Here is a 72,089-nt window from a genome sequence, read left to right on the forward strand (position 1 = left end):
GAGTAATTCCTTTAACTTTTTTTCAGCCATGAAAGATCTTTACCTCTTTGCACGTAAGCTAGTCCTTAAGAAACTACACAGTAGACCGGGTGGAGATCTGGGACTTAATAGTGCAATGGAGAAGGAAGCTTTAAAGGCTCTTGAGGATCTCCTACAGGAACAAATTATCACTGACCAAGGTAGGTTCCCTAAATCGGTTGTGCCCAGATCAGCGAGGTTCCCACCTTTGTCCATATGTCCGCAAGTTGAGATCTTTACTAAAATGGTAATAAATGACTTCAAATGCATCTCTTCAAATAGAAGAAATGACAATCTGTCTAAATGCCAACGTAATGCATTGAAGGAACTCCAAGGTTTTGAGGATGTTGTTTATAAGGCGGCGGACAAAGGTGGGAACATTGTGATATGGCCAACCGATAAATATGAAAAGGAGGCATATAGGCACCTGAGGGATAAAGACACTTATCAAAAATTAGCATTTAATCCAGTGGGTAAGTTTTCAGCTGAGCTATCGAAGGTTCTTAATTTGGCCTTTGAGAAAGGTCTAATTCCCAAGAATATACTGACTGGTCTTATGGTTCTATGCCCTAGGATACCTACGCTTTATTTTTTGCCGAAGGTTCACAAAAGTATGACAGACCCCCCAGGACGTCCTATAGTATCAGGGATTGGGGGGCTGTGTGACCCTATCTGTAGATTTATTGATCACTACCTCAAACCCCTAGTGGAATGTTTACCATCCCACGTTAGGGATACAACAGATGTCTTGAGAAGGATAGACGGTGTTACCCTTGACGTTGATACGTTTCTGGTGACAGCTGATATTGAATCGCTGTACACCAGCATCCGACATGATGATGGGATCACCGCTGTACGCCTCTTCTTGGGGATGAGCAATTGGGACGGCCCTACCTGTGAACTGATTGTGGAACTATTAGAATATATTCTTACGCACAACTTCTTTGTTTTTAAGGATACCTTTTATTTACAGAAGCGGGGCACTGCCATGGGTGCGGCGTGTGCGCCGTCATATGCGAACCTGTTTCTCGGCCTTTGGGAGAGGCAGGTTTTCCTCGGTGACGGCGCGCACGCCGCCGACCATGTGCAGTGCTGGATGCGATATATAGATGATGTCCTGTTTATTTGGCAGGGGACGGAGACTGAACTCACACACTTCATGCTGGGTCTTAACACCAATGATTTGAACATAAAACTGACCTATGTTTTTGATAAGCATCAGGTGGAGTTTTTGGATATTAGCATTGAGGTGGACAGCATGGGATGTCTTCAGACCGATGTATTTCGGAAAAAGACATCCGTTAACTCCTTGTTACATGCTACATCTGCCCACAGCCAGTCCACGATTGGGGCCGTCCCTATTGGTCAGTTCCTAAGAATGAGGCGTATTTGCTCATCAAATGGAAATTTTGAGAGGCAATCAAGAGACCTGGAGGAGAGGTTCCGAGATAGGGGATATAGTCATAGAAGCATAAAGAAGGGGTATAGAAGGGCAAAGATTACGGATCGTAATTCAATTTTACATCCACCAATTTTGAACGCCACTAATAAAAAAAGTGATGACACTAGCATTCGATATATCGCCACATACAACAATCAGTGGCAGGCAATGAGATCTGCTTTGGAAAAACATTGGCCAATTTTACATTCTGAACCTACCTTGGCTGATAAATTATCGAAAAAGCCACTAATGACAGCACGTAGGAGCATGAATCTGAAAGACATGCTGGTAAAAAGCCACTATGTGCCAAAAGAATGCAACCTATTTGCTACTAAAAACCCAAGACATGGCTGTTACCCATGCGGCGACTGTGTGGCATGCACAAATATGGTCCGCACATCTAATTTTTCCTCCATGATTGACAACAGAGAGTTTAAAATCCGATACTACATTTCCTGTAGTACGACGAACGTTATATACTATGCCACATGTGGCTGTTCAAAGGTATATATCGGTCTGACATCCAGACAACTACGGATTAGAATTAGGGAACATGTGCGCGACATAGTCGCCGCTAGGGAAATTGAAGATCTTACTTTGCTGAAAACAATCCCCAGACATTTTAAAATCCACCATGCATGTGACCCAAGATCTTTCAAAGCTTGGGGTATAGATAGGGTGATATGTGGTATCAGAGGTGGGGATGCCAAGAAATTGCTAGCTCAGAGGGAGTGCAAGTGGATTATCACGCTTGGAACTATGGCCCCTGTTGGTCTGAACGAGACACTTAGTTTTGCGCCATTTTTGTAATCCCTCTACCATTTTTTATATGTTTGTGTTTTTAAATCTGTATGTCTATTAATTTTTATATTTTCTTCTTCTAGTCTTCTACTGTGGCCATTTTCTGACCTGTATATACTCATATTGATCTAAGATCGATATTTTTGAAACATCTGCTCTACTGCTTGTGAGACGTTGATTCTCACTATATGGATCTGCCTGAAATCATCTCTACACGTCGTGGGATAACTCACTGTATTTTATAATTTTCTGTAAATATTGTTGTATATTCGTTATTTCTTATGTTTCTTTGTTGATAGCCTGGGATATGGGTGGAATAAACACATATTGTGTTCCGCTTTAACGAGTGGGACTCTCTTAATTTGTTCTCTTCACTATTGTTTAATATTCAGCATCAGCATGCTGATAATATATTATAAATATGTTATTATAACATGGATTGTATTCTGTGCACTCATTTATGTATATAATTTTCATCTTATTGGTTCGTTTTTATTGATGAACTTTCTTCTTTCTTATTAATGTATTTATTATCTTATCACAGCACTGTGGGTGTTCATTTGCCATTTTTACATTTTTTGCGATCCCGTCTTATTATATCGATTCTCACATTGATCTTATTATGACTATCTCTAGTGAGAACCTTCATGGATCGATATGTGCCTTTATATCTGCACTAAATTTTTTACTGCAGTATATAACTTTGTAGCATTAGAATTCGGTTTTTAAATTTACCTTGACTTCATCCTTTGATGTTGTATACCGGCCCTGCCTGTCATACGCGTCATCGCTGGCTCTGACCCTGTCTGCCGTTTGTTACCTCTCTGCGCGTGCGCGGTTTCCGGAGCCACGCATGCGTAGTGGGGACTCGACTGGCAGGTGTGCGAGTCTCGCGATGTTTCGGTCTGACAAGCACGGCCGCATTGAATTGATTTCATTGGCCTACCCGTACCAGCTGTCTGGTTTAAACAATATATTTAAGGTAGAAGGACTTGATCGAAGTTAGTATACCCCTCTGAAAAAGCCATCTACGCGAAACGCGCGTCGGGGTCCCTCCGTACTCGGGAAGTCACTGAACCACAGGAATTATATGGGTTAGTAGCACCATAGGTTTTTACCTTATACCTTTTCTACTTACCTTTCCTCTTGTGGCTTTACTTGCTGGGAAGATATATCTTGCTTGATGTGGGCTTATGTAAGCAATTTGTCGTCATTTTTTGAGTCCAGCATTTAATCATTTACCTACAATGCTACTATGAGTCTGGATGAATATATGACCCGATTTCACTTACATTTCATTTTCTGGCGTTTTGCCTTCACTTGATATTCAATCATACTGAACTGACAATATGTTTGTCTGAGCCCCTGCTTGTTTGATTTAATGATCTCTTTCTTCTCGGAGCTGCATTTATAAGAGGTATTTCCTCTATGTTCGTCTTTGCCACTTGGGAGGTGTACAGGTCTTGGATTTTGTAGTCTATTTTTAAATTGTATGTAATTTGTACTGTCCTAATAAAGTTTATTTTTCTATGCCATTGGCAAAATTATCCTAATAGTTTATGATTCCTTTGTTCTCAGTGTTTTCTATAGTTAATTTGGAGTCTCTATTCCCACAGTAGGGAGGCCTGAATCCGCACTTGTTGGTGGTCTAACCCTGATAACTTTTTTCCTGTTGAGACATATGTTGATATATATGGAGTGTGACGGTAAGTGCCTTGTAATGCAAGCCCCTGACATCATTGTCCATATATAAACAGTGATATTGGGGAATTTAAGATGCCGGAATTCTCAGCCAGAGCGTCGGAAATGCTCTGGCTGGGGATTCCGCTTCTGGAAAAGCTGTAACCCTAAACTCAACCACTAACCCTATAACCCCCTAACACTAACCCTCTAACCCATAACCTCTACCCTCTAACCCCTTAAATCTCTAACCACCTAAACCCTCACCCTCTAACCCCCTAACTACAACCCTAAACTCCTAACGCTCTTACTCCCGAGTCCCTAACCTTAACTCCAACCCCTTTAACCCCAACTGCTAAACCCCTAACCCAAACCCTCTAACCCTAACACTAACCAAGTTCTTTACAGAAAGCGCTCTCGCCGGGGACGCCTGTCTTGAGAAAGACCTTGACGTCAATGTTCATATATGGAGAGTGATGTGAGAAGGGCTTTGTAATGCGAGATTCCCCGGCCAGAGCATTGACAAAACTTTGGCCGGGGATTTCGCTTCTAGAGGGAGCACCTGACGTTACTGTACATATATAGCCCCCTAACAACTAACCCTAACCCCCACCCTAACCCTACCCTTAACCCCCAACCCTTACCACTAACCTCTGAACCCCAACACCTAATCCTAACCCGCTAACCAATACCCCTTTAAAATAGCACCCTAGCCCCAACCCAACACCCTAACCCTAGCCCCAAACTGTAACTCCCTAACCCTATTCCTAACTCCCAACACTAGCCCGTATGCTATAAACCCTATCGCTTATCCACAACCCCATTCCTAACCCCCTAACCCAATTCCCAACCCCCAACCTTAACCCCTGATCTCTAAATCCTAACCCCAATCCTACCCCCCTCACTAACCCTATTCTTAACCCCCTAATCCCAATACCCTAACACCTAACCCCAACACTCTCACCCTTTCCCCTAACCCTATTTCTAACCACTAACCTCTAAACCCTAACACAAACCACCTATCCCCTAATCTACAAACCCTAACCCCTTAACCCTAGCGCCCCAAACCCAACTCTCAACCCCCTAAACCTAACCCTTTAAACTTAACCCTATTCCTAATTCTACCCTCTAACCTCTAAATCCTAAACCTATGCCCTGACTCTATTCCTAACCCCTAATCCTAACGCCAACCCCCTATTTACTACCCTACCCCCTAACCTTCACCCTATTTCTAACACAAACCCTAACCTCAAAACCCTAACTCTAACTCCCTAACCGGCTAACTCCAACCTTTACCCCAACCCTACACCATCACCTTAACCATATTCATAACCCCTAGCCCGTACCCCTACCCTATTACTAACCCCGAATACTCTAACCCACTCACCCCATTCCTAACTCCAACCCTAACACTATTCCTAACCCCTCAACCTAACCTCTAAACCCTAGCCCCTAACTCCCTGATCACAACACTTACCCCAACCCTACCCCCTCAACCTAACCCTATTCTGAACCCCCTAATCCTAATCCCAACCATTAACACCCTAACCCTATTCCTAAACCATTATGGCTATGACCAAGGATTTCACTCCTGGAAAAGCCCTAACCCCTAATTCCCTAACCCACTGACCTTATCCCTAATTCTAACGCAATCTCTAACCCTAAACTCCTAACTCCAACCCTAACAACCCAACCCTAACCACAACCCTAACCACTAAACTTAAACATAACCTATCCCCTTACTCTAATCCCTATCTCCTAACCCCCTTACATATATGGCCCCCTAACAACTAACCTCAACCCCCACCCTAACCACTAACTTCTAACCCCTAACCCAAACCCCTTTAAAATAGCAACCTAACCCCAAACCCCTACCATTCTATCCCTAGCCCCAACCTTTAACTCCCTAACCCTATTTCTAACCCCCAACACTAGCCCCTATCCTCTAAACCATATCTCTTAACCACAACCCCATTCCTAACCCCCACCCCCTACACTCACACTATTCCTAACCGCCTAACACAATTCCTAACCCCCAACCATAATCCGATATCTAAATCCTAACCCCAACCCTACCCCTATTCCTAACCCCCAACCCTAACCTCAAAACTCTAACTCCCTAAACCTAACCGCCTAACTCCAACCCTTACCCCAACCCTACACCATCACCCTCACCTTAACCCTATTCATAACCCCTAGTTAACGTATTACTAACCCCTAACACTCTAACCCCCTCACCCCATTCCTAACTCCAACCCTAGCACTATTCCTAAACCCTCAACCTAACTTCTAAACCATAGCCCGTAACTCCCTAACCACAACACTTACCACAACATTACCCCATCAACCTAACCCTATTCTGAACTCATTAATCCTAACCCAAACCCCTAACACCCTAACTCCTGGAAAAGCCTTAACCCCTCATTCCCTAACCCACTGACCGTATCCCTAATTCTAAACCAATCTCTAACCCTAAACTCCTAACCCCAACCCTACCCTAACCATTAACCTCTAAACTTATTCCATATCCGTATCCCCTTACTATAATCCCTATCCCAACTCCAACCTCATATATGGCCCCTTAACAACTAACCCTAACCCCCAGCCTAACCCTATTCCTACCCTCAACCCCAACCCTAACAACTAACCCCTAATCCTAACCGCCTAACCCAAACCCCTTTAAAATAGCACCCCAACCCCCTACCACTCTAACCCTAGCCCCAACCTCTAACTCCCTAACCCTATTCCTAACCCCCAACACTAGCCCATATCCTCTAAACCCTATCCCTTAACCACAACCCCATTCCTAACCCCCACCCCCTACACTCAAACTATTCCTAACCCAATTCCTAACCCCCAACCTTAACCCTTGATATCTAAATCCTAACCCCAACCCTACCCCTATTCTTAATCCCCTAACACCAACCCCCTGACACCTAAATCCAACCCTAACACTCTCTCCCTAACACTATTTCTAACCACTAACCTCTAAACCCTAACACAAACCCTATCCCCTAATCCCCAAACAACTTAACCCTAGCACCCTAAACCCAACCCCCTAAACCTAACCCTTTAACCTTAACCCTATTCCTAACTCTACCCCCTAACCTCTAAACCCTAACCCCTGACTCTATTCCTAATCCCTACCCCTAACCCCCTATCCACTACCCTACCCCCTAACCACTAACCTTCACCCTATTCCTAAACCCAACTCTAACCTCAAAACCCTAACTCCCTAACCCTAACCGCCTAACCCCAACACTTACCCCAACCCTACACCATCACCCTTACCTTAACCCAATTCATAACCCCTAGCCCTTACCCCCTACCCTATTACTAACCCCTAATACTCTAACCCCCTCACCCCATTCGTAACCCCAACCCTATTCCTAACCCTCAACCTAACCTCTAAATCCAAGCCCCTAACTCCCTAACCACACTTACCCTAACCCTACCCCATCAACCTAACCGTATTAGAACCCCCGAATCCTAACTCCAACCCCTAACACCTTAACACTATTCCTAAGCCATTATGGCTCTGGCCAGGGATTTCACTCCTGGAAAAGCCCTAACCGTAACCCCTAATTCCCTAACCCACTAACTGTATCCATAATTCTAACCCTAAACTCCTAACCCCAACCCTAACAACCCAACCCTATCCCCAACCCTAACCCACTCACCCAAGCGCTTTACAGCATGCGCTCTGGCCAGGTACTCCTGTCTTGAGAAAGACCTTGACATCACTGTTCATTGATAGAGAGTTACATGAAGGGATTTGTAATGCGAGAATACCCGGCTAGAGGGTAGGCAACACTCTGGCTAGGGATTCCGCTCCTAGAGGGAGCCCCTGAGGTTACTGTCCACATAAAAAACAAGTAACATTAGGGGCTTTAAGATGCCGGAATCTCCAACCAAAGCATCAGCAACGCCCTGGCCAGGGCTTTCGCTTCTGGAAAATCCCTAACTCTAACCCTAGCCCCTAATGCTAACCCCCAAACCCTATCATCCTAATTCTAACTCACCCTAAATCCTAACCCTCTAACCTAACCTTAACCTTCCAACTTTATTCCTAACCCCCAACCCTATCCCCTAACTTTAACCCAAACCCTAGCCCCCCTAACCCTAAGAACTAAACCTAACCCCCAACACCCCAACCCTAATACTCTAACCGTTAATTCTATTAATACTCCTAATCCACTAACCTCTATACCCTAACCCCTAATCCTAACCCAAACCCCTAAACAATTAAACTCTAAATCCAACCCCTTAACCCTAGCACCCTAACCCTTTAACTCTATTACTAACTCTAACCCCCAACCCTTACCCGTTACCATGTCGCCTAATTATATACCTAATCCCAAAACCTTAGCCAAAACCCTACCCACTAATGACTTTCTCTCACCTTATTGATAACCCCAAACCTAATCCTAACCCTCACCCAGCACTTACCTCAACCCTAACCCCTCACCCTATTCCTAAGCCCATAATACTAACCCCAACCCCTAACCCTATTCCTAACCAATTATGGCTCTGGCCGGGAATCTTGCTCTCGGAAAAGCCCTAACCCACTAACCCTACCCCTAGTTCTAACCCAAACTCTAATCCTAAACCCCTAACTACAACCCTAACCCCCATCCCTAACCCCTAAACTTTACTAACCCTATTCAAAACCCCCTAACCGTATCCCCTAACTCTAACCCGTTAATCCAAACTCCAACCCCCTAACCCTTTAGCCTTAACCCTATTCCTAACCTCCAACCCTAACCCCTAAAGCCTATTCCCTAACTCAGACCCTATTCCTAAAACCAAAACTACACCTAACCACTTACCCTCACACTATTCCTAACCCCCTAAACCTAACACCCCCAACCCCCTAAACCAAAAACCCTAACACTCTAACCCTAATCCCATAACTCAAACCCCTAACCCCTTAACCCTAGCCACCTAACCCCCTAAGTCTAACCCTATTTTTTACCCTAAGCCTCTAACCCTATTCTTAACTTTAACCCCAACCCTATTGCCTAACCTCAACCCCTAACTCCTTAAGCCAATCACCCAAACCCTATTCCCCTAACACTAACCCAAATTTATCCCCCTAACCCCAACCCCTAACACCTTCACTCCAACCCTATCCACTAATTCTAACCCCCCTAATACAAACCCTAACACATAACGTTAACTCCTTAACTTTCTAACCCTAACCTGCTAACCCTAACCGCAACCCTGTAACCCTACCCCCTAACCTTCGCCCTAAAACCATAACCCCCTAAACCTAAGCCCAACCATAACACTCTCACCGTATTCCTAAACCCTAACCTCTAAACTCTAACACAAACCATACCCCCTAATCCCCAAACCCTAACCCTAGCACCCTAGCCCTCAACCCCCTAACCCTTTTACCTCAAACGTATTCCTAACTCTAACCCCCAACTCTAATTTATAACCCTACCCCAACCCCCTATCCAAAACCCTACCCCCTAACCACATACCCTCACCCTATTCCTAACCCCCACTCCTAACCTAAAAACCCTAACTCTAACTCCTTAACCCCTCACCGTAACCTTTTCATAACCCCTAGCCCTTACCCCCTACCCTATTCCTAAACACTCTAACCCCTTCGCCTCATTCCATACCCCAACCCTATTCCAAACCCCCCAAACCTAATCTCTAAACCCTAGCCCCTAACTCCCTAAATTCAACCCCATCCTTTCACTCTAACCCTATTCCTAACCCTAACCCCAAACGCTAACATCCTAACCCCCTAACCCTATTCCTAACCCATTATGGCTCTGGCTGGGGATTTCGCTCCTGGAGGAGCCCTAACTCCTAACCCGAATTCCATCCTGAATTCTAATCCAAACTCTAACCCTAAACCACTAATCCTAACCCCCAACCACTAGCCTCTAAACCCTAACCCTATTCCTAACCCCCTAAACCTTTGCCCAAACCCTAACATCTAACCCTACCCCTACATCTTAACTATAAACCTAACCCTATCCCCTAAGCATAATCCCTTAACCCCAACCCCTTAGCCCTAACATCCTAACCCTAACCCCAACCTCTAACCCCTAACATTTAAAAATATTCCTAACCCCGACCCTGAACTCTAAACCCTATCTGCTAACGCCAACCCTTTTACTAACCCCCTAACCCAAACCCTACCCCCTTACTCTATTCTTAACCCCAACCCTAACACCATCACAAATCGCTTTACAGCAAGGGCTCTGTCCAGGGACTCCTGGGACTGTCTTGAGGAAGACCTTGACATCCCTGTTCATATATGGAGAGTGACATTAAGGGATTTGTAATGCGAGCATCCCCGGCCAGAGCGTAGTCAACACTCTGGCCGGGGATTCCTCTCCAAGAGGGAGCCCCTGATGTCGCAGTCCATATATAAACAGTAACATTAGGGGCTTTAAGATGCCGGAATCCCTAACCAGAGCGTCAGGAAAAGCCCTAATCCTATCCTTTAACTCTAACCATAGCCCCTAACCCCTTAACCCAAACTCTAACACCCCAACCCTAACCACACAAACCTCTAAACCCTAACAACTAACACTATCCCCTAACCCACTAAACCTTACCACTTAACCCTAGCACCCTAACCCCATAATTCTTACCCTAACTCTTACCCTAAATCCCAACCCTGATCTTCTAACCCTAACCACTAACCCTATTCCTACCCCTAATCCCCAACCCTAACTGCTAAACCCTAACCCTTATCCTAACTCCTTTAAAATTGCACCCCAACCCCCTAACACTGTAACCCTAACCATATTCCTAATCCCCAACCCTAGCCCCTAACCTCTAAATCCTAACACCAACCCTATTCCTAACGCTAACAACTAACCTCTAAACCCTAACCCTATCCCCTAACCCTAGCATCCTAACTCCAACTCCCTAACCCCCACCCCTTAACCCTAACACCCTACCCATTTAAACGTAACCATATTCCTAACCCTAAACCGCAACCATAGCCCCTAACCTCTAAACCCTATCCCTTAACCCCAAACCTATTCCTAACCCCAACCCACTACCCTCACCGTATTCCTAACCCTTTTCGAACCTTAACCCCTAACCCCAACCCTACACCGATTCTAACCCTGTTCCTAACCCCAACTCCTAACATTCTAATTTCCTAACCCGCTAACCCAAAACCTAACCCCAACCCCTAACCCCAATCCTACCCCAACCCTTGCCCTAACCCTATTTCTAACACTATCCTCTAAACCCTAACACAACCCCTAATCCCCAAAACCTAACCCCTTAACCCTAGCACCCTAACCCCTTAACCCTTTTACCTTAACCCTGAATCTAATCCTAACCCCAACCCCCTATCCACAACCCCTAACACACTAACTTCCTAACCCACTAACTTAAAACATAACCCCAACGTAGGCAACACTCTGGCTGGGGATTACGCTCCTAGAGGAAGCCCCTGACGTCCCTGTCCATACATGTACAGTAACATTAGGGGCTTTAAGATGCTGGAATCCCCAACCAGAGCGTCAGCAATGCTCTGGCCGGGGATTTCGCTCCTGGAAAAGCTCTAACCCTAACCCCTAAAACCCTATCCCTAAATGTAGCCCCTAACCAAGAACTTTACAGCAAGTACTCTGGCCGGGGATTCCGGTTTTGAGAAAGACTTTGGCATCCCTGTTGATATATGGAGAGTAACGTTAAGTGCTCTGTAATGCGAGAATCCCTTGACAGAGCGTCGGCAAAACTCTTGCCGGGGATTCCACTCCTAGAATGAGCCCCTGAAGTCAATGTCCATAAATGGACAGTGACGGCAGGGGCTATAAGATGCCGGATTCCTCAGCCAGAGCGTCGGAAACACTATGGCTGGGGATTCTGCTCCTAACCTTAAACCTAGCCCTCTTACCCTAACCTTCTAACTCTAACTCCAACCCTAAACCTAACCCTATTCCTGACCCTAACCACTAAACTCTAAATCCTAATCCTATCCCCCAATCCTAACCCCTAAACCTAGAACCCAAACCCCTTAACCCAAGCACCCTAAGCCCCTAACCCTAACACTATTCCTAACCCCCTAACTATAACCCCAACCCTAACTCAAACCACCTCACCGTAACCCCAACTCTAACCCTCTATCCCCTAACCGAGAGCTTTACAGCAAGCACTCTGGCGGTGGACTCCTTCCTGGCTTGAGAAAGAACTTGACGTCAGTATTCATATATGGAGTGTGGCGTCAAGGGCTTTGTAATGCGAGAATCCAAGGCAATGCTCTGGCCGGGGATTCCGCTCTTGAAAAAAACGTATCCCCTAAATCCCAACCCCTTAACCCTAATGCCTAACCCCCTAACAAAGCGCTTTGCAGCAAATGGTCATGTCGAGGACTCCTCTCTTGAGAAAGACCTTTATGTCACTGTCCATATATAAACAGCAATGTTGGGGACTTTAAGATGCCGGAAATTTCAGCCAGAGCATCGGAAAATGCTCTGGCTGGGGATTCCGCTTCTGGAAAAGCTTTAACCCTAAACCTAACCCTATAACCCCCTAACACTAACCCTCTAACCCTAACATCTACCCTCTAAACCCCTAACGCCCTAAACCCTTACCCTCTAACACCCTAACTCCAACCCTAACCCGCTAATCTCCTAACCCTCTTACTCCCTAAACCCCTAACCAAGTTCTTTACAGAAAGCGCTCTCGCTTAATATATCCACCTCTGCTTCAGAGGATTAGCAGGCCTGTGTCTGCTGTCATGCAGTGATGACATGATAACTACCTACACATGATTGCTATAACCAATCACTGGCCTCAGCATTGACGCAGCGGTCACGTGCGTGAAGCTGAAATTTCATCACTGCAGGACAGCTAAAATGAGTGGCGAGACCACCGGAGCGGCAGGGATATACCAGGTGAATAATGTTTCCTCGTGTGTAATGTCTAAATGAATTTGTGTAATGTGCATGTGTGTGTATGTATGTGTGTGTGTGTATGTTGTGTGTGTGTGTATGTCGTGTGTGTATGGAAGTATGTAGGTGTGTGTGTGTGTGTGTGTGTGTGTGTGTATGGAAGTATTTAGGTGTGTGTGTGTGTGTGTGTGTATGGAAGTATGTATTTGTGTGTGTGTGTATGGGGGTGAGTATGTGTGTGTGTGTGTGTGTGTGTGTATGGGGGTGTGTGTGTGTATATGTGTGTGTGTGTATGGAAGTATGTATGTGTGTGTATGTCGTGTGTGTATGGAAGTATGTAGGTGTGTGTGTGTGTGTATGGAAGTATGTAGGTGTGTGTGTGTGTGTGTGTTTGTTTGGAAGTATGTAGGTGTGTGTGTATGGAAGTATGTAGGTGTGTGTGTGTATGTGTGTGTGTGTGTGTGTGTATATGGAAGTATGTATGTGTGTGTGTATGTATGTGTGTGTATATCGTGTGTGTGTGTGTATGGAAGTATGTAGGTGTGTGTGTGTGTGTGTGTGTGTGTGTGTGTGTGTGTGTGTGTATGTAGGTGTGTGTGTGTGTATGGAAGTATGTAGGTGTGTGTATGGAAGTATGTAGGTGTGTGTATGGAAGTATGTAGGTGTGTGTGTATATGGAAGTGTGTGTGTGTGTGTGTGTGTGTGTGTGTGTGTGTGTGTGTGTGTGTGTGTCCTCTTATCTTGTCATTTATTGTCTTTTTAACATTAGAAGCAAGCTTTTTCTAGTTTCATTTTAGGGTTTTTTAATACTTGTTACTGATAGGGTTATATTTTACAGTGTAATTACTTAAAGTACATGTAAAGCATTCCCATGTAGTGTCTGTATATTTATTTGACAATAGTTGCTCCCAGTCTATTTCCTGCTGCGCAGCCCTCAACCGGGAGAAATTGGCCTTTTTAATATGCAGTCAGTGTTTTACCCTCCCAGCCTGTTTGCTTTTAAGGTTCTGTTCATGTGGAGTTTTTTGCAGGCAAAAAATTCTGCCTGGAAAAATCAGCTCCGCCTTTTTTTAAGTGTTTTTTTTTACCACACACGTTTTTTGACACAGTTTTTGATGTGTTTTCCTACGTGGTTCTTTATGCCCATTTTAAAGCGTTATTTTTATCTCCTTCTTCAACAGGCAAAGGAAAAAAAAAACCGCAAGCATTTTTTTTGGGCTTAAAAACGCGTCAAAAACGGTCGTGGCCGTTCACAGCATTCTTCCGTCTCTCATTGATTTCAATAGGGTTTTTTGAGGCGGAAAACGAATCTAGAACGGTCATATTACATACGTAGTGGAACCATTATACCCTCATGTTTTCTCCTTCTTTAGTAGCGTACAACTCAAGTGCCAACTTCCATTACATGATAGTGTCTCAACAGGACTCTTTCTACAAAAGATCTGGGGGTCGGCCAGTGAATACTTTTTCTCTACGTTCAGCTTAACAACAATACCAATGATGATGATGATGATAATATCCCTGCCTCTTTTCTATAGTAGTCTCAGTACATGTTTTAATATGATATCATTGATAAATGAATAATGAATTGAGTATTTCTCTAGCTGTGACCATCTCATGACTATCACCACATATGGAGAATCCTGCGCACTGACTATTACTAAGCCTCTCCATATTTCTCAGCATTTTCTGCTCCTTTACCCTGGGATCATATAGTCAGAAGTAACATATAAGTTCTCTCCTCACTGTTCAGACGTCATGGGTTTTCTGCTAGGATGGACACACCAGTATTTACAATGTGTCTCTTCTTCTAGATGTTTGTAGGAATCTTCTTGTAGCCAGGATCTCCTTCTCTGTGCTGGTTGGTGTCTTCTAGATGTTGAAGGTGGTCATCTTCTAGGTATATGCAGGAATCTTCTAGCTGCTAACTGGGGTCTACGTGTTGTCAGGACTCTTTAAAATCTCAAAGACTGGGATAAAGATCTCCTGAAAAAAAAAAAAGAAAAATATTTTGAAACAAAAAACGACAAATATATAACCTACAAAGAAATTGATGCGACCAAAAAAAAAGTGTAGAAAATGGAAAAAATCTTTATTGGAATAACAATGAAAAGCTACATGTCAATACAATTAAATTAAAAAGACTCCACAAGACTCTACAGAAGAAAAGGACAGCTCACTGTGTGACTCACAAAGAAAATAAGAATTAGATAAGACCCCATGGCTGCACAGACCTGCGTAATGTAGGTCATATAGAAATACCAAATGGTATGGAATAAACAACTATACAGTGCAAAAAAGCAGTCAGCGCATAAGTAAGAGCAAAAATGAATCAACTATTAAAACAAGTATGGAGGGATATAACATACCCATAATAAGGTTGTTCAGGAGCACCAACACAGGGAGTGCCCACCCAGACGCACGTTTCAGCGCTAAATGCCTTCATCAGGGGGTGGCGCTGATAGTTCACACACAGTATTTAAATGAACGCTAGCCAATGGTGCTTAAATATATCCAGGTGATATATATATATATGCCCATAAATCAGATCAGTGCACTCACTGTTTACTATTGGTGGCAATATGTGGTCGAGTACATGGCCGGACTCCAGAAACGGCAACAACGAGACACTGGGGCGGAAACACATCAGCGCGTCACCTGACGCGGTCACGTGTGTCAGCAACCCAGCGTGTCATGGGTGACGAATCGGAGGCCGGTCAATCACAACCAATCAGAATGCAACCAGTGATTGAAGGCATGAAAAGCATTCAGAAGGATATTAACCCTGTACGGGCAGTCCAATAGCGATACACTTCATGTCTGCAAGTCTAAACCCAAAATACAGAGAGACAAGATAGTTATACAGATATATTGCACATGTATCATACAAATACATATAAATATATGGCCACAAAGTGATGTGTGATGAAGAGTGTCAACGTGTAGGGAGTAATCAAGTGTGGAACATTATTATCAATTATAATGTGTGAAAAAAGACCAATATATACGTGCCAAAAGGAATAATGGAGTGCACAACCTGAACATAGTAGGTAAGTGACAGGTAAGAAATGATATTAAACACAATAAAGTGTTGTTTATATAGAACATGTGTAAGTAAAAGAGTGAAAAGGTAATAAATGTATGGTGACAAAATCAAAGAAATACAAAACGAAAAATAAAATAGTGTGAATAGGCGTGTGCGATGAAAAAAGAAGAAAAAAACAACGTGTGTATTATGCATCAAAAAATAAAATGGACTACAAGTGCCAGGCACAAAGCAGATTTTAGTTACATGTCGATATATCTAATACAACAAGCCTCAAAGGTGCAGAATATAAAATGCAGTGATCTGCAGACAGAGCCCGCTTTTCTATTGTTTGTGAAGATCATCAGAAGTAGGAAATCATTGTTGAGGATGAAGATCATGACAACCCGAAAATTGCACAGTTGACATAGTCAACACAGGCAGCGTAAACCATATATCTAATCTGTATACATAAATAAAGAAATGTAGATCAAAATCAAAATAAGAACATAAAATCAAAATAAGAACATAAAATCAAAAATACCCAACTAAAAGCTTTGGTAGCAGTCAGAGAAATGCAGCAACACCAATGTTCTCATTGAGACCCCTCGGTTGTGTTGTCTTAAGCCTCCATATCCACCTGCATTCTGATTGCAAAAGCCTCTTTTTACATCTCGTCCTCGCATATCAGTATTGATGTGATCTATTCCCTTCACTCTCACAAGTCTAGAGTTACACGCATGATGTAGGTGAAAATGTTGTGGAATAGTCTTCAGCTGTTCCATATACTCTACTGTTTTGGCATTTTCAATGTCTCTAACATGTTCTCTTACGCGAAAGCGCAATTCTCGGGTTCTCATGCCAATATACATTTTAGGGCAAGGGTAAGTTGCATGATAGATCACACCTGTAGTGCCACATGTAATTGGCCATGTGATCTTAACATTTTTCAACCCACTTGAGTCAACAAAACCTTGAGAGCGTTCAATATTAGGGCAACTAATACAGTCGCCGCAAGGGTTACAACCCCACTTAGGACCAATCTTTCCAAAACATTTACCCGGTTTTTCCACTGTTCGGTAACTGTGAACTATTGCGTCACGTAAAGAACGCGCTCTACATGGTGCAACAGCAAGATAATTTGGTAGTACTTTCTGTAGAATTGGATCATTGAGGAGCATCGGCCAAAATGTGTTTGAGGTGTCCCTCATTTCTGACCAAATGATACGTGTTCGTAAATCTTACCTTAGGAGAAATTCCTTATTTTTAGTTACAGTTTGTAATAGCTGTGCACGAGGGGGAGCTGTGCACGTGGTCGTCAATGGGCTTTATTAACATTGCGGCAGCAGCAGCCCTGTTGAGCAAGTCTCTTTCTTAACTCAGTCGTGCGGAATTTCAAATCTTCATGAGTTGAACAAATTTTCTTAACACGCAGTAATCGTCCAGTTGGTATAGCTTCGATGGTATGGCGGGGATGTGAAGACGTGGCGTGAAGAAATGAGTTTGTTGATGTCTCTTTACGATGCAAATCTGTCTGGAGACAACCATTATGGTTCCTTTTAGTTAGCAAGTCCAAAAAATCTATCTCAACGTGATTCCACTTGCATGTTAATTTAATGTTACGTGTATTATAGTTAAATACACTGATGAATTCCATTAATTCATCCGAAGTCCCCTGCCAGATCATGAAGATGTCATCAATGAACGGGCCCAGAAAAGGAGCTGGTTCATTGATATCTCATGATCTGGCAGGAATAGGTCCCTCTCCCACAGCCCCAGGAACAGGTTGGCGTATGAGGGTGCACAGGCTGCCCCCATTGCCGTGCCCTGGAGTTGCAGGTAGAAGGACCCATTGAACGTGATAAAAATTGTGTTTGAGAACAATGTCCGATAGGGTGAGCAACAACTCTGAAAAGTCTTTCCTATATTGCTCATATGCAAAAAGGTGGCCACTGCATGCAACCCATCCGAATGCTGGATGCCGATATATAGTGACTCAATGTCACAAGTTACCAAAATATGTCTGTCATCTAAATGAATCTCTTCAATTTTCAACAACAAATCTGCAGAGTCGCACAGATACGAAGGTAGACATTCCACTAATGGTTTTAAATGGTGGTCGACCCATTTGCACACCTTCTGAGTTAACCCCCCGGTACACAATATAATTGGCCTACCTGGAGGGTCCTTATGAATTTTGGGTAGTAGAAAAGGCGTCTGTATTGTTGGCTCAGTCACAATCAGTGCCTCCATTAGGGACTTGGAGAGGACTCCGGCATCCATACCATCTTGTAGAATGTGGATCATCTTTGCTCTAAAGGATAATAAAGAATTGTATGTTAACCTTCTACAACAAGTGGAGTTTTTTTTTATTTAGTTTTTTTTTTAATTGATGTATTTTTTATTTTTCCAAACATAACAAACAAGCGAACAACAATTCAACAATATGTCCCATGGCAATAGCATCTCTGAACACTTATATCATTATTTTGCATATTATATAATCTACAATTTGTATAAATTACTTCAAATGATCCTAGTTGGAGCGAGGACAGAATTAGAGATTTTAGCCCAAAGACAAATTGAAAAAGTGTCAATATTCATAGGAGATGAAACACACTAAATAAACCATAAGGAAGGGGGAAGGGAAGTATTGAGGGGGAGGGGGAAGAGGATGGACACGTGTATCCCCATCGTTACCACGATTCAATACAGATATTTAAGGAATCAGATCATGATTGGTGTCACACCAGACAGCTGATGCTCCAGATACCAAGTTGTGGAGCCAAAGCATGCAATCAGTTTTTGTTTTATATGAAGTGGTAAGAGAGGTATAAAGTTCTCCCACAACTTAAAAAAGGCTTCAGTTTTGTGCTCTTTTCGATGGGAGGTTTCCACCCAAGCCATTCGGAAAAGAGAAGATATATTTTCTAGGGAAATACGATGTGTGGGGGGTGTATTATTTATCCAAACCTGGAGAATGGCCTTCCTAGCAGCCGCAGAGACATAATATAACAGTTGTTTGTGATGTTTCGGGATAAAGAGCATGGAAGGTGGCAGTATCCCAAAGAGACCCCACTTTTGGGTTGAGGAGCATGGTATGGACAGGGTGTTCGACACAAAATATTGTATCTTTCGCCAAAAGTCAACAATAGTTGGGTATAACCAGAGACAATGTAATTGCGGTGCTCCACACTTTAAACACGAATGGTCAGAGGAGTTACCCATGAGAAAGCCCCTATAAGCGGACACGTCAGCCCTATGGGCTATTTTAAAAGACATCTCCCAGGACATATCTGATGGGAGGTATTTGGCAGCCATAGTTACAGATGATAGGACATCGTCATGAGTTGTTTGATCTAAGTGGTCAACCCAGTAAGATACGCCTGATCTCGATTTAGTGTAGTCCAATGGTTGTCTTAAAACGTTATAATAGGTAGTGATTAGTCTTTTTCGGCATTGATGAAATGGAGTTAAGTGACAGAAGAAGTCATCCCAGTCTTGGTCTTGTAAGTGTCTAATGACCTTGTGAGCATAGCTACAGGCCTGCATGTAATAAAATGGGTGTTGGCCCAAAAAATCATATTGTATACGTAGTTCATTAAATGAGTATGGACGAGTGAGCATGTTAGTTATCTGATTAATACATGTCAACCCCTCCCCCCCAACCCATCCACGAAAAACCACATGGGGTTTGGCATTTTGGAAGTCAAAGTTATGGACCCAAGGAAGAAGTAGGAAAAATCTAGGGTTTAAACCTAAGTGTTGTCTGACCTTGGTCCATGTTTCCAGGAGGACATGACTAGGGGGTTAGCCCGTTCATCAGGTGATAGAGCCGAGTAGGGAGTGTGTAAGAGGCATGTTAAGGAAATGGGTTTTGAAAATTGTTGGTCCAATGTAGAATTAGAAAAGCAGGAGCTACCAGTTATCCAATCTCCAATCACTCGTAGTTGAGCTGCCATATTGTATAAGTGAATCTGTGGAAAATTAATCCCTCCATTTTCATGATGTTGCTGCAATATGCATAGGCTCACTCTTGGTCTCTTTTGCCTAACATCAACTGGTCTCAAGTATATAGGCAAGGATTGTAGTAAGTATAACAATTTAGGGAAGACAACCATTTTTAATAGATTAGCCCTACCTAAAAATGATAGAGTAAAGTGCCTCCAAGCCATGAGTTGGGATTCCAAATATGCAATAATGGGATTAAGGTTTCGTTGATATAAATTTGATGGTTGTCTCGTGATGCGTACCCCCAAATAGGGAATGTAATCAGAGTTCCATTTAAATGCATTCTTCAAAGACCAGAGTGGCCTGGAGGGACCCTTAAGAATTAGGGCTTCTGATTTTTGTAGATTGATCTTGAAACCTGACAGGGCACCATAAATTGGGATATCCTGGATGATTGGTTGTAAAGTAGAGGCAGGGTTAGATATGAAGAACAAAATATAATCTGCAAATGCCGATAGTTTAATTTGAGAATCTCCAATTTGTATGCCTTGAAAACATGCTAGGGACTGGAGATGACGGAGAAGTGGATCTAGGGGTAAATGAAACAGTAACGGTGAGAGAGGGCATGCCTGACACGTACCCCTGAAAATTGAGATAGGAGGTGAGTTAAGCCCATTGATGGTAAGGGATGTGGTAGATCAGGCCTGTGAGCGTGAAAGGAATGTTAGAAAGCGGTCCCCGAAGGCCCGGGACTGCAACACCGCTGTGAGAAATGGCCATGATAAAGAGTCAAACGCCTTTTCCGCGTCAAGTCCCAGCAGCATGGTCACTGGGGAGGAGGGGTCTAGTGCAGACACCGTGGCTGCTACAACCTGACGGATACCTTTAGTGGAATGTCTATTCCTTAAGAAACCCAGTTGGGTTGGGGCAATGATCAGTCCAAACATGGTTTGGAGGCGGTCGGCCAAAATCTTTGTTAGGAGCTTATAGTCTTGGTTTAAAAGGGAAATCGGACGATATGAGGAAAGGAGGGTTGGATCCCTGTCAGGTTTGGGAAGCAATATGGTCCTGGACGCATGAAAGTTAGGCAGGTCAATCTCCCCACTAAATATGGCTTGTAAGGTCCTCGTCAATGTCGGTACAATATCTGGCAAAAGTTTGTAGTATTCAGCCGATAGGCCGTCAGGACCCGGCATTTTATTATTGTGTAGCTTTGAGATTGCTAAAGCAACCTCCACCTCCGTGATATCATTATTTAAAAAGTGGAGTTTTTTCAATTGGCGATTTGCTTCATAAATATACATCTGGTGTGGCCAAAATACCACATTTCTGCCTTTATCGGCAGGTTTTACTACCACATCATGCCATGATTTAATCCTCTCCAAGCTCTCTCTCTCTCTCTGAACTCGACAGATTGTCATTCTTAACTTTCCTTGGAATGTTTTGCTAATCTTCAGGGACTAATTTGACAAAAAGATCTACTGCGGGGCAAATAGACAACGGGGGGATTTTGTAGATTTGGTTCTAATACAGATATGAATCTTACCTTCTGATATTCCCCCTTCTTGGTGAAAGAGTTTCTCAAATATTCGCAATGTTTTTTGTTCCTCAACTGTGACAAATAAATCGCCTTCCTCTTTAAAATACCATTTCTTAAAGATCAAAGATTGTGCAAAAAATTGCAGATCTTTTACTGCTGAGAAAAGATCAAAACAGGAGGCGGGAGAAAAGGTCAAGACTTTGTCCAACAGTGTGATGTCACCTATAGATAATTGATGCATAGAAATGTTAATTACCTTCTTTTGATGTCTTGGATTTTGATCTAATCCCTTATTCATTTTTCTCCTACTGTTGGACGACTGATTTTAGTTCCGTTTTCTTTTGTATCTTGGTAAGTCACGTGTAGACCTCACGCTACTACATAATGTCATATCATGGTGACCGCTCTGTGATGACAAAGATCACATAGAAGAGGAAAGACTCAGTGATTCACCATTTTGTCTCCCATTCCATCAATATATTTTCTTCTGTTGAAAATCATTATTATCACATATCAATTTCTTTGTTTTTCTGCTCTCCATTTCTTTTCTCCACACGAGGCATTGTTGATCCAATTGTGTTTTAAATGTTTCTAAGTCCTCTTTGGACATCTCTGCTTTTAATTTTTGCTGGATCTTTTCCAGCTCGTTATCCCTGTTTTCTAATGAGGTGTTATTGAGTCCAATAAGAAGCTCCATCACTTTAAATGAACACGCACTGCAGTTCTCCTCCCATTTAGATGGAAAATTCAAATCTTCAATTGGAAATGATGGGAAAACGTGTATGCGTAACCCCCTCGGTATAAGGTTCCGTTGGAGATAATTTGCTAGGAATGCTCGGTTCCACCAAACTTTCATTCTTTTATTTACAAGGCTTTTGAAGGAGTTCTGTGGCTCCCTAATATTTCTCTGACTGCCAACACCTGTGGCTGTGGAGTCATCTTTAACCAGCCATGACTGTTCTCTTGCTCTAAAATCCATAGTTGGGTTTCTGACACTATCTGTAAAAACACAGAAAACAAACTGATAAATAATCCAAAAAGACAGCGAGGATCTGAAATCCCAAATGCAGGTGCACGGCCTTTATTACTAGTAAGGGGGGATCCTAGGGTGAAGTCCTGAGCACATCAATATATATATATATGTATATATATATATATATATATATATAGAAGATAGAAATTCGAGGCACTCACCGCTGTTTCTGTAACTTCCGACCATGTCATCAAGAAGTGACCAGGAAGCAGCATGAGCACAAAAAGCTATAACTGGGTTTGGGGGCAGCGGCGGATCATCGTTAGGAAGGCTCGGGCAGCCGACCAAGGCTCCCAGGGGGCCCATGGCTGCCAAGCCCATAACATTTATTGGCTGGGCTGCACGGGCCCCCTCAAGCCCATTGGCGCCTAGAACTGGAGGGGGCCCCGATGCTAGCGACAGCCACATTCACTTGTATCTGCATCCTCAGGACGCAGATATGAATTAATGATATAGGCTTCAGGCCAAGTTAGGACTGCAGCCTATAAGGTGCTGGGAAGACTCCCTGGGCAGGCCGCCGTGATGATGTAACTGCATCACGCTGATATGAGCATGCGTTCTGCCTGGAGACAGTGCAGCGCACCGTCCGTCGCGGGAACGGGGCAAGGTAAGTACAATGTTTTGTTTTGGAGGCAATATATGTGGCAATATACAGGGGGGTGATTGCTGTGTAGCACTACATACAAGGGGAGCGGGGATATGTGGCACTATATACAAGGGGAGAGGGGGCTGTGTGGCACTATATACAAGGGGAGGGGGGATGTGTGTGAAGCTATCTACAGGGGCTGTGTGTGTGATGCTATCTACAGGGGCTGTGTGTGTGGCGCTATCGACAGGGGCTGTGTGTGTGGCGCTATCGACAGGGGCTGTGTGTGTGGTGCTTTACTTTACCTTCTGTGAGTCACTAGATTTATAGAGAATCTGTCTCCTCTCCTGACATGTTTTTTATAGGAAATCCTTGTCTTTCACAAAATATCTTTGTGCAGTCCAGGACTGATAGACAATTGCGTGTTACCATTCCCCTTGTCAGGAGGATGTGTCCCTGCACAGTGTGATACTGTCAGTATGTAGGGACGCAGCCCTTTGACAAGGGGAATCGTAACATCCATCTGTTAATGCTTGCACAAAAAGGTAGTGGCAGGGCGGCGGAGGAGTAGGGGGGCCCCATGTTTGGGTAACAGCCCAGGGCCTATGGCCTACTTAATCCGCCACTGTTTAGGGGGCCTCGTTCTGGAGATAGGCGCCGGTCACAGAGGTGGGACTCCCATCTATCTGACATTTATGACATATCCTGTGGAGATGTCATAAATGTCCTTCATGGGAAAACCCATTGAAGGGGATAGACATATCTTACCTGTCCATACAGAAGTGACATTAATACATTGGGAGGAGCTTTCAGTTGCCGGTTAGTTGTCCGTTCTACGATGGTTGGAAACCGAACAGTTTCTATGGCGATGACGTAACATGGGAGCCCTGCATGTTGTCCAGTGGGAGCGGAGTCTGTTTAGAAAGAGAGAAATCCAATATTTATTATAATATTACAGGAAAAGGTATAGTATGAGATAATGTTTTATCCATAGCACCTTAAAAATCCTGATTAGAGAGCGGACCCTGTCCCATATATACATATAACTGAACAGTACAGTATATATGAGGACAGTAAAGAGGGAGTACAGTATATACAGTGAGGACACGTCCTATATATACATATAACTGAACAGTACGTTATATATAGTATATATGAGGACAGTAAAGAGGGAGTACAGTATATACAGTGAGGACACGTCCCATATATACATATAACTGAACAGTACATTATATAGAGTATATATGAGGACAGTAAAGAGGGAGTACAATATATACAGTGAGGACACATCCTATATATACATATAACTGAACAGTACTTTATATACAGTATATATGAGGACAGTAAAGAGGGAGTACAATATATACAGTGAGGACACGTCCCATATATACATATAACTGAACAGTACTTTATATACAGTATATATGAGGACAGTAAAGAGGGAGTACAGTATATACAGTGAGGACACGTCCCATACATACATATAAGTGAACAGTACATTATATACAGTATATATGAGGACAGTAAAGAGGGAGTACAGTATATACAGTGAGGACACGTCCCATATATACATATAACTGAACAGTACATTATATACAGTATATATGAGGACAGTAAAAAGGGAGTACAGTATATACAGTGAGGACACATCCTATATATACATATAACTGAACAGTACATTATATACAGTATATATGAGGACAGTAAGGAGGGAGTACAGTATATACAGTGAGGACATGCTCCATACATATATACATATAACTGAACAGTACATTATATACAGTATATATGAGGACAGTAAGGAGGGAGTACAGTATATACAGTGAGGACATGCTCCATACATATATACACACGACTGAGAAGTACATTTTGTTTCCGGACAGTCTGCAGGATATTTATGTAGTGGAGCCCCCAGCAAGGCACCTCCGCCCTGAATATGTGTAGATAAGGGACTCCAGCAGATCGCTTGTTAGGTCCATGTAGAAGCTCAAACACTTCATGGTCCTTAATAATAAGATGGGGGTGATGCATGGTCACAGGCACAACTAGAGGTACAGGCCTGGTTATCCATATTTGTGCCCCCGAGTGGCCACTATTTTACCACTGATCTCTATAAAATGGCAATATAATAGGGATTTTCCGGTTTCATGTAACTAGATGCTTAAATTTCGTATAATGAAAAGTTCGGCAACTTACTAATTCCTCAGCATTTTTAAGATATCTGTTTGGGGTCAGTGAATGGGAATATTCTTGTTTATATTCAGGAACATGCCTGATATTTCTCGCAGCTGATAGTTTGCTACAATTGGATCACTTCTAGGTCAGGATTTTCCTCACTGTTTCTGCTATTCATGCCCTCCGGCTTACTCTCTGCTCTGTAGAAGTTCCAGATTTGGGGGTGGGTTGTTGTTAAGGGCAGATGGGTGAAATGTCCCAGGCCCGCTTGCTTCATAATCTTGGTACATACAAGCAGAGCAGCCCCAGGCTACTGCACATGCCCAAAAACGTCTTGTATTATTCCATGTGCAGCACTAGGTGGGGAGGGGGCAAGTGCCAAAAGAACGTTTACCCAACTGTGCACCACAGATAGAGGCTGCCATTGGGGTTGCATACGGTTTATTTACTTACAGACGCAAATCCTAAAAACCTAGAAATTCAAGGTACTGATGTCAGCTTTCTGTCATTTAACCACTGGGTGACATACATATACAGTGCCATGCAGTTAGCACAAAGTACCGTAAATGTACAGTACTTGGATGGTGCGGGAAATAGCGTAGATCCCGGCACGTTACCCCTCAGTTGCTGTGGTCAATAGTGGGGCATCTACGTGGGTAAACAGATGGCGGGGGCTTCTTCTGTCACCATCAGCGCAATCGCAGGTTTCTGATAGGTGCCATGGCAACCGGGGGCCTAAACAAGGCTCCCAGATCTGCCATGTGTGAATGCTTATAAAGCCATGCCATTATGTACTCAACGCCTTTGTTGCAGAAGTTTTGTTGTGTTACTGGTTGCCCTTGGATCCGACCATAACCCATTCCTCTGGCTATGGTCGGGAAAAGACACATCCCGACCATAGTATGGCTTTGTGGTCGCTTTCAATGTTCTCATGAACACGCTTTATTTCGTTTTCACTCCGGAACATCCAATTATTCCCGAGTGCTTGGTGTGACTACCAGCCTGTAGCTGCAACTGCGCATGCACAACAGTAGCGCTGCCCAAGTCCCCGCCTGCACTCGGGAACTGGCAACTGTTCCCGAGTGCTTCTGCTAAACTTGCATTTCAGCAAGACTGTATGTACCCAGGAACCGGCGACTGTTCCCAAGTGCTTATTCTAAACCTGTATTTCAGCGTGCGCTACTGCTCATGCGCAGTCACATCGCTGTAGAAGACGGTATGTACCCGGGAACCGGCGACTGTTCCCAAGTGCTTATTCTAAACCTGTATTTCAGCGTGCGCTACTGCTCATGCGCAGTCACATCGCTGTAGAAGACTGTATGTACTCGGGAACCGGCGACTGTTCCCAATTGCTTATTCTAAACCTGTATTTCAGCGTGCGCTGCTGCACATGCGCAGTCACATCGCTGTAGAGGACGGTATGTACCCGGGAACTGGCGACTGTTCCCAAGTGCTTATTCTAAACCTGTATTTCAGCGTGTGCTACTGCTCATGCGCAGTCACATCGCTGTAAAAGACTGTATGTACCCGGGAACCGGCGACTGTTCCCAAGTGCTTATTCTAAACCTGTATTTCAGCATGTGCTACTGCTCATGCGCAGTCACATCGCTGTAGAAGACTGTATGTACCCGGGAACTGGCGACTGTTCCCAAGTGCTTATTCTAAACCTGTATTTCAGCGTGCGCTACTGCACATGCACAGTCACATCGCTGTAGAGGACGGTATGTACCCGGGAACCGGCGACTGTTCCCAAGTGCTTATTCTAAACCTGTATTTCAGCATGTGCTACTGCTCATGCGCAGTCACATCGCTGTAGAAGACTGTGTGTACCCGGGAACCGGCGACTGTTCCCAAGTGCTTATTCTAAACCTGTATTTCAGCGTGCAATACTGCTCATGCGCAGTCACATCGCTGTAGAGGACTGTATGTACCCGGGAACCGGCGACTGTTCCCAAGTGCTTATTCTAAACCTGTATTTCAGCATGTGCTACTGCTCATGCGCAGTCACATCGCTGTAGAAGACTGTGTGTACCCGGGAACCGGCGACTGTTCCCAAGTGCTTATTCTAAACCTGTATTTCAGCGTGCGCTACTGCTCATGTGCAGTCACATCGCTGTAGAGGACGGTATGTACCCGGGAACCGGCGACTGTTCCCAAGTGCTTATTCTAAACCTGTATTTCAGCGTGCGCTACTGCTCATGCGCAGTCACATGGCTGTAGAAGACTGTATGTACCCGGGAACCGGCGACTGTTCCCAAGTGCTTATTCTAAACCTGTATTTCAGCATGTGCTACTGCACATGTGCAGTCACATCGCTGTAGAAGACTGTATGTACCCAGGAACCGGCGACTGTTCCCAAGTGCTTATTCTAAACCTGTATTTCAGCATGTGCTACTGCTCATGCGCAGTCACATCGCTGTAGAAGACTGTATGTACCCGGGAACCGGCGACTGTTCCCAAGTGCTTATTCTAAACCTGTATTTCAGCGTGCGCTACTGCTCATGCGCAGTCACATCGCTGTAGAGAACGGTATGTACCCGGGAACCGGCGACTGTTCCCAAGTGCTTATTCTAAACCTGTATTTCAGCGTGCGCTACTGCTCATGTGCAGTCACATCGCTGTAGAAGACTGTATGTACCCGGGAACCGGCGACTGTTCCCATGTGCTTACTCTAAACCTGTATTTCAGCATGTGCTACTGCTCATACGCAGTCACATCGCTGTAGAGGACTGTATGTACCCGGGAACCGGCGACTGTTCCCAAGTGCTTATTCTAAACCTGTATTTCAGCGTGCGCTACTGCTCATGCGCAGTCACATCGCTGTAGAAGACTGTATGTACCCGGGAACCGGCGACTGTTCCCAAGTGCTTATTCTAAACCTGTATTTCAGCGTGCGCTACTGCTCATGTGCAGTCACATCGCTGTAGAGGACGGTATGTACCCGGGAACCGGCGACTGTTCCCAAGTGCTTATTCTAAACCTGTATTTCAGCGTGCGCTACTGCTCATGCGCAGTCACATGGCTGTAGAAGACTGTATGTACCCGGGAACCGGCGACTGTTCCCAAGTGCTTATTCTAAACCTGTATTTCAGCATGTGCTACTGCACATGTGCAGTCACATCGCTGTAGAAGACTGTATGTACCCAGGAACCGGCGACTGTTCCCAAGTGCTTATTCTAAACCTGTATTTCAGCATGTGCTACTGCTCATGCGCAGTCACATCGCTGTAGAAGACTGTATGTACCCGGGAACCGGCGACTGTTCCCAAGTGCTTATTCTAAACCTGTATTTCAGCGTGCGCTACTGCTCATGCGCAGTCACATCGCTGTAGAGAACGGTATGTACCCGGGAACCGGCGACTGTTCCCAAGTGCTTATTCTAAACCTGTATTTCAGCGTGCGCTACTGCTCATGTGCAGTCACATCGCTGTAGAAGACTGTATGTACCCGGGAACCGGCGACTGTTCCCATGTGCTTACTCTAAACCTGTATTTCAGCATGTGCTACTGCTCATACGCAGTCACATCGCTGTAGAGGACTGTATGTACCCGGGAACCGGCGACTGTTCCCAAGTGCTTATTCTAAACCTGTATTTCAGCGTGCGCTACTGCTCATGCGCAGTCACATCGCTGTAGAAGACTGTATGTACCCGGGAACCGGCGACTGTTCCCAAGTGCTTATTCTAAACCTGTATTTCAGCGTGCGCTACTGCTCATGCGCAGTCACATCGCTGTAGAGGACTGTATGTACCCAGGAACCGGCGACTGTTCCCAAGTGCTTATTCTAAACCTGTATTTCAGCATGCGCTACTGCTCATGCGCAGTCACATCGCTGTAGAGGACGGTATGTACCCGGGAACCGGCGACTGTTCCCAAGTGCTTATTCTAAACCTGTATTTCAGCGTGCGCTACTGCTCATGTGCAGTCACATCGCTGTAGAGAACGGTATGTACCCGGGAACCGGCGACTGTTCCCAAGTGCTTATTCTAAACCTGTATTTCAGCGTGCGCTACTGCTCATGTGCAGTCACATCGCTGTAGAGGACGGTATGTACCCGGGAACCGGCGACTGTTCCCAAGTGCTTATTCTAAACCTGTATTTCAGCGTGCGCTACTGCTCATGCGCAGTCACATCGCTGTAGAAGACGGTATGCACCCGGGAACCGGCGACTGTTCCCAAGTGCTTATTCTAAACCTGTATTTCAGCGTGCGCTACTGCTCATGCGCAGTCACATCGCTGTAGAAGACGGTATGTACCCGGGAACTGGCGACTGTTCCCAAGTGCTTATTCTAAACCTGTATTTCAGCGTGCGCTACTGCTCATGTGCAGTCACATCGCTGTAGAGGACGGTATGTACCCGGGAACCGGCGACTGTTCCCAAGTGCTTATTCTAAACCTGTATTTCAGCGTGCGCTACTGCTCATGCGCAGTCACATCGCTGTAGAAGACGGTATGCACCCGGGAACCGGCGACTGTTCCCAAGTGCTTATTCTAAACCTGTATTTCAGCGTGCGCTACTGCTCATGCGCAGTCACATCGCTGTAGAAGACTGTATGTACCCGGGAACCGGCGACTGTTCCCAACTGCTTATTCTAAACCTGTATTTCAGCATGCGCTACTGCTCATGCGCAGTCACATCGCTGTAGAGGACGGTATGTACCCGGGAACTGGCGACTGTTCCCAAGTGCTTATTCTAAACCTGTATTTCAGCATGTGCTACTGCTCATGCGCAGTCACATCGCTGTAGAAGACTGTATGTACCCGGGAACTGGCGACTGTTCCCAAGTGCTTATTCTAAACCTGTATTTCAGCATGTGCTACTGCTCATGCGCAGTCACATCGCTGTAGAGGACGGTATGTACCCGGGAACTGGCGACTGTTCCCAAGTGCTTATTCTAAACCTGTATTTCAGCGTGCGCTACTGCTCATGTGCAGTCACATCGCTGTAGAAGACTGTATGTACCCGGGAACCGGCGACTGTTCCCAAGTGCTTATTCTAAACCTGTATTTCAGTGTGCGCTACTGCTCATGCGCAGTCACATCGCTGTAGAGGACTGTATGTACCCGGGAACTGGCGACTGTTCCCAAGTGCTTATTCTAAACCTGTATTTCAGCGTGCGCTACTGCACATGTGCAGTCACATCGCTGTAGAAGACTGTATGTACCCGGGAACCGGCGACTGTTCCCAAGTGCTTATTCTAAACCTGTATTTCAGTGTGCGCTACTGCTCATGCGCAGTCACATCGCTGTAGAAGACTGTATGTACCCGGGAACCAGCGACTGTTCCCATGTGCTTATTCTAAACCTGTATTTCAGCGTGCGCTACTGCTCATGCGCAGTCACATGGCTGTAGAAGACTGTATGTACCCGGGAACCGGCGACTGTTCCCAAGTGCTTATTCTAAACCTGTATTTCAGCGTGCGCTACTGCTCATGCGCAGTCACATCGCTGTAGAAGACTGTATGTACCCGGGAACCGGCGACTGTTCCCAAGTGCTTATTCTAAACCTGTATTTCAGCATGCGCTACTGCTCATGCTCAGTCACATCGCTGTAGAAGACTGTATGTACCCGGGAACCGGCGACTGTTCCCAAGTGCTTATTCTAAACCTGTATTTCAGCGTGCGCTACTGCTCATGCGCAGTCACATCGCTGTAGAAGACGGTATGTACCCGGGAACTGGCGACTGTTCCCAAGTGCTTATTCTAAACCTGTATCTCAGCGTGCGCTACTGCTCATGCGCAGTCACATCGCTGTAGAAGACTGTATGTACCCGGGAACCGGCGACTGTTCCCAAGTGCTTATTCTAAACCTGTATTTCAGCGTGCGCTACTGCTCATGCGCAGTCACATCGCTGTAGAAGACGGTATGTACCCGGGAACCGGCGACTGTTCCCAAGTGCTTATTCTAAACCTGTATTTCAGCGTGCGCTACTGCTCATGCGCAGTCACATCGCTGTAGAAGACGGTATGCACCCGGGAACCGGCGGTTGTTTCCGAGTGATTCTAATTTACTATTTCAGCGTCTGCTACAAGTACTAGGACTGCAGTAGCTTCGCTGTTCAAATCTTAGCCGTCACTTGGGAATTACACCTCTGAGTAATCCAGAGCTAGAAACCAGCCTGATAATTATCAGTAATTAATAATAATATTAATTACCAGTCCTCTGATTCCTCCATTGCCGCTGACTGGAGGATTCTAAATTTTGCTTCTCTTCACTTATAGACATCTAGAAAAGAAAGAGGTGCTATAATACGTTCCTGGTATATGCTATAGATGTACTGGATCAGTAAAGAGATGTTAGTGTGCCTGGTTTCTCATAAAGCTCAAATCATTTTTAAGGGGCAATTAAATCCGTTCTGGGGTACATTCTGCGGAGCCAAACTAGAGATCCCACCTCAAGTCTTCCTATCCAAGAGGTCGCACCGACCACCCCACACTGACTATAAGCCACAAGTATCATGGAATTGTCTCTGACCACAGCCCCTAAATTATTCACCAATCACACCAAAGATCAGATGTCTAGAAGAAATAGCGCTCTCCTTCACATCTGTATAACAGAAAACCATTCTACAATCTATTCAGTGGACCATTTACATCTCATTTATAACATGGGCCTAAGTGTGGCCTAGAGAGGACACCAAATATCTGATATCATTATCAGGAAAAATATTACACATTCAATAGAGACCTCACATGCGCCAAGTTATGACACAAAGTGATATCACTAGTAGTGAAAATAGCCGGACACTGACTTGTGACTTCTGGCCAAATCACTAGAGAGGAAAAGAAAAGGAGACGCGTCAACTAAACTGCGCCATTCACAGGAAAAATATTAAAACCCTGCCCACACAAACCCTACAAAAATGAGCCTTATTTCAGGGGAGACTTTCATGGACACTGCTGATAACCAGAAAGATTGTGTAACATACTGACAAACAAAATATACTGGGCTCGATAACGTCATTGTCATTACACATAGGGATTTCTACATCAGGAACACCTCAAATAATGATGATATCTTGTTACTAGCCGGGATGTAAGGGGCGTCTGGCTGCAACATTTATCACCCCATTCATCGCTACCTTTAATTTGGTGGATCTGACGGCAAGTAGAATGTCCTTCCTTACCCTGCCACAAATGGAGCATTTTATAGGAGTTCTTCCCATCTTAGACATTTATGGCATACATCAGAGCTGGACCCGCCATAAATGTCTAAGATGGAAAAACCCCTTTAAGCTGCACACTCGTCTGTAAGAGATGAAACACTACTCTATGGCCAGAGGTAGACAACTGACTGTTAGAACGTCCAAACGTCCTCAAGAATATCCTCCAAGAACAAGAACTCCAGAAGAAAACTCTTCTGCAAACAGCAACCAAACCGCATCTGACCGGGGAAATCCAACTCAAAATCACTTTATTACCAGAACTGTATGAATTATTTCTATCACAGCTACTTTACTTAGTCATAATACTTTCTATAGGAATTTTATCAACATTTCGGCCCCATTCTTCACGGCTGTGCCCATAATCACGGCCTGTGATTGTGGGCACGGCCAGCTGCCGATGGCCGCGGGCCACAGTTTCGGGCCGTGCTCTCATACAAAGTATGGGAGCACGGCCCATAAAAAACGAAAAGTAGGACATGCTCCATAATTCACGGCACGGTTCTACGGCACAGACAGCTATCCGTAGCGATACGGAAAGGTTTCTGCGGCCAATAGAACCAGGCGGTTCTGTTTTTTTACAGTCATGTGCATGGGGCCTTAAATTGTTACTAAACATAGTGACATGTCAGAAGTTTTGATCGGTGGGAGTCCTAGCACTGAGACCCCCACTTATTGCTAAAATGAAGCAGCAGAAGCGGCAGGGTGAGCGATGTACTGCTTTGTTTCTGATCGTCTTCCCTCGGAAAGTTGAGCAAACGGTGTACAGACTCAGAGTTTACATTTAGTCCGTACAACGCTCACTCAGTTTTCCGTGGAAAGCCAATCAGAAACCATGCGGCACAGCACTCACCCAAGAGCTTCTGCCGCTTCACTGTAGCAGTCGGGGGGGGGGGGGTCTCAGTGCTGAGACCCCCACTGATCAAAACTTCTGCTATGTCACTTTGATATGTTAAAAGTTTAGTTACACTTTATCAGCCTCACACAAGACTAAAAACATACCTTTACCCAACTGCCCCATGACAATTACAATACCTAAACGGCTCCAACGCCAGCCACAAAGTCCTATAAATTAATCAAATTAATCAGTTCCGCGTTTTTTTCTGCCACCCATTGATTTCAATGAGGGGTCAGAGGCGGAAACCGCTCCAGGAAAGTGATTTGGGGCATTTTTTTGGCACTGATTCCGTTGCGGTTTCCGTGTGAACCGACCTGTGGAGCATTCACCATCTTGATTCTCTGAACTTGGAAATAGACACCTGAAAAAGAAGAAGGAGGTGTGAGAATACATTCCTGGTAAATGCTATCGATTTCTATATAACGCCGATGTCTGTAAGAAATCCATGAAATAAGATGTTACTGCAGCGTGTGATCCTACAACTACAATCTATCCGGATACTTACCAGTCGCTGATACTAATCATAAAGGGGGCAATTTATTAACACTGCTGTTTTATACACAGTCTTAATAGAAAAAAAATTGAACGTAAAGTGCGACACATTTATTAAGAGGCAAAAGCATTTTAATAAATGTGTTGCATTTTTCTGCTGGGCCGTGCGGTAAAATTGTGCAGCAATGACCACACCATGCACCATAGCATCCCTCCCACGTCTCCCATAACATAAAAAAACACATACTCACCTCACCGCTCTTCTTCTCCCCTCCATCTCATCATCATTTCAGCGCCGCTCATACATAGTGGATGCCGAGAAGTGTCAGAGCCATATATGCAGGAGCGGATTACAATGAGGGCAATGTGGGCACTTGCCCAGGTCCCGAGGCTGAAGGGGGACCAGTTCGCCCCGGTTTTCCCGAACTGGTTGTTAAAATTACAGCTGGTTCAGAGAACCGGGGTGAAACAGGACTTTTTACCCAATTGTATCCGTGTCCTTAGGATGCAGATACAACCGATTACTATTGCACTGGCTTTTTTTTCTGTGGGCAGCATTGGGGCAATATCTACAGGGCACTCTATTTACACTGGGCAATATCTACAGGGGGCATTTTGACTGGCGCGATCTACAGGGGGCAGTGTGACTGGCACTATTTACAGAGGGTATTGTGACTGGTGCTATCCACAGAGGTTATTGTGACGGTCATTATTTACAGAGGGCATTGTGACTGGCGCTATCTACAGGGGGCATTGTCACTGGCACTATCTACAGGGGGCATTGTTAGTGTGTGTGGTGTTTCAATGAACGCTGTGTATAGGAATAGAGACAGCAGCAGCAGCGGCGCTGTCTCTATTCCTCCCGGTGATCATGTGACTGGTCACATGATCGCCGGGTGCCGTTAGTGACAGACTGCTGCTGGGTCTTACCAGCACAGCCCAGTTAGTGACAATCGTCACTATGAGAGGGCTGATTTCCCCTGTAACTGGGGCTGTTGTGCAACTCCAGTTACAGTGGAAAAGATGGTGTAAAAGAAAGAAAAAAAATATATAAAGGTCTTTTTTGACCTTTGAGGGACAGACCATAATAATAAAAAAATAGTAAAGTACAAAAAAATTTAAATAATAAATACACATAAAATACCCACCCCAAAAAAATACTGTTCCCCCCCGCCAATCATTGTTGTAACGCTAGCGCTGACCCAATTACCCTAATATAGACATATAATATATTAAAATTTACGGTAGACAATGACGATCACAAAAAAAAGGTCTATTTTAGGGTAAAACTATGTTATTACCAAAAAAAAAAAAAGCTGAAACGTAAAAAAGCTTTTTTTTTTACTATTATTTTCAAACTTTATGAATGAAAATTCTAAAATGGCAAAAAGGTGTGTATAAAAACGATAAAAAAATAAACCTCCATTGTCTACGGAAAAAACGTCGCAAAAATAACGTCATTAGCCCAACAAATAAAAACGTTATAGCCATTTAACTAACACGTGCTAAAAAGGGCTAAACGGTGTCTGGTCCTGAAGTCTCAAAATAGCCCGGTCCTGAACTGGATAAGATCTTCTGGGGTCCTGTATCTAAGCCTACATTGTTAGGCTTAGATACAGGGTCTAACTAACAGTGTCACACATGGAGCCTGTATCTAAGCCTAACACAATGTAGGCTTAGATACTGGACCCCAGATGACATTCTTTTTATTCCTGTATAAGGGTATGTTCACACGGCCTATTTACGGACGTAATTCGGGCGTATTAACCCCCGAATTACGTCAGAAATTACGGCTTGAAAGCGTTGGCAAACATCTGCCCATTGAAAGCAATGGGCTGACGTTTGTCTGTTCACACGAGGCGTATATTTACGCGTCGCTGTCAAAAGACGACGCGTAAATAGACGCCCGCGCCAAAGAAGTGTCATGTCACTTCTTCAGACGTAAATGGAGCCGTTTTCCATGGACTACATGGAAAACCAGCTACAGTTACGTCCGTAATGGACGCGGCGTTCAAGCGCCTGCACATGCCGTTACGGCTGAAATGACGGGGCTGTTTTCTCCTGAAAACAGCCCCTTAATTTCGGCCGTTACGGGCGCTGCCGTGTGAACATACCCTAAGATTAGTGTTTTGGGGTCCTGTATCTAAGCCTAACATGTGGTATTCTTAGATACATGGCCCATGTGTGACACTGTCTGCTTGGGTAATGTTACTAAGGCTACCTTGTGGTAGGCTTAGATACATGGTCTAACAGTATCACACATGAGCAGTGTATCTAAGCATCCCTCTTTTTTTTTTTCTTAGTTATTAGGTGTTTTTTACAGGTTGGGTCCTTGGTACTACATCAAGTTCAAGGACTACTTCAATGACACCTTTTTTATTTGTAATAAAATCGTTAACCAGTGTTGTGTGTGTTATTTTATTACAATATTTTTTCTATGTCCTTCTCATTTATTTAAAAATGTATTACTAGTGCATTATTAATGGCCACTGTCTAACAGCGTCCATTAGTAAGGCTTCATGCACACTCGCGCGTGTATTTTCCGCGTGTGAAAAACTTGCGTCAATCCCATCCGTGTGTGTGCGTTAGGGCGGATTAACACGAACGTGCTATACGTCCGTGCAACCCGCGTGCTTTTCACGCTTGTGGCACGGACCTATGCTAGTCTATGGGGCAGTGCAGACAGTCCGTGAATTTTACGCAGCATGAGTCCGCTGCGTAAAACTCGCGACATGTTCTATATTTCTGCGTTTTTCGAGCAGCACGCACCCATTGAAGTCAATAGGTGCGTGAAAATCAGGCGCACCCCATGGAAGCACTTCCGTGTGACGCGCGTAATTCGCGCAACAGCAGTAAAATAATGAATGTAAACAGAAAAGCACCGCGTGCTACAAACATCCAAACGGAGTGTCATAATGATGACGGCTGCGCGAAAACCGCACCCGTGCATCCGTATGAACATGACACGGAGCGGTCAAGTGCATTTTGTGCACGCAAAACGCCACCGTATTTGTGTGCGCAAAACGCACACGCTGGTGTAAATCCGCCCTTATGCATCAGTGTGCTTTTCGATTGTCATGTGTTATTCACGCACTCACAAAGCCAGCCAATTTTTTTCTTCTTTTTTACAACAAATTGCTGTGTAAATCACGCACCAAACACGTGTGCGGTGCGTGGTTTTCACGCATGCATTGACTTCAATGTGAGTGTAGGTGCATGATAACGCACCAATAGAGGACATGCAGTATGTTTCACGCAGCGGACTCTCGCTGCGTGAAAAGTCACGCATGTGTCAACGGCCCCATTGAAATAAATGGGTCGCGTGTGTCGTGCGTTTTTTCAAAGCACAGCACACGGACGTGATTCACACTTGTGTAAATCGTGCCTAAGGCCCCATTCACACCAGGGTGAATCTCGTCCGTGTGCTGATCGTCGAAACCACGCATAGCACACGCGACCCATTTATTTCAATGGGGCCGTTTTCACGCAGCGAGAGTCCGCTGCGTGAAACATACTGCATGTCCTCTATTGGCGCGTTATCATGCACCTACACTCACATTAAAGTAGATGCATGCGTGAAAACCATGAACCAAACAAGCGTGTTTGCTGCGTTATTTATGCTGCAATTTGTTGTAACAAAAAAATGGCCTTTCTGAGTGCGTGAATAACGCATGCCACTTGCTAAGCACACTGATGCAGAACGCACACAAACTGACCCCATTCATACGCGTTTCTCACGGGCGTCAATCTTACACGCAAGTGTGCATGAGGCATAAGACGGGGCTGGACGAACACTAACCATCACTATGACCCTGTTACCCTCCGCCACCAGGGGCACTGGGAATAGCATACCTGCGTAACATCCAGTAGCGGACCATCGCTAATACTGTGGTGGCCACAGCGCTGGCTGTTATTATTAGGGCACGTTCAGACGTGGCAGAGTTTTTATGCTTCAAATGTTGTTGCAGACTTAGGGGAAAGTACGCAACGAATCTGCACCAATATTTGCCGTTTTGACAGGTAATTCAGACGTTGCAGAAAACACAGCGGACCTGCCACTGATTTCGGTTTTTGCATTGCAAAGGCTGAAATACTTTGTGCCATTCCACTTCTCCGCAACAGACAGTGCATGCTGCGGCCTGAAATTTCTGCACCGCTGCCTATCGTCCGCAGCGGAGTTCCCATCAATGTCTGAACTAACTTGCCTAAAAATGTGTAGAAGGCCTGATTCAGACCAACGTGGCGTTTTTGCGCAGGCAAAACACGTGGCATTTTGCCTGCGCAAAAGCCACTTACCTGCTCCGTGAGGCAGCGTCATATGCGTGGTTTTTGCGCAGCCGCCATCATTATGACACGCCATTTGGATGTTTGTAAACAGAAAAGCACGTGGTGCTTTTCTGTTTACATTCATCCTTTTGACAGCTGTTGTGCAAAACAGCCAGTTCGCACGGAGGTGCTTCCGTGCGGCAATGCGTGGTTTTCACGCGCCCATTGACTTCAATGGGTGCGTGATGCGCGAAAAACGCCGGAATATAGAACATGTCGTGAGTTATACGCAGCGGAATCACGCTGCGCAAAAATCAATGACAGTCTGCACTGCTCCATAGACTTGCATAGGTCCGTGCCACACGTGTGAAAAACACGCGGGTTGCACGGACGTATATGGCGTTCGTGTAAATCCGCCCTTAGGTAGACAGCGCCACTATGATTCCGGTCCACAACGGATTGCTTCATGTCTCTGCCTAGGTCTATGTCCAAGCAAAGCGCGCAGGAGCGGAATCCCCGACCATAGTGGGATTCCACTACTCCGATAAGTTACAATAGCGCTAGGTACAGGTGGGGGGAGGGGTAGTGTGTCATCTATGTAATAAAATGACTCCTCCTCACAACACAAAGTGCAGGAGCAGGAATGGTACATGAAGTACAATAACGGAGGCAGCATTAGGCTAAGTTCACACAGAGTATTTTGACGAGTTTTTTTTAAGCGGAAACAGCGTTGCAAAACTCGTCAAAAACGGCCCGAAAATGCGTACCATTGATTTCAATGGGAGGCGTCGGCGTCTTTTTCCCGCGAGCAGTAAAACTGCCTTGCGGGAAAAAGAAGCGACATGCTCTATCTTCGGGTGTTTACGCCTCTGACCTCCCATTGACTTCAATGGGAGGCGGAGAAAGCGTATTTCGCGTTGTTTTATGCCCGCGGCGCTCAATTGCCGCGGGCGAAAAACGCTACAAAAAACAGACGCAAAAAAGGCTACGATAAAGCCGCGAAAAAAGCCGCAAACAAAGAGGCAAAGAACGCCACAAAAAACGACAGGGAAAACGCCACGAAAGACGCAACGAAAAACCCAGAAAAAAAAACCGCAAACAACGACGCAAAAAAAGACGCGAAAAACGACGCAAAAAAGGCTGCGATAAACGCCACGGAAAACGTTGCGAAAAAGACGCGAAAAAAGCCGCAAACAAAGAGGCAAAGAACGCCGCGAAAAACAACTGGGAAAACGCCACGAAAGACGCAACGAAAAACCCAGAAAAAAAAACGCAAACAACGACACAAAAAAAGAAACGATAAACGACGCGAAAAAGGCTACGATAAAGGCCACGGAAAACGCTGCGAAAAAGACGCGAAAAAAGCCGCAAACAAAGAGGCAAAGAACGCCGCGAAAAACAACTGGGAAAACACCACGAAAGACGCAACGAAAAATGCAGCAAAAATAGCCGCAAACAACGACACAAAAAAAGAAACGATAAACGACGCGAAAAAGGCTACGATAAACGCAACGGAAAACACAGCAAAAAACATTGCAAAAAAAGACGCAAACAAACAAGCAAAAAACGCCAAGATAAACTAAGCGAAAAACGACCCGAACAAAGCGGCAAACAAAAACGCAAACAAAGCCGCAAACAGCGCACAAAAAACTCCGGGAAAAATGACGCAAAAATCAACGTGCAGGGAGAGGTAAATCTGCCGCAAACTTCAAGACGGAATTTTGAGGCAGATATTCTTCCTGCAAAAAAACTCAGTGTGAACATGGCCTTAGTGGAGAGAGACATGAGATAGAAGAGGGTGGACGAGGGTGAGGGTGGACGAGGGTGAGGGTGGACGAGGGTGAGGGTGGACGAGGGTGAGGGTGGACGAGGGTGAGGGAGACACGAAGAGGTTTATAGACCTAAAAAGAGAAAGAAAACATAAATGTGAAAACATAATGGGGGGAGAACGGTCACCGTCCTTCAAGAATGTCAGCAAGAAGACAAGTCCAGTGAAGGATGTCAGCGGGGAGGAGCAGGGACAGCTCACGTGAACTCTGGGAAGGTACGTGCACGCTCATTGCAGCCTGCAAGGAGCGTGCACGGGAAAAAAGTTTCCTCACAAGGAAAGATCAACAAACCAGAGCTGAACTGCATGTAAACAAGCCGTGCTAAACTCAAAGCAGAAATGTGCGAAGTAGAAGTTTTTTTAAAATAATGCTTTATTTAGGTTGTCTGTATAAGGGGTAATGTATGACACAGTTTTTGAAAAAATGTTGGTATCTCGGACAACCCCTTTAAAGCGGCTCTGTCACCAGATTTTGCAACCCCTATCTGCTATTGCAGCAGATCGGCGCTGCAATGTAGATTACAGTAACGTTTTATTTTTTAAAAACGAGAATTTTTGGCCAAGTTATGACCAATTTTGTATTTATGCAAATGAGGCTTGCAAAAGTACAACTGGGCGTGTTTACAGTAAAACTACAACTGGGCGTGTATTATGTGCGTACATCGGGGCGTGTTTACTACTTTTACTAGCTGGGCGTTGGGAATGGGAGTGAATGATGCTGACGAATCAGCATCATCTACTTCTCTTCGTTACCACCCAGCTTCTGGCAGTGCAGACACAGCGTGTTCTCCAGAGATCACGCTGTGACGTCACTCACTTCCTGCCCCAGGTCCTGCATCGTGTCGGCCACATCGGCACCAGAGGCTACAGTTGATTCTGCAGCAGCATCAGCGTTTGCAGGTAAGTAGCTACATCGACTTACTTGCAAACGCCGATGCTGCTGCAGAATCAACTGTAGCCTTCGGTGCCGGTGTGTCCTCGCTCGTCCGACACGATGCAGGACCTGGGGCAGGAAGTGAGTGACGTCACAGCGTGATCTCTCGAGGACACGCTGTGTCTGCACTGCCAGAAGCTGGGCGTTGTGAAGAGAAGTGGATGATACTTCTCGTCAGAACGCCCAGCTAGTAAAAGAAGTAAACACGCCCCGATGTAACACACACAATACACGCCCCAATGTACGCACATAATACACACCCCGATGTACGCACATAATACACGCCCCGATGTACGCACATAATACACGCCCAGTTGGACTTTAGAAAGCCTCATTTGCATAATTACAAAAATGGTCATAACTTGGCCAAAAATGCTCGTTTTTAAAAATAAAAACGTTACTGTAATCTACATTGCAGCGCCGATCTGCTGCAATAGCAGATAGGGGTTGCAAAATCTGGTGACAGAGCCTCTTTATGGTAAAAGTAGATGTTAAATCTACTTTTACCTTAAGAGAAGGTAAGTGTGTACAGTAAAAACTAAACCCAAAAAACATGGAGGAAGCTCAGTTTTCTCAAATTCAACCATTACATGGTACTTTAAATGGTGCCTAAAAAACGACAACTCCTCTCGCAAAAAAATAATCCTTCACACACCACTCCATTGACGTAAAAATAAAAAAGTTATGACTCTAGGAAGGTGAGTGACAAATGAAAAATGGCTTGTATAACCTCTTCAGGCCGAAGCCATTTTAATAGACTTTGAGGGCTTATTTTTTACGGGAGGCGTCGTAGTTTCTATTAGTAGCATCTAAAGTACCATACAATGCACTGGTAAACGGAAAAAAAATTATTTGCGTGCTGAAATTGGAAAAAACTGCGATCCCTTCATGGCTTTTTGGGTTTCGTTCTTACAGATTTCACCGTGCGGTAAAAATGAAAACGGAACTACATGCTGTGGCTCAATACGATTGCGGAGATACCAATTTATATAGGTTTTCTTAAATTACACTCCTTTCAAAGAAAAAAAACTTTTTGGTAAAATTTTTTATTGGTGTAGCCACATTCTAAGAGCCATACGGTTTTTATTTTTTCATCGATTGAGCGGTGTGATGCGTATTTTTTGTGGGACGAGCTCTAGTTTTTATAGGTACCATTTTTTGGTACATGCAATTTTTTGATCACTTTTTATTACATTTTTTTTAAGAGCTAAGTTGACCAAAAAACAGCAATTTTGGGGTTTTAAATATTTTTGGGTTCACCATGCGCGTTAAATAACGCTATATTTTAATAGTTCAGAAACAGCTATACCAATTTTGTTAACTTTTTTTTATTTTTTACATTACTTTAGAGGAAAACTGGGAAAAGGTGTTTTTTTTTTAACTTTTAATTTGTTCTTTTTTCCTTACTAAAAACTATATTTCCCTTTTTTTTGCTAGGGGACATGAACCAGCGATTGTTAGATCGCCGGTACAATACACTGCAATACTAATGTATTGTAGTATATTGTCATTTCCACAGGCTTCTGTTAAAGTGCAGCTAAACGTTTAACAAACTTCTGACATGTCATAGTGACATGTCAGAAGTTTTGATTGGTGGAGGTCCAAGCACCGAGACCCCACCTATCGCTAAAAGTACGGAGCTGAAGCGCTCGGTACGGGCTCTTATACGTTCTCCGATAGATTGGTTTCCGGAAAAAGCCGAACAGACACGAAGCGGCTGAGCGCTCACACGAGAACTTCAGCTGCTTCATTCTAGCGATTAGTGGGGGTCTCAGTGCTCGGACCCCCACCAATCAAAACTTCTGACATGTCACTATGACATGTCAGAAGTTTCTTAAACGTTTAGCTACACTTTAAGCCCTGCCACATGCAGGGCTTAGGAGAGGCAGAGTGAAGGCAGTCTTGGGGGCCTTCATTAGGCCCTGGGCTGCCATGACAACCATAGTGACCCTGCGATCTCATTGCGGGTGGGGGTGACGAGCTGTCAGAGGGGGCCGCCCCCTCTTTTTAACACCTCAGATGCTGCCTTCGTGACTGACCACAGCATTTGAGGGATTAAACAGCCAGAAATCAGCGCATTCACCGTTTCTGGCCGTTAGTCCCGGGTGTCATCTGTAATACACAGCTGACAGCCGCAGCGTATGGTGCACGCACAGCGCGTGAGCGCTCCGTACATCACCCCTCGCACTGTGACATATCTGACACAACATTTTGCGGGAAGCAGTTAAGGGGTTGAACAACAGGAACTGGTTCTTTAAGGTTATATTCACGCACAGAAGATGATTTTTTCCGGAAAACCCAAACAATTTAAAGCTCCTGACCTCTTTAGGGTCCCAATGTATTCTGCTTTCTCTCTTCTGTAATGGCTCATTCTGCTTTTACAGAAAATTCTAAACTGTGCCAGATCTGCGAGGTCCAGCGCGGGCCTCTACCTTGCTATGCCCCATGGAGTGAAATATACGTTAGCGAGGAGCTGGCGTAGATTTCCACTATAATTTATGCCACTTTTCTGGGATAATCATAATAAATTTGTTGGCTCGGTGGCCACGCCCCTTTCCCCTCGACCACGCCCCATTTCTACAAAGGTGTGGAAAGTGGCACAAAAAAAGGGCAAAAATTGCAATTTGCATCAAAAATGCGACTTTTAATCCCTTTTGCAACTTTTCTACGCCTGGCGTAGAAGAGTTGATAAATGCCCCCCCCTTAGTGTCTTATGTCTCTGTGTTCTTCTCCTGCCTGCAGTCCTCGCCTTCCTTACAGCTGTACTAGTGACTGGACCGTGAAGTAACAATCATTACCAGATAGAACGTCAGGTCCGCTCATTGTATAATATTACAACAGAGGATGAGGAACGTTTCTTGGGAAGGGCCTTGTATAAACATTACAAGTTGTAGAGTCATTTACTGCTTCACATAAGCTGAGAGACTTTCCTCCGGTTCTGTCCATATTTCATGGATTTCATGACTAGATGTCACATTATAAAAGCTCTTAGCTGCTATATTTGCGCTCACTTATATATAAACACCGTCAGGGCCGGCCTTAGGTTGGATGGCGCCCTGTGCGGGATTCTCTATTGCCGCCCACCACAAACCAAAAATTAACCACATATATAGACACATACTGGAACATATATACTGCACATACATAGAGGGACATATTTAGACAAACAGGCAAATATATATATATACACATTCTGGAATATACACACACACACAGACACACAGGAACATATATACTGCACATACATAGAGGGGCATATTTAGACAAACAGGCAAATATATATATATATATATATATATATATATATACACACATTCTGGAATATATACACACACACAGACACACACACACACACACACACACACACACACAGGAACATATATACTGCACATACATAGGAGGGACATATTTAGACAAACAGGCAAATATATATATATATATACACATTCTGGAATATATACACACACACAGACACACACACACAGGAACATATATACAAACACAAACACACATTCACATACACACCCATATATACACTGTGCAGATAATGTAGTAGATGTCACCTGCAGTCCTATGTAACACCACAGATATCACACTCTGATAACTATACCCACACATATATACACACACACACACAGAGGCACACATATATACACACTAACATAGAGACATATATACACATATATACACACACACACACATACTGGAACATATACACACACGAACACAGAGACACATACACACACATAGACACTTACATCTCTTCTTGCTGACAGGATCACAGGTTTCTTGCAGGACGGGCTGTGACGGAGCTTCCTCCTCTGCTCTTGCTCCTCGGCTCTTGTTTCCTCCGTGTGTGTAACGAGGAGGAGAGGACAGAATAGGGGCAGAGCCCAGTGGTGCCCCCTACATGCTGGGAGGGTGCAGCGACCCGTGTCCTCGTACAGGTCACACACACCTAAGACCGTCCCTAAACATCGTCTCTTACACAGATCTCAAGTCTCTCACTGTCTATTATCCGCTCAACTGACACCAACTGACACCTGCAGTTCCATGGAGACGGCTGGTGCAAAGGAGCTCTGAGGATGGGATCGTTCAAAGCGTCCAATCAGAAGCTGCCAACTGGTTTGTACCACTAGGTAAACTACAAGGGTAGGCTCGGACCAAACCAATGACAGTTTTTGTGTTTGTTTTAATAAAGCAACAAGCGGTTATATGTTTTACATTTTATATATATATCCAAAAAAGAGAACGTGAAGCAGCACTCAAATAAAGTGAATTTATTCATCCAACATGAAACCACAACGTTTCATCTCCTCTATGAAGGCATTTTCAAGTCACTGTATTTGAGTGCTGCTTCACGTTCTCTTTTTTGGATATCTAACACATAAGGAGAGGTCACGCCTTTATTTTTGAAGCTTTGCACCAGCCTAGTCAGGCATTTGTTCACAGTGCTGCTCCAACACACACACACACAGAAATACACAAATAAATGTGTATGGAAAGGAAATGATTTATTCCATCTCAAACAGAAAAATATTGACATTACAGATTTAGGCCCCATGCACATGACCGTAAAAACTCCCGTAATTACGGGCCCATAGACTTCTATTGGTCACGGGTACCTCCCCGTATGCTTACGGGAAGGTGCCCGTGCTGTTGAAAAAGATAGAACATGTCCTATTTCAGGCCGTAATTACGGCACGGGCAGCCAATAGAAGTCTATGGGGCTCCCGTAATTACGGGTGACTACGTGTGTGCACCCGTAATTATGGGAGCGTTGCTAGGCGACGTCAGTAAATAGTCACTGTCCAGGGTGCTGAAAGAGTTAAACGATCGGCAGTAACTGTTTCAGCACCCTGGACAGTTGCTACCGATCACAATATAGATAAAGCTGTAAAAAAAAAAAAAAAAAAAGACGTTCATACTTACCCAGAACTCCCTGCTTCTTCCTCCAGTCCGGCCTCCTGGGATGACGTTACAGCCCATGTAACCGCTGCAGCCAATCACAGGCCAATCACTGTCTGCAGTGGTCACATGGACTGCCGCGTCATCCAGGGAGGTCGGACTGGATGTCAAGAAAGGGACGCGTCACCAAGACAACGGCCGGGTAAGTATGAATTTCTTTTACTTTTATTACGGAAAGGGCTGTCCCTTCTCTCTATCCTGCACTGATAGAGAGAAGGGGCTGCCGATTAGTGCAGTGCAATTTTGCAGCCAAAAACGTGCCCGTAAATACGGGTGGAATACGGGTCGAATACGTGTGACCAAGGACCCGTATTTATGCCAGTATTTACGGGTGGACAAAAATACGGTCATGTGCATGGGGCCTTATGGGGTGATTTGGTTTCTTTGAAACGGCAGCACTTTAAGTATTTTTATTTCTGTCAGCGAGTTAATTGTAAAGATAAAGACTCGCCCAATATCCACGTTTTAATGTTCTGTTAGTGTCTTCATCATACTGGACGGGTGAGATAATGTGATTGATAGAAGATAAGCGGCGGTTTCCCTATTTATGGCGGTATCACAACAGTAACCACATTGGCCTCTCACATTATTAATGAATTGCTGCGAGGCCTCCCCTCATGAATAGTGGATGTATGTAACGTATAGGGTAAGGGCACACAGGGGGGATACGCTGCGTAAAAGTACACAGCGTATCCGCCATGGGAGCCGCAGGGAATTTCACCAGAAAAAATGCACAGAATTGTGGTGCAGTTTTTCGTTTGGAATCTCCACTGGGGAAATACTGCTAGAAAAAGAAACACTTTTTTCGGATTCGTGATTTTTGCAGGCGGAATCGCAGCTTTTCCATTGCAAAAATCACAACATTTGCCTATTTATTGCGAGTTTTACCCCCCATTAAATTCAATGGAAAAAACCTGAAAGAGAAGAGCAGCGATTCCGCAGCATAAAGTGACAGGCTGCGGATTAAAAAAACGCACCGCAGGTCAATTTATGAAACGGTTTCTCAGCATATTTGTTCAAATTTCATCCACTCTGCGGTTACTATAATACGCAATTAAATCCGTTTTCGAAAATCAACAGTGTTTACGCTGAGGGTATGTTCACACGCTAAAGTAAAATCGGCTGTAAAATGCGGATGTTTTTAAAGGAAAACGGCCTCTGATTTTCAGCTGCTTCTTAAGCAAAAGTTTTTGATGCGTTTTTTTCTTAAGCTGTTTTTTTATTGACACAATGAAAAACGGCTCCAAAAAGGCCTCAAGAAGTGACATGAACTTTTTATTTCACGAAGCGTTTTTTTACTACAGGGTGTAATCAGGAGCGTAGCTGGTAGCTGGGGATGGCAGGGGGGGGGGGCATGTGCCCGGCCATCAATGGCGGATTATCATGGTACATTGTAGTTTTGATGCGATTTTGCCGCAAATCGCGGCAAAAAAACGCGATAAAACTGCATTGTGTATGTCCTGCAAAAGGACCTTTAGACATAAGGTCACATGACCTCATTTCTGAAGTACTTACTATTGCTTAGAGACCTGCTGGTCACATGACCTCATCTCTGAAGTTCTTACTATTGCTTAGAGACCTGCTGGTCACATGACCTCATCTCTGAAGTTCTTACTATTGCTTAGAGACCTGCTGGTCACATGACCGCATCTCTGAAGTTCTTACTATTGCTTAGAGACCTGCTGGTCACATGACCTCATCTCTGAAGTTCTTACTATTGCTTAGAGACCTGCTGGTCACATGACCTCATCTCTGAAGTTCTTACTATTGCTTAGAGACCTGCTGGTCACATGACCTCATCTCTGAAGTTCTTACTATTGCTTAGAGACCTGCTGGTCACATGACCGCAGGACTTCAGCAGCAACAGCGACTCCACAGAGAAGACTGACTATGTAAGTATAAGGGGATTGATTTGTTTAATGGGACTGTATTTAGGGGTCTGGTGTGGGGACTGTATTTAGGGGGGGCTGGTGTGGGGTCTGTATTTAGGGGGTCTGGTGTGGGGTCTGTATTTAGGGGGCCTGGTTTGGGGACTGTATTTAGGAGGTTTGGTGTCTATTAGTTTAAGGGGTCTGTATTTAGGGGGTCTGGTCTGGGGTCTGTATCAGATTAAGGGATTTAGGGTCTGTATATTTAGGGGTCTGAGTTAGTTTAAGTGATCTGGGGTCGGTATTTAGGGGGTCTGTTTTAGTTTGAGGTCTGTGTCGGTATTTAGGGGGTCTGTATTTGGGGGTGTGATCTGTATTTGTTTATGGGGTCTGTATTTAGGGGTCTGTATTAGTTTTGGGGTTTTTATTTAGGGGTCTGTATTAGTTTAGGGGGTCTGGTCTGAGGTCTGTATTAAGGGAGTCAGGTCTGGGGTTATTATTAGTGTAGGGGGTCAGGTCTGGTGTCCGTATTTAGGGGTCCGGTCTGAGGTCTGTATTTATTCAGGGTGCTTGTGATGGGGGTCTGTATTTGTTTAGGGGGTCTGGTCTGGGGACTGCAATAGCTTAGAAGGTCTGGGGTCTGTAGGTATTCTATAATCTAGTCTGTGGTCCAATTTTATTAGTATGAGTAAAAGGGGTTGTCCAGGCACGTATAAAAAACGGTCTGTGCCCGCACCACCCCTTTAATGTATGGTCCTGGGCCTTGGTGTCTAAATTTGTGTGTTTCTATAAGGGGCTGGAAATGGCTGCAGAAGTGATGGGCAAAGATGTCTAATCAGGAGAAGTCGCCATAACGGTCTGTGCCAGATGGAGAAGAAAAGAAAACGGCACCCATCAGAGAAGACATCACTGGATCTATAGGGGATCTCCTCTCCTGACATGTCTGTTGCAGGTAATTCTTGTATTCTACATATTTCTGTGTACCCAGAGCTAATAGACAAATGCGTGTTATCATTCCCATTGTCAGAAGGAGGTGTCCCTACACAGTGTGATACTGTCAGCGATGGTGGAGACTGTCAGTATGTAGGGACACAGCCCTTTAACAAGGGGAATCGTAACAACCATTTGTCAATGCTCACACAAAAAGGTGGTGTTCACTATAGACACGGCAGAGCGGTGGTAGGGAAGGGGGGCCCAAGTTTGTGGAACAGCCCATGGCCTATGGTCTACTTAATCCACCACTGCCGGTCATTCAGCCAGCGCCTTTCTACAAGTGAAGCGGCTCGATACTTTGCGCCGCTTGCATCGTTGAAAGGCGCTGATTGGCAGAGGAGCGTTCAACCCCAGGAGACCTGCGCAGAAGAGAGCAGGTCTCCATTGCTGCCGGACGGCGTGGGAACGGGATTAAGGTGAGTTTGAATAGTTTGTTATTTTATCGTAATAAAAAAGTGTGTGGCATTATCTACGGGTGTGGATTTATCTACAGGGGGGGCTATATACTGGTGTGGGCTATCTGTGGAGCACTATATACAGGGGTGGGCTATATCTACAGGGGGGCTATATACAGGGTTGGGCTATACGTGGAGCACTATATACAGGGGTGGGCTATCTGTAGAGCACTATAGGGGGAGCTATATGTGGGACACTATACAGAGGTGAGCTATATGGGGGCACTATCTACAGGGTGCTCTATGGCAGGCACCATCTACAGGGGGCACAGTGTGTGTGTGTGTGTGTGGGACATGGTGTATGGTGCTATTATAATTAGAGGTGCAGTGTATGGCGCTATTATATTTAGGGGCGTAGTGTGTGGTATAATGAGAACTTTATCTTTGTTTATAGGTGTAGAAATGTAGGAAAAGTGAGAAGCTGAAGACATCTGAGAAGCAAACTGCAGAAATGGGTTGTGGCCGGGAGAAGTCATCATAGAGGTCTGGACCGGATGGAGAAAAAGATCTAGAATCTGAGACGTCACCGGTGAGTCACTTAATGTAAATGTTCATTCTGCCTCTAATCAGCACTGTAGTCACTGTATGATTTGCAGCGAGATGATGGGTGGTATGATTTTTTTTTTAATGAAACAGCATCTCCCAGCATATCTTTACCATTGTTCGGACCATGCTGGGAGCTGGAAATAATTTAGTGTGAACCTATACGTCAGGGTTTGCACTAAATTGAGCTGTATTTGTACTGGTGCTGTATATATGTACTGAGCTTGGTTCTGGGGCTGTATTTATGTACTGAGCACTATTCTGGTGTTGTGTATAGAACTATATTGCTTGTAAAATGTACAAATGTTTTTATGCTCGAGTTACATAAAAAGAAATGTGGAAAATAAATGACACGTCGACTGGTAGAGAAAACAAACATTGCGAGGGGGAAGGAGATGTCGGGAAAGAGGTTGGGGGGGGGGCGCCAAACTGAATCTTTGCCCCGGGTACTGGAGAACCTAGCTACGCCTCTGGTGTAATACTGTCTCATGCCTCCCATCCAGCAGATGGCACCGCGGGAGCGCCATGAACACTCACCCCTGCAGCCGCACCATCCTGACCTGCCTCGGGTCCCCTGGACGAGCTCCAGACGGGCTCTCCAGTTGAGCTTGCCGCGCTAGAGGCAGAAGAAGACGCCTCCGTCTGCTGAACCGCCAATGAAGGAAGCCTTTCTTGCCGACCGGGCCCATGTTGCTCTATCGGCCTCTTCATTCGACTGCGGTCACACAGGCCGACTGCCCACCGCACGCTGCTCTGGATGCCAGGGGCCCGACCGCTCCTTCCTGCTGCCCTCAACCGCACACCGGAAACTGCCGCCATCTCTCCCACCGGCCTCGGACCGTCCACGCCACTGCTCCCGGCCTCCGGAACCTCCACAGCAGGTAAGGGGGGGGGGGTCACACTCCGTCTGCGCCGTAGAACCGGCGATGTAGGGCTGAGGCGCTCAGGCGGCCTGGAACGCAGAGCCCTGGGGGGACACCCACAAGGGCCCCTAACTGCTCCTGCACCCACCCTAGCCCCTTCTCCACTGCCTGTACCCTAATCCTCTCCAGCAACTCCTCTAAGCCCTCCATCTATAGTCTAGGCCCTAAACTGACACAAAAACTGATGGCTACCCTGACACTGGCTGCACACACATTCTCCTCACAAACTTTTTCAAGCCATAAAATGGCTTCCTTGCCTACTACCTATATATATATATATATATATATATATATATATATATATATATATATATATATATATTCCCTAACTCCACCCCCAATACCCCCAGCCCCCCAGTAACGTTCCTAACTTAAACCCACCCACCAATCTATAATCACAATACCCCTCTACTTGACCCCTTGCAGGCCCAGAACCATCATGACCGCCCTCTGTCCAGCTTTGCTTAGCTCTGGGCTCACAATAGCGACTGTGGCATCTGAGGTGTTAAGAAGAGGGGTGACCCCCTCTAATAGTCCATCGCCCAACTCAACGGCGTGATCGCAGGCTGCCGATGATTGGCATGGCAACCTGGGGCCCTAATGAGGGGCCCCAGGTCTGCCATCTCTGCACTCCTATTAAGACTTGCATCCGGCAGGGATCATGATATACTTCAGTACATTAGTAGTGCAATAGTATCATGCAAGCGATGCAATGATTGCTGGGTCAAGTCCCCTAAGGGGATGTAAAACAAAGGTTTATTTTGATGTACACAAAGTTAAAAAATAAATAAATTACCCTCTAAAGCAGGGGTTTCAAGCAAGCGGCCCGCATGTGGCCCCTGACGCTGTCATCTGCGGCCCGTGGGACACAGAGCCGCTAGTGCAGGCTCTGCTCCGGGATTCTGTGGAATTCCCTGACATCGATGTCCACATATGGACAACGATGTCTGGGGCTTCCCCAGAGCCAGAGTCCCACGCAGAGCGCTAGTATAGCCTCTGCTCCGGGACTCTGCGGAATTCACTGACATCGCTGTCCATATATGCAGAGTCCCGGGCAGAGCGCTAGTATGTCTGGGGCTTCCCCAGAGCTGGAGTCCCGGGCAAAACGCTAGTATAGGCTCTGCTCCGGGACTCTGGGGAAGCCTCTGACATCACTGTCCAGTATATACAGACGGCACTGTGGCATTATCTACAGACGGCACTGTGGCATTATCTACAGAGGGCACTGTGGCATTATCTACAGAGGGCACTGTGGCATTATCTACAGAGGGCACTGTGGCATTATCTACAGAGGGCACTGTGGCATTATCTACAGAGGGCACTGTGGCATTATCTACAGAGGGCACTGTGGCGTTATCTACAGACGGCACAGTGGCGTTATCTACAGACGGCACAGTGGCGTTATCTACAGACGGCACAGTGGCGTTATCTACAGAGGGCACTGTGGCGTTATCTACAGAGGGCACTGTGGCGTTATCTACAGAGGGCACTGTGGCGTTATCTACAGAGGGCACTGTGGCGTTATCTACAGAGGGCACTGTGGCATTATCTACAGAGGGCACTGTGGCATTATCTACAGAGGGCACTGTGGCATTATCTACAGAGGGCACTGTGGCATTATCTACAGAGGGCACTGTGGCATTATCTACAGAGGGCACTGTGGCATTATCTACAGAGGGCACTGTGGCATTATCTACAGAGGGCACTGTGGCATTATCTACAGGGGGCACTGTAGCACGGTCTAAAAAGGGACTGCCCAATCTTGACATGTGTCTGCCAAACGCTGCCAACTGAGCCGCCGGACTGCATTTAGCGACACAAACTGGAAAACTGAATTGTTGAAATAAGCACGTGGAGAAATATCTAAAAATTTTAAACCTAGCGGTATTATTATAGTAATGTAGTATTATTATTATAGTAATGTAGTATTATTATAGTAATGTAGTATTATTATGATAGTAATATAGTGTTATAGTAGATCAAATAACTAATTGATTGACAATTTTGTATTGTATCAAATTTGAAAGTAATGCGGCCCGTCAACTTCCCATTTTTTTTATATGCGGCCCACTTACCCGGCCGAGTTTGAGACCCCTCGGATAGACAGTGAGAACAGTATACAGGGAATATAGGACATACAATGAGGCTAGTATACAGGGAATATAGGACATACAGTGAGGACAGTATACAGGGAATATAGTACATATAGTGAGGACTGTATACAGGGAATGTAGGACAGACAGTGAGAACAGTATACAGGAAATATAGGACATACAGTGAGGACAGTATACAGGGAATATAGTACATATATTGAGGACTGTATACAGGGAATGTAGGACAGACAGTGAGAACAGTATACAGGGAATATAGTACATATGGTGAGGACTGTATACAGGGAATGTAGGACAGACAGTGAGAACAGTATACAGGGAATATAGGACATACGATGAGGCTAGTATACAGGGAATATAAGACATACAGTGAGGACAGTATACAAGGCATATAGGACATTAAATGAGGACAATATACTGGGAGTATAATATAGTACATACAGTGAGGACAATATACAGGGAATATAGGACATACAGTGAGGACAGTATACAAGGCATATAGGACATTAAATGAAGAAAATATACATGGAATATAGGACATACAATGAGCCTAGTATACAGGGAATATAGGACATACAGTGAGGACAGTATGCTGGGAATACAGGACATGCAATGAGCCTAGTATACAGGGAATATAGGACATACAGTGAGGACAGTATACTGGGAATATAGGACATACAGTGAGGATAGTATACAGAAAATGTAGGACATACTGTGAGGAAAGTATACTGGGAGTATAATACATATAGTGAGGACAGTATTAAGGACATACAGTGAGGACAGTATACAGGGAATATAGGACATACAGTGACGACAATATACATGGAATATATGACATACAATGTGCCTAGTATACAGGGAATATAGGACATACAGTGAGGACAGTATGCTGGGAATATAGGACATACAATGAGCCTAGTATACAGGGAATATAGGACATACAGTGAGGACAGTATACTGGGAATATAGGACATACAGTGAGGACAGTATACTGGGAATATAGGACATACAGTGAGGATAGTATACTGGGAATATAGTACATATAGTGAGGACAGTATACAGAAAATGTAGAACATACTGTGAGGAAAGTATACTGGGAATATAGTACATGTAGTGAGGACAGTATACAGGGAATATAGGACATACAGTGAGGACAGAATACAGGGAATATAAGACATACAGTGAGGACAATATACGGAGAATATAAGACATACAGTGAGGACAGTATACTGGGAAAAAGTACATAGCGTGAGGACAGTATACAGGGAATATAGGACATACAGTGGGGGCAATATACAAAGTATATAGGACATACAGTAAGGACGTATACAGGGCATATAGTACATATAGTGAGGACAGTATACTGGAAATATAGTACATATAGTGAGGACAGTATACTGGGAGTATAGGACATACAGTGAGGACAGTATGCAGAGAATATAATACATATAGTGGGGACAGTATACAGGGAATATAAGACATACAGACAGCATACAGTGAATATAGGACATACAATGAGCCTAGTATACAGGGAATATAGGACATACAGTGAGGACAGAATACTGGGAATATATGACATACAGTGAGGATAGTATACAGAAAATATAGGACATACTTGAGGAAAGTATACTGGGAATTTAGTACATATAGTGAGGACAGTATACTGGGAATATAGTACATGTAGTGAGGACAGTATACAAGGAATATAGTACATATAGTGAGGACAGAATACAGGAAATATAAGACATACAGAGAATACAATATAAAGAGAATATAGTACATACAGTAAGGACAGCATACAGGGAATATAGGACATACAGTGAGGACAACATACAGGGAATATAGGACATACAGTAATGGCAGGATACTGGGAATTTAGTACATATAATGAGGACAGTATACAGGGAATATAGGACATACAGTGCGGACAGTATACAGGGAATATAGGACATACAGTGCGGACAGTATACAGAAAATATAGGACATACTGTGAGGAAAGTATACTGGGAATATAGTACATGTAGTGAGGACAGTATAGAGGCAATATAGGACATACAGTGGGGACAGGATACTGCAAATTTACTACATATAGTGAGGACAGTATACTGGGAATATAATACATATAGTGAGGACAGTATACTGGGAGAAAAGTACATAGCGTGAGGAAAGTATACAAGGAATATAGGACATCCAGGGAGGACAGTATACTGGGAATATAATACATACAGTGAGGACAGTATACAGGGAATATAATACATATAGTGAGGACAGTATACAGGGAATATAATACATACAGTGAGGACAGTATACTGGGAAAAAAGTACATAGTGTGAGGAAAGTATACAGGGAATATAGAACATCCAGGGAGGACAGTATACTGGGAATATAGAACATACAGTAAGGATAATATACAGAGATTATACTTTATACAGTGAGGAGAATATACAGAGAATATAGTACATACAGTAAGAACAATATACTGGAAATATAGGACATACAGTGGGGACAGGATAGTGGGAATTTAGTACGTATAGTGAGGACAGTATACATGGCAAAAATACATATAGTGAGTACAGTATACAGTGAATATAGGAAATACAGTGAGGATAGGATACTGGGAATATAGTACATATAGTGAGGACAGTATACAGGGAATATAGGAGATACAGTGAGGAAAGTATACTGGGAATATAGTACATGTAGTGAGGACAGTATACAGGGAATATAGGAGATACAGTGAGGACAGGATACTGGGAACTTAGTACATATAGTGAGGACAATATACAGGGAATATAAGACATATAGTGAGGACTGTATACAGGGAATATAAGACATACAGTGAGGACAGTATTATGTTTTATTTTGTTTCAGCTAATTGTCAGAGAAAAGAATGTACTTAGAAACTCCTTTATCGGAGATGAAGACGGCCTGCAGGGGACTAGATCACGAGAAGTCACATTTTACTGTGTTTCCAACGAATATCAGTCTAGAAAAGTCTATAAGTCCCCATCACATCACGTTTTTAGCCTCCACTTAATGTATATGCCAGGAACAGCTCCCGACATATACGTTAAACATAGACAGTGACCGATACTAAACAGTGGCATCTGCCAAGAATAGACTACAATAGCGTACGTTAAATGTATGCGTCATTATCTCTCATGACCCCTTTCAAGACATATACGTTAAACGGATGCCATAATAGCCTATAGGTGAGGGATGCCACGGTTAGGCATCTGTCACAGGCATCTGACTCCCATCGACGGATCAATTTAACATATACATATCATGAAAATCTATTGTAAATCCTATGACGTATACATGAAACGGAGGCCTGTGACGTATGCTATATAGTGGTATACGTCACCCATAGTCTTCCATGCTTAAAAACATATACCACGCATTGTACATTTCTTGAGGGATTCCGTTGTATGGAATAACGTATACCAGCCTGACTTAGGCCAAAAGGACACTTTATTTTTACCCCTGTCGGTCTATGGACACTTTACTGTGGAGATTGGGACAGATCAACTAAACGTTGGGCTAAAAAGTGATCAATATCATGTCAAAATCTGTCAATTACAATATATGTGTAACACCCATTTGGGCCGACCTCTGTAGGCAGGGTGTATTGTAGTTCTCATCTCACTATGGCGCAGTGCCTCCACCCAAATCTTGCTAGGAGCTCTATACGAAAGCAAGAGGGTCTTCCTCTTCTGCCAGGGGTCGACGCGGGAAACCCCCACATTTGCTCAGTACACACTCACAAGCGGTTATGGTGAAACTACTCAACCGTTTTATTTAGGGAAAGGTAAACAAGGGCGATCTAAATAAAAATGATGCAAATAAAGAAATAAAGCACAAATGACATAACAGTTACAGTTCTGTGTGATTGACCCCCTAGTGGTGGGCATGGGCTATATGCCAGGCCTGGCTGGTACAACACATATCAATATTCCCAGAAATGTTATGGGCAGGGGCGTAGCTAGGGGGGGGGGGGCAGGCGGGGCACGTGCCCCGGGCGCAGCTCAGAGGGGGGCGCCAGCGCCACCTCCTCCTGCACTATAATTGTACCTGTGTCGCAAGGACACAGGTACAATTAGAAGCAATGAATGACCGGTCACGTTCCGTGCCCGGCCATTCAGCGCCTTTCCACGAATGAAGCAACTGGTACCTTTTGTACCAGTGAAGCTTCCGTCGATGAAAGACGCTGACTGACTGACAGGGAAAGTCATCCTTCCCAGCCAATCAGCGCCTTTCATAGATGCTGTGTTCAACCCCCTGGCTGCCGGACGGCGTGGGAGCGGGAATAAGGTGAGTTTGAATATTTTTTATTTTTTTTTAACTGTAATAGACGTGTGTGTCTGTATCTGCGGGGGGACTATATCTACAGGGGGGCTATATCTACAGGGGGTGGGCTATATCTACAGGGGGGCTATATACTGGGGTGGGCTATCTACAGGGGGACCATATCTACAGGGGGTGGGCTATATACAGGTGGACTATATCTACAGGGGGGCTATATACTGGGGTGGGCTATCTACAGGGGGACCATATCTACAGGGGATGGGCTATATACAGGTGGACTATATCTACAGGGGGTGGGCTATATACAGGGGGACTATATCTACAGGGGGGCTATATACTGGGGTGGACTATCTATGGAGCACCATATACAGGGGTGGGCTATAGCTACAGGGGGGCTATATAGTATATAGCCCCCTGTAGATATAGCCCACCCCTGTAGATATAGCCCACCCCTTTAGATATAGCCCACCCCTGTAGATATAGCCCACCCCTGTAGATATAGCCCACACCTGTAGATATAGCCCAGCCCTGTAGATATGGTCCCCCTGTAGATATGGTCCCCCTGTAGATATGGTCCCCCTGTAGATATGGTCCCCCTGTAGATAGCCCACCCCTGTAGATATAGTCCCCCTGTAGATATAGTCCCCCTGTAGATATAGCCCACCCCTGTAGATATAGCCCACCCCTGTGTATAGCCCACCCCTGTGTATAGCCCAGCCCTGTAGATATGGTCCCCCTGTAGATATGGTCCCCCTGTAGATATAGTCCCCCTGTAGATAGCCCACCCCTGTAGATATAGTCCCCATGTAGATATAGCCCACTCCTGTAGATATAGCCCACCCCTGTGTATAGCCCACCCCTGTGTATAGCCCAGCCCTGTAGATATGGTCCCCCTGTAGATATGGTCCCCCTGTAGATAGCCCACCCCTGTAGATATAGTCCCCCTGTAGATATAGCCCACCCCTGTATATAGTCCCCCTGTAGATATAGCCCACCCCTGTATATAGTATCCCACAAATAGCTCCCCCTATAGTGGTCCACAGAAAGCCCACCCCTGTATATAGTGCTCCACAGATAGCCCACCCCTGTATATACTATATACAAGGGTGGGCTATCTGTGGAGCACTATATACAGGGGTGGACTATCTAGTGGAGCACTATATACAAGGGTGGACTATATGTACAAGGGGGGCTATCTGTGAAACACTATATACAGGGGTGGACTATATGTGGAGCACTATATACAGGGGTGGGCTATATCTACAGGGGGGGGCTACATACATGGTTGGGCTATCTGTAGAGTACTATATACAGGGGTGGGCTATATCTACAGGGGGCTATATACAGGGGTGGGCTATCTGTAGAGCACTATAGGGGGAGTTATTTGTGGGACACTATATACAGGGGTGGTCTATATGGGGGCACTATCTACAGGGGCTCTATGGCAGGCACTATCTACAGGGGGCTCTATGGCAGGCACTATCTACAGGGGGCACAGTGTGTGTGTGTGTGTGTGTGTCTGTGTGTGTGTGTGTGTGTGTGTGTGTGTGTGTGACACGGTGTATGGTGCTATTATAATTAGAGGTGCAGTGTATGGCGCTATTATATTTAGGGGCGTAGTGTGTGGTATAATGATAACTTTATATTTATTTATAGGTGCAGAAATGTTGGAAAAGTGAGAAGCTGAAGACATGTGAGCGGCAAACTGCAGAAATGGGCTGTGATCGGGAAAAGTCATCATAGAGGTCTGGACCGGATGGAGAAAAAGAACTAGAATCTGAGATGTCACCGGTGAGTCACTTAATGTAAGTGTTTATTCTGCCTCTAATCAGTACTGTAGTCGCTGTATGATCTGCAGTGAGATAATTATGATAGGATTTATTTTTTGTGAAACGGCATCTCCCAGCATATCCTTATCATTGTTTGGGCCATGCTGGGAGCTGTAGTTTTACGCCGTACACACCTATACGGCAGGGGTTGCACTAAATTGAGCTGTATTTGTGCTGGTGTTTTATATATGTAGTGAGCTTGGTTCTGGTGTTGTGTATAGAACCATATTGCTTGTAAAATGTACAAATGTTTTTATGCTCGCGATTGGTAGAGAAAACAAACACGGCGAGGGGGAAGGAGATGTCGGGAAAGAGGTTGGTGGGGAGGCGCCAAACTGAATCTTTGCCCCGGGTGCTGGAGAACATAGCTACGCCTCTGGTTATGGGGATAACAAATGGTTAGGATACTGTCTTCACCAAACATATACAGTATATCAGTGACCCACACAGGATAATGATCACTCACCCACACTTATACTGCTGGTGATAGCCGGCACGCGCTTATACTGCTGGTGATAGCCGGCACGCGCACTGGCGTAGCTATAGGTGTCGCAATTGCGACCGGGCCCCGAAGCCAGGGGGGCCCATGGCCCCCCGCACCACATCAATAAAAAGTTACTATAGTAACTCGGGCCGCGGGCCCCTGTTACTATAGTAACATACTTTACTTACCTTCCTGGTTCCGGATCGCAGCGGAGGTCCTGACGTCAAGCGCTGTGCGCAGCGCATGACGTCACAGCGCTATGCGCCGCGCACAGCATCGAGACGACAGAACTCCCGCCGCGGCCGAAGAGGAAGGTAAGGTTAGCCCTGACTGGCGGGGTCCAACTCCCGGGACCCGCCAATCAGCTGTTTTGAAGGGGCCGCAGCACTCGTACGAGAGCTGCTCCCCTTCATTCCTGTCACTTCATTCCGGTCACACTGTGAATCCGTGTCGGCGATTCACAGTGTGAGCGAGTAGTGAAATGAAGGGGAAGCAGTTCTCGTACGAGTGCTGTGGCCCCTTCAAAACAGCTGATTGGCGGGTCCCGGGAGACACATCAGCTATTGATGGCCTATCCTGAGGATAGGCCATCAATGTTTAGGGACTGCACAACCCCTAAGCCTACGATGTAGCAGGCTTAGGGGGCCCATGAGACAGGATCACAGATTGTGTGATCCTGTCTGCTGGGCCCTGTATCTAAGCCAATCACATGGTAGGCTTAGATACATGGCCCATGTGTGATCCTGTCTTATGGGCCCTGTATCTAAGCCTACCAGACTGTAGGTTTAGATACAGGGCCCCAGCACACAGTAATCTTATACTGTATAAGATTACTGTCTGCTGGACCCTGTATCTAAGCCTACGTTGTGGTAGGCTTAGATACAGGGTCCCACAGACAGTATCACATATGGGCCCTGTATCTAAGCCTAACACGTGTTACTAATCGTTTTTCTTGTGTGTTTTCTTACATGTTCGGTCGTTGGACTACGTCAGATTCCAGGACTACTTCGATGACAACTTTTTTTTTTATTATCAATAAAATGGGTAATGAGGGCTGTGTGTTTTTTTTTTTATTTCAATAAAATATTTTTTCTATGTCTTTGTGTTTTTTTTTAAACTATATTACTACCGCCTTAGTAATGGCCGCCGGCTGATTGACAGCATCCATTGCTTAGTGTTAGCCGATGCAGAGGCTAACACTAACCCCCTTTATTACCCCGGTACCCACCGCCACCAGGGGTGCTGGGAAGAGCCGGGTACGATCCAGTACCTGACCATCTGTAGTGATGGTCGGCCACTGGGGCGGCCGCAGGCTGGTAGTATCAGGAGGGGAAAGGCCAAAAACAGTGGCCCTTCCTACCCTGGTGATGCTAGGCTGCTGCTGCTTTATTGTATCTGGCTGGTTATGAAAAATGGGGGGGACCCCACGTCATTTAAAAAAAAATAAAATAAATAATAATTGGAAAGAACGATGTTGGGTCCCCCCGAATTTTCATAACCAGCCAGATACAACACAGCAGCAGCAGGCAGCATTACAAGGGTGGGAAGGGCCACTGTTTTTGTCTTCCCCAGCCTAATACTACCAACCTGCGGCCACCCCGGTGCCTGCCCGTCACTACAGATGGTCGGGTACTGGTTCGTACTCCTGGTGGTGGTGGGTACCGGGGTAATAATGGGCTTTAGTGTAGCCTCTGCACCTGCTAACATTAAGCCTCGCCTTAGTAATGGAGGTTGTCAATCAGTCAGTGGTGTAATAATCTGCAGAATATATCACTATGTATCTGGCAGGAGGTAGAGAGAGGAATGTTCTGCAGATCTATGTATCTGTCAGGAGGTAGAGGAGCAATGTTCTGCAGATCTCCAGAGAGGTCAGTGGTGTAATAATCTGCAGAATATATCACTGTGTATCTGTCAGGAGGTAGAGGAGCAATGTTCTGCAGATCTCTAGAGATGTCAGTGGTTTAATAATCTGCAGAATATATCACTATGTATCTGTCAGGAGGTAGAGAGAAGAGAGCAATGTTCTGCAGATCTCCAGAGATGTCAGTGGTTTAATAATCTGCAGAATATATCACTATGTATCTGTCAGGAGGTAGAGGAGCAATGTTCTGCAGATCTCCAGAGATGTCAGTGGTGTAATAATCTGCAGAATATATCACTATATATCTGTCAGGAGGTAGAGAGGACAGAGCAATGTTCTGCAGATCTCCAGAGAGGTCAGTGGTGTAATAATCTGCAGAATATATCACTATGTATCTGTCAGGAGGTAGAGAGGACAGAGCAATGTTCTGCAGCTCTCCAGAGAGGTCAGTGGTGTAATAATCTGCAGAATATATCACTATGTATCTGTCAGGAGGTAGAGAGGACAGAGCAATGTTCTGCAGATCTCCAGAGAGGTCAGTGGTGTAATAATCTGCAGAATATATCACTATGTATCTGTCAGGAGGTAGAGGAGCAATATTCTGCAGATCTCCAGAGAGGTCAGTGGTGTAATAATCTGCAGAATATATCACTATGTATCTGTCAGGAGGTAGGGGAGCAATGTTCTGCAGATCTCCAGAGAGGTCAGTGGTGTAATAATCTGCAGAATATATCACTATGTATCTGTCAGGAGGTAGAGGAGCAATGTTCTGCAGATCTCCAGAGAGGTCAGTGGTGTAATATTCTGCAGATTACATCACTATGTATCTGGCAGGAGGTAGAGAGGAGAGAGGAATGTTCTGCAGATCTTTAGAGAGGTCAGTGGTGTAATAATCTGCAGAATATATCACTATTTATCTGTCAGGCGGTAGAGGAATAATGTTCTGCAGATCTCCAGAGAAGTCAGTGGTGTAATATTCTGCAGAATACATAATTATGTATCTGTCAGGAGGTAGAGGAGCAATGTTCTGCAGATCTCCAGAGAAGTCAGTGGTGTAATAATCTGCAGAATATATCACTATGTATCTGGCAGGAGGTAGAGAGGAGAGAGGAATGTTCTGCAGATCTTTAGAGAGGTCATTGGTGTAATAATCTGCAGAATATATCACTATATATCTGGCAGGAGGTAGAGAGGAGAGAGGAATGTTCTGCAGATTTCTAGAGAAGTCAGTGGTGTAATAATCTGCAGAATATATCACAATGTATCTGTCAGGAGGTAGAGGAGCAATGTTCTGCAGATCTCCGGAGCGGTCAGTGGTGTCATAATCTGGAGAATATATCAATATGTATCTGTCAGGAGGAAGAGGAGCAATGTTCTGCAGATCTCTAGAGAGGTCGGTGGTGTAATAATCTGCAGAATATATCACTATGTATCTGTCAACAGGTAGAGAGGACAGCGCAATGTTCTGCAGATGTCTAGGGAGGTCAGTGGTGCAATAATCTTCAGAACATATCACTATGTATCTATCAACAGGTAGAGAGGACAGAGCAATATTCTGCAGATCTCTAGAGAGGTCAGTGGTGTAATAATCTGCGGAATATATCACTATGTATCTGTCAGGAGGTAGAGGAGCAATGTTCTGCAGATCTCCAGAGAGGTCAGTGGTGTAATAATCTGCAGAATATATCACTGTGTATCTGTCAGGAGGTAGAGGAGCAATGTTCTGCAGATCTCCAGAGAGGTCAGTGGTGTAATAATCTGCAGAATATATCACTATGTATCTGTCAGGAGGTAGAGAGAGCAATGTTCTTCAGATCCCTAGAGAGGTCAGTGGTGTAATAATCTGCAGAATATATCACTATGTATCTATCAACAGGTAGAGAGGACAGAGCAATGTTCTGCAGATCTCCAGAGAGGTCAGTGGTGTAATCTGCAGAATATATCACTATGTATCTGTCAGGAGGTAGAGGAGCAATGTTCTGCAGATCTCCAGAGAGGTCAGTGGTGTAAAAATCTTCAGAATATATCACTATGTATCTGTCAGGAGGTAGAGGAGCAATATTCTGCAGATCTCCAGAGAGGTCAGTGGTGTAATAATCTGCAGAATATATCACTATGTATCTATTAACAGGTAGGGAGGACAGAGCAATGTTCTGCAGATCTCCAGAGAGGTCAGTGGTGTAATAATCTGCAGAATATATCACTATGTATCTGTCAGGAGGTAGAGGAGCAATGTTCTGCAGATCTCCGGAGAGGTCAGTGGTGTAATAATCTGCAGAATATATCACTATGTATCTGTCAGGAGGTAGAGAGGACAGAGCAATGTTCTGCAGCTCTCCAGAGAGGTCAGTGGTGTAATAATCTGCAGAATATATCACTATGTATCTGTCAGGAGGTAGAGAGGACAGAGCAATGTTCTGCAGCTCTCCAGAGAGGTCAGTGGTGTAATAATCTGCAGAATATATCACTATGTATCTGTCAGGAGGTAGAGAGGACAGAGCAATGTTCTGCAGATCTCCAGAGAGGTCAGTGGTGTAATAATCTGCAGAATATATCACTATGTATCTGTCAGGAGGTAGAGGAGCAATATTCTGCAGATCTCCAGAGAGGTCAGTGGTGTAATAATCTGCAGAATATATCACTATGTATCTGTCAGGAGGTAGAGGAGCAATGTTCTGCAGATCTCCAGAGAGGTCAGTGGTGTAATAATCTGCAGAATATATCACTATGTATCTGTCAGGAGGTAGAGGAGCAATGTTCTGCAGATCTCCAGAGAGGTCAGTGGTGTAATATTCTGCAGATTACATCACTATGTATCTGGCAGGCGGTAGAGAGGAGAGAGGAATGTTCTGCAGATCTTTAGAGAGGTCAGTGGTGTAATAATCTGCAGAATATATCACTATTTATCTGTCAGGCGGTAGAGGAATAATGTTCTGCAGATCTCCAGAGAGGTCAGTGGTGTAATATTCTGCAGAATACATAACTATGTATCTGTCAGGAGGTAGAGGAGCAATGTTCTGCAGATCTCCAGAGAAGTCAGTGGTGTCATAATCTGCAGAATATATCACTATGTATCTGGCAGGAGGTAGAGAGGAGAGAGGAATGTTCTGCAGATCTTTAGAGAGGTCATTGGTGTAATAATCTGCAGAATATATCACAATGTATCTGTCAGGAGGTAGAGGAGCAATGTTCTGCAGATCTCCGGAGCGGTCAGTGGTGTCATAATCTGCAGAATATATCACTATAAATCTGGCAGGAGGTAGAGAGGAGAGAGGAATGTTCTGCAGATTTCTAGAGAAGTCAGTGGTGTAATAATCTGCAGAATATATCACAATGTATCTGTCAGGAGGTAGAGGAGCAATGTTCTGCAGATCTCCGGAGCGGTCAGTGGTGTCATAATCTGCAGAATATATCAATATGTATCTGTCAGGAGGAAGAGGAGCAATGTTCTGCAGATCTCTAGAGAGGTCGGTGGTGTAATAATCTGCAGAATATATCACTATGTATCTGTCAACAGGTAGAGAGGACAGCGCAATGTTCTGCAGATGTCTAGGGAGGTCAGTGGTGCAATAATCTTCAGAACATATCACTATGTATCTATCAACAGGTAGAGAGGACAGAGCAATGTTCTGCAGATCTCCAGAGACGTCAGTGGTGTAATAATCTGCAGAATATATCACTTTATATCTGTCAGGAGGTAGAGGAGCAATGTTCAGCAGATCTCCAGAGAGGTCAGTGGTGTAATAATCTGCAGAATATATCACTATGTATCTATCAACAGGTAGAGAGGACAGAGCAATGTTCTGCAGATCTCCAGAGAGGTCAGTGGTGTAATAATCTGCAGAATATATCACTATGTATCTGTCAGGAGGTAGAGGAGCAATGTTCTTCAGATCTCTAGAGAGGTCAGTGGTGTAATAATCTGCAGAATATATCACTATGTATCTGTCAGGAGGTAGAGGAGCAATGTTCTGCAGATCTCCAGAGAGGTCAGTGGTGTAATATTCTGCAGATTACATCACTATGTATCTGGCAGGAGGTAGAGAGGAGAGAGGAATGTTCTGCAGATCTTTAGAGAGGTCAGTGGTGTAATATTCTGCAGATTACATCACTATGTATCTTGCAGGAGGTAGAGAGGAGAGAGGAATGTTCTGCAGATCTCCAGAGAGGTCAGTGGTGTAATAATCTGCAGAATATATCACTATGTATCTGTCAGGAGGTAGAGGAGCAATGTTCTGCAGATCTCTAGAGAGGTCAGTGGTGTAATAATCTGCAGAATATATCACTATGTATCTGTCAGGAGGTAGAGGAGCAATGTTCTGCAGATCTCTAGAGAAGTCAGTGGTGTAATAATCTGCAGAATATATCACTATGTATCTATCAACAGGTAGAGAGGACAGAGCAATGTTCTGCAGATCTCCAGAGAGGTCAGTGGTGTAATAATCTGCAGAATATATCACTATGTATCTGTCAGGAGGTAGAGGAGCAATGTTCTTCAGATCTCTAGAGAGGTCAGTGGTGTAATAATCTGCAGAATATATCACTATGTATCTGTCAGGAGGTAGAGGAGCAATGTTCTGCAGATCTCCAGAGAGGTCAGTGGTGTAATATTCTGCAGATTACATCACTATGTATCTGGCAGGAGGTAGAGAGGAGAGAGGAATGTTCTGCAGATCTTTAGAGAGGTCAGTGGTGTAATATTCTGCAGATTACATCACTTTGTATCTGGCAGGAGGTAGAGAGGAGAGAGGAATGTTCTGCAGATCTCCAGAGAGGTCAGTGGTGTAATAATCTGCAGAATATATCACTATGTATCTGTCAGGAGGTAGAGGAGCAATGTTCTGCAGATCTCTAGAGAGGTCAGTGGTGTAATAATCTGCAGAATATATCACTATGTATCTGTCAGGAGGTAGAGGAGCAATGTTCTGCAGATCTCCAGAGAGGTCAGTGGTGTAATAATCTTCAGAATATATCACTGTGTATCTGTCAGGAGGTAGAGGAGCAATGTTCTGCAGATCTCTAGAGAGGTCAGTGGTGTAATAATCTGCAGAATATATCACTATGTATCTGTCAGGAGGTAGAGGAGCAATGTTCTGCAGATCTCCAGAGAGGTCAGTGGTGTAAAAATCTTCAGAATATATCACTATGCATCTGTCAGGAGGTAGAGGAGCAATGTTCTGCAGATCTCCAGAGAGGTCAGTGGTGTAATAATCTGCAGAATATATCACTATGCATCTGTCAGGAGGTAGAGGAGCAATGTTCTGCAGATCTCTAGAGAGCTCAGAGGTGTAATAATCTGCAGAATATATCACTATGTATCTGTCAGGAGGTAGAGGATTTTAAATATTTTGTGGTATTGTGTATCCCCCACCTGGATAATGGTAAATTCACTTCTCCGTAATAATAGAATAATAAAGAAAATAGATCCGGAGTACTAAAATATAACTTTTACTGATATGAATAAAAATAGGTATAAACAATTATGAAATGAACATGAGGAACCTATTTGCCAATACTGCATACAATGAATTCTTTTCCATCGTTTCAAGTTGTTGTCAGAAATTCTTTTGACAGCAGAAAGTGATCAGTCCATCTTTATAAGGTTTTCACATTTTTACATGATTCTTTGGATCACAAATGGAGGAAAAAGAATAATGGGGCAGTTGCCCTCCTACCCCGTATTTTTCGGTTAGTAGTCCTCCATATTGAAGTGTCCCGCAATGATGTTGCGTCCTCTCTCAGATGGTAAAAAAAGCGACAGGTAGGTCTCCCTACGCGTTTCCTGCTGACCAGGCAATTCCTCAGGGGAGATAGGTCAATGAAGCAGAAATGTCCAAAGTCGGGGCTTGCTGCTTGAAGTGTGATTGTCGATTCGTGTGGAGAGGAGTGCTCTGTGATTCAGAGCATGTTGAATCGATGGAGCAGTAAATTTCAGTTTACTGCTCAGCTGTCGTTTCTTGCACGAGGGAAAACTCAATGGTTAGAGTAGGTTTGCAGTGGCAAAAAAGAAATCCTTTGGTTAAAACACCCTTGCAGTGGCAAGTAATGTAACCTTCCTGGTAGGAGGCAAAGAAAGAACGCCTGTCCCTGGCGTGTACCGTCAGTATAATGAGGGATTCCCTGCCTTATATGTTTGATTACTGCCCTGCAGATCTCTAGAGAGGTCGGTGGTGTAATAATCTGCAGAATATATCACTATGTATCTATCAACAGGTAGAGAGGACAGAGCAATGTTTTGCTGATCTCCAGAGAGGTCAGTGGTGTAATAATCTGCAGAATATATCACTATGTATCGATCAACAGGTAGAGAGGACATAACAATGTTCTGCAGATCTCTAGAGAGGTCAGTGGTGTAATAATCTGCAGAATATATCACTATGTATCTGTCAGGAGGTAGAGGAACAATGTTCTCCAGATCTCTAGAGAGGTTAGTGGTGTAATAATCTGCAGAATATATCACTATGTATCTGTCAGGAGGTAGAGAGAAGAGAGCAATGTTCTGCAGATCTCCAGAGAGGTCGGTGGTGTAATAATCTGCAGAATATATCACTATGTATCTATCAACAGGTAGAGAGGACAGAGCAATGTTTTGCTGATCTCCAGAGAGGTCAGTGGTGTAATAATCTGCAGAATATATCACTATGTATCGATCAACAGGTAGAGAGGACATAACAATGTTCTGCAGATCTCTAGAGAGGTCAGTGGTGTAATAATCTGCAGAATATATCACTATGTATCTGTCAGGAGGTAGAGGAACAATGTTCTCCAGATCTCTAGAGAGGTTAGTGGTGTAATAATCTGCAGAATATATCACTATGTATCTGTCAGGAGGTAGAGAGAAGAGAGCAATGTTCTGCAGATCTCCAGAGAGGTCAGTGGTGTAATAATCTGCAGAATATATCACTATGTATCTGTCAGGAGGTAGGGGAGCAATGTTCTGCAGATCTCTAGAGAGGTTAGTGGTGTAATAATCTGCAGAATATATCACTATGTATATGTCAGGAGGTAGAGGAGCAATGTTCTGCAGATCTCCACAGAGGTCAGTGGTGTAATAATCTGCAGAATACATAACTATGTATCTGTCAGGAGGTAGAGAGGACAGAGCAATGTTCTGCAGCTCTCCAGAGAGGTCAGTGGAGTAATAATCTGCAGAATACATCACTATGTGTGGTAACGCGGGCGGCGAGTCGCGGTGGGCGGGGCTCTCTGAGCTGAAGTTGGTATTCACGCCCTTTGGTCACGGTGGCGCACTTTCTCTCTCCTGCTCCTCGGGCCGCAGAACCAGTGAAATAAGTGGTGCTTGTGGGATACACTGTTCTCTGTCCCCTGGGATGTTATGTGGTGTACCCCGAAATAAGGATGTTCCAAGAGACAGGGTTCAATAAACTTTCACAGTAGTTTTACTGGGCACAATATGCTTGGTGGTTACTTCTGTTACAGAGGCAATGTCTTTAAGTAGTATAAACATATCACAGGGTATTGCAAATGGTGGTACCTGCTTCACCTCCCTGACTCTGTCTGTAATTCCTCCAAGTGTGCTCTGAGTTCTGCTCCTCTTTCTAACCTATACTGTGCTGGAAGGTGCGCTGCTGACTGTCCCAATCCAGTTGCACTATCACAGAGGACTGGTGTCACTTGGGGATTCTAGGCTGTGTGCAAGCTCCTTGCTTTGCTCTAGCCACTCTCAGTAGTGTCCAAGCTCCTTGTCTGGCTTCTGTACCACATGCAACACACACTGACCTGCACTCCTTTCACTTCCACATGGCTGCTGCTGATCCTCTCACAGAATTCCTCTCAGTTCCACATGGCTGCTGCAGCATCTCACTGAATACAACTTCAGACACTGACTTGTCTGCTCTCCTCTGCCTGCACGCTGCTGCACACTTCTCCTCACTTCTGCACTCCTCTCCTCCACACTGCTGCACTCCGCTGCTCCATACTGCTGCACTCCTCTGCTCCACACTGCTGCACTCCTCTGCTCCACACTGCTGCACTCCTCTGCTCCACACTGCTGCGCTCGGTGAAGTTCGTTCCTCTGTCTCAGCTAGCTACACCCCTCCTCTCTCTCTGGAGAATACATCTTAAGGTGAAACAGCCCATTTATGTTTCTGCTGAGTCATATAGGGAAGTGAATTCAGTACCAACCATGATTACAGAATAAAGCACATTAAAACCTGCATACTAAAGCAACAGTACAATGACAGTAAATAAACAGCAATTTTCCTGGGTATCACATACGTCCCCGGTAAAATCAGGGTCGTCCCCGACACTGTCTCTCCTGCAATGAAAATGGGACAAAAATATGCAATATAACATATTCACATATCAAAGGTAAACTGTGCATTATAACGGCAAATGTCCGTAGTGCATTCCTGAAAGGCAAAAATATTAAGGCAATACTGTAAAACGAGTGTCTCTCAATATATCCAGCAACAACGGCCATATGGCAAGACATCTTCTGCCGCCATTTGCAAGGCGCATGGTACAGCCGACAATCCTTGCGCTGCACTTCAATAGACTCAATAGAGATGTGGCGCAACGTGCGCAACTTGGGTTTCCAAATAAAGTCCAGGACAGTCTCTGGGTCTCAAAAATTAAATCAAGGTTGCATCAGCCAACTGGGGGGTTAAATGTAACTATAGGGCTCCATAGAAATAGTCTGTAGCATAGACATGTCTATTCAGTCACAGTATCGTTCAGGCATTTTACCTTTGGTGGTTCTCTCCGACCTTCTAGGAGGATCACAAGTAGTAGGGGGCTGAGAGTCAATTAGTTCACAGCAGCTCGGAACAACTTCTGGGTCGGACTCAATCGGCACACTTTGGCTAGGGACAACTTGTGGGACACCTAGTTGCATCCAAGGACCGAAAGGCCAGCCAAACGGGAACAAGTTACCTGCATTTTCCATGGGGGACTCCAGTCTTCCTTCAGAGAGTGTCTCATCTAGAATGGTTTCCTCTCTAGAATCCTTCAACAGGCAAAGTTTCAGCTGATTACGGTGTACCACCTTGGTACTCTCTACGTTTTCTTTTCCAATCTCGTAGATTTCTATTTCTGGATGAGGAATGGCTTTCACAGTGTACGGCCTTGGTTCCCAATAGTCATCTAGCTTGCTGGTTCTGTGGTTCTTCTTTAACCAGACTCTATCCCCAACTTTCAAAGGTTCGGCGTTGGCATTGCAATTATAGTCCTCCTCTTGTCTCTGACGTACGACTTTCATCCGGTTCTCAACCATTTCATTGGCTTCATTCAGGCGACGCTGATGGTCTGCTACCCAGTCTGTTCGTGGTAGTGGATTGATGGTATCGCTGACTTGAACTTCCATAGCGATATCAGACGGTAGTTTGCCTTGACGACCAAACATCAGGAAGTATGGAGTGTATCCGGTGGAACAATGGACTGTATTGTTGTACAAATAAGTTAGCTCTGGAATCAGAATGGGCCAATCCGCTCTTCGATGAGTAGGCACAGTTTTCAGCATTCCTATCAGTGTCTTGTTCATTCTTTCGCAGAGTCCATTGCATTGTGGATGGTACGCAGTTGTTCTTAACTTCTTACAGCCATAGAGGGTGCACAACTCTTGAAATAATTGTGACTCAAACGCAGACCCTTGGTCCGTCAAAATCTGTTTAGGATATCCACAAGGTAGAGCAAAGGTTTTCCAGAAGACTTCAGCTGTGGTATTGGCTGTCAAATCCCTCACGGGCATTGCTACAACAAACTTTGTGTAATGGTCAATGATGGTCAGAGCATGGGTGAACCCAGTTCTGCTTGGCTCCAGCTTCACATGGTCAAGTGCAACTAATTCCAGCGGCTTATGACTCACAATAGGATGTAGTGGTGCTTTCTGACCAGATTGCTCTCGTCGGCTCACTGCACAAGAAGTACATTCTCGACAGCATTTTTCAATGTCCTCTCTCATTCCAATCCAGAAGAACCGTCTTCTTATAGTGGCTTCAGTCTTTTGACACCCAAAATGACCAGACTGGTCGTGGTAAGCTTCGAGGACTATGCTGGCGTCCTGCCGGGGCACCACAATCTGATTCACACGTTCATAAGTGATTGGATCTAGAGTGCGTCTGTATAGCTGACCCTTCCCTATGAATAGCCGTTTTCTCTGCCTTAACAGCTTGACCAACTCTGGATCGGCATTGATACGCTGACTCCTGCTGAGTTTTCTGCCAGATTCAAGAAGGGTTTTTAAACTTTCCAAGACTCTGCTTTCTTTCTGGACCTGAGCCCAATGTACTTTCTCTGTTTGCAGATTAAGAGGCACTTGTTTAGATGGGGGCTGGGTTCCTCTCCTTGTTGTCATGGCATTTTGGTTGGCAAATTGTGCATAGAAAGCAGGCATTTCCACCTCTTCCAAATTCTTCTCATCTCTGTCCACTTCTTCTACTGTAGGCAGCCGGGACAGTGCATCTGCATTCACATTCGATTTTCCTGTTCTGTATTTGATGGTGAATTTGAAGTTGGCTAGTCGGGATGCCCATCTTTGCTCCAAAGCTCCCAGCCGAGCTGTGTTTAAAAGAGCCAGGGGGTTGTTGTCGGTAAAGACTACAAATTAAGTGGCAGTAAGGTAGTCCCGGAACTTCTCAGTAATGGCCCACACGAGTGCAAGGAATTCCAATTTAAACAAGCTGTAGTTATCATCGTTTCTTTCTGTACTTCTAAGGGCTTGACTTCCATAAGCTATCACCCTTTCTTTCTCATCCTGTACTTGGGAAAGCACAGCACCCAATCCTTTCTTGCTGGCATCTGAGTACAAATGGAAAGGACAGCTGTAGTCTGGGTAAGCCAACACGGGGGTTTCAATTAGCATCTGTTTGAGTTTAATAAAGGAGACCTCTTGAGCTTCAGACCAGAGTATAGGCACATTCTTCTGTAGCTTATGATTGGGTTGGCCTCGTAACAACTTCTGTAGGGGTGCTGCAATTTGGGCAAAGTACTTTATAAAGCGGCGGTAGTACCCCACAAATCCAAGGAAACTTTTTACCTCCTGAATGGTAGTAGGGGTCGGCCAATCTTTCACTGC

The 72,089-nt window shown here is 44.7% G+C and overlaps 2 long non-coding RNA genes across 4 annotated transcripts; one reads left to right on the plus strand and one right to left on the minus strand.

Moving 5' to 3' along the window:
• Nucleotides 1-13,434: 13,434 nt before the first annotated feature.
• Nucleotides 13,435-44,762, minus strand: LOC142712967 (uncharacterized). Of its 3 annotated transcripts, XR_012870140.1 has the most exons (6): nucleotides 44,470-44,762; nucleotides 33,506-33,552; nucleotides 23,726-23,871; nucleotides 18,025-18,161; nucleotides 17,093-17,381; nucleotides 13,435-14,808 (listed from the first exon to the last, which is right to left on the minus strand). It is a non-coding gene; the product is annotated as an uncharacterized LOC142712967 (long non-coding RNA). The 3 variants fall into 3 exon arrangements; XR_012870142.1 differs by lacking the exons at nucleotides 23,726-23,871; nucleotides 33,506-33,552; nucleotides 44,470-44,762 and adding exons at nucleotides 21,345-21,491; nucleotides 21,595-22,324; XR_012870141.1 differs by lacking the exons at nucleotides 23,726-23,871; nucleotides 33,506-33,552; nucleotides 44,470-44,762 and adding an exon at nucleotides 21,345-21,572.
• Nucleotides 44,763-48,346: 3,584 nt separating this feature from the next.
• LOC142712964 (uncharacterized) lies at nucleotides 48,347-58,681 on the plus strand. Its single transcript, XR_012870136.1, has 3 exons — nucleotides 48,347-48,499; nucleotides 49,390-49,524; nucleotides 58,537-58,681. It is a non-coding gene; the product is annotated as an uncharacterized LOC142712964 (long non-coding RNA).
• Nucleotides 58,682-72,089: the final 13,408 nt, after the last annotated feature.

Source organism: Rhinoderma darwinii, unplaced genomic scaffold (assembly GCF_050947455.1).
Source record: "Rhinoderma darwinii isolate aRhiDar2 unplaced genomic scaffold, aRhiDar2.hap1 Scaffold_433, whole genome shotgun sequence".
NCBI classification, from domain to species: Eukaryota; Metazoa; Chordata; class Amphibia; order Anura; family Rhinodermatidae; genus Rhinoderma; species Rhinoderma darwinii.